Below are 72,089 nucleotides of genomic sequence, written 5' to 3' on the forward strand. Positions count from 1 at the left end.
TCTGTCTACTAAGCACTCATTTATCTGGTTGGAACACAAGCATAACTTGCAGCGCTTGTAATTTAAAATTATCTTTAGAAATCCGTTCTTCACTAACTTCAAAATGTTTTCCCTAGTTTATCTGTATTTCTACACCATGATGGAACAATTTTCAGAGTGGGCATGCTGCTATGAGTGCTACATCACTGAAGTCAACAAGAAATGTGAAAAATTCAAGTGTCACACTAAGAAAAAGAGTATAAAATGAGCTACTCCAATTCAGCAGGAGAGTGATAATGGTGTGGGATGTAGAGGGTGGTTCATTTTGGAGTGCACTGTTGCAAATATATTATCAAAGCATGGTGTGCCCTTGCAATGTCTAATACAGACAGCACATTTCCCATTTATTTCACAACACAATTTGTGCACACACGCTATGTAACTGAAAAAAAAATATATAGGGCACAAATGTTAAGTAATGTGTGGGATTTTAGTGAGTATTTGTCATTTGCACATCACCAAGTAGAGTCTTGGTTTGCTTTGATCCTAATAAAATCTTTCTTTCCATTACACTTCAGAATTACAAAATCATGTGCTTCATTTGTGTCTAATGCTGATATGTTTTGAAGTATTTGAACAGTTCATTTACAGGTATTCACAGCCTGTCCTTTCACGCTGCCCGCAGGCAAGTAAGATTGTAAGATAGTTCACATAATTCACCTTACAAAATCCTCCCACTTTGCAGTCAGAGAATGAAAAGTAAATGCAAATCCCCATTTTAAAAGAATAAGCACCAATTTGTCAGAAGACAGCCTGATCTGTGAGCTCTGTCATTTAACACACAGAAAATTTGAAAAGATAACAAAACTATTTAATGGCATCTTTGTTGGTCATTCACTTTATGAATTACAGCAAGGTTATTTTGGGGGGTGCCGCAGCACCCTCAGAACCCCTACGCCCAGCACCTATGCGGCCATGTAAAACATAAATTGTGGACTTTGATTTCGCCAGGTGAATGTGGTGTAATTTACTCAAGCATGATGTCTGAGAAAAACCGCAGGGTGGGGTAATTCGCTAATGACTCGGAAACCTGGATGCACTGATGGCCCCCCTCTCCTAAATAAGTCTTTAATACTTACAAGCACTTGGGTGCCACACTTATCGAACGGCATGGTGATGACAGACCACTGACCCTCCCTTCGAGCTTGGCACTCTGGGCTGTTGAGGTGGACATCGTGAATCGATAGTTCAGCATCGGTGACCAAGCTGAGGGGGAGGCGGTATTCAGCGTGGTGGGAGAGGCAAGTCAGTTCAGGCTCTTCTTCAGGATCCTCAGGCTCTTCTGGTCCTGGAAAAGATTAGAAGAGTGTCCTCGTCTGTGACTGCACCGTATTGTATTGCAACATTTATATAGTTCTCTTGTGGGGCACTGAAGCACTTTCCTACATGGATAGCACACTACAGAATGTAAGGTATTTGGTTTGAAGTGAGTTGTCTTTGTTTTGATTCTGTGTGGGAAGTGTTTCCATGTTGTGTGTGAGTAACACTGTGGTGCGGTTATCGCCAGCCGTGGACGCTGCAGGTAAGTGCAGCGGTCCGGATGGGGGGGATTTCGAGAGACGATCACAAGGGACAATTTAAGAAATAATTCATTTTCCCGTGTGGTCATCTCTCGGAATCCACCCTCACCTGGCCCCACCGATCTTACTTGCAGTGGCCGCGGCTGGTTATTGTGTTATGGGATGCAGCGCTTAGTCGCATAATGGATGAAGATGTGTGAAGGTAGGTGCCCAGTTTATGGTTTTCAGCAAGCTGGCAGCATAAAATAGTTCTGCAGGACTCTTTATGGTATTTTTAAGGTTCAGAGCCCAATTAACTGGTTACTGCACTGGGCTGTCAATTCTGAGATATGTTGTATAAAGTTTGTGGTCCTGAGCAAGTAAAGGCTATTCCAAGGAGGTTACACTGTTGGGTATAAAGAAAAGGGAGGGTGAAAGGTAAAAAAAAAGAACACTGATGGGCAGGGTTAAGAGAACGTGCTCATGTGGTCGCCCCTAAGTCAACATTCAAAAATATGTGGGGGCGTGGCCAACCGAGCTGCGAGATGGCCGCTTCCTAGCGAGCTCCGCCGGCTAGGGTATAAAATCCTGAATTAATCCTTCAAAAGTACTGCTGTGGAGGAATAACTGCTCAACACTGTATCGCGGCAACACGGGGCACAAACCAACCGCTGCAGGACCGGAGAAAAATGCTGCAGAAGACGTGCTGGGGCCGCTGAAGCTAGTGCCGGCTACACCGCAGGCAGCGGTCCGCTAGAGGTGACAGTGCGGGCGGTCCGCGCTGAATTCCAGTCCGGGGTTGATAAGGCCTCAAAATCGTCTGTAAGACGCAGCGGAGACCGACGCAGAGCTGCGAGTGTGGTGATAACTGCGGAAGGCAGACACATCGACATATACTGTGCACCGACGGGGCCTACGCGACGGCCCAGGTACGCAAATTGGGTGAAAATATCGCGCATTACAGAGGAGCTAACACCGGGGGCTTTCACGTGGACGGCGAGAGGCGGTAGCGGGGCACCAGAAGTGCCGAGAGGGCCACAACTGGCGCCCACAGGCCTGTTAAAGACTAAAACTCGGGCCAAAGACTTGACATGAGGCAGTAGTTGCTGAGGCCTGCTACAGCGCGTAGTACATCGGGGGATCTACGGCCGGGGTGCAGGCGCACAGACAAAGCTGGGCCAACCTCGTCATTATATGCTTCTGTTATACGGCGTTTGTGTCGTTTGCAACATAGGTGCTGCACAGCATTACCAAAGAAGCGTCAGGGGCCCTCAGCGTATAATGCCAACACCTGCCGTGTTGTTATATGACTCGCTGTGTTGCAGAGCCTCCTCCTAATAGGCGCAGCGGCCCATCATTCCATCTGGCGCCTGTGCAGGTGACTCTCCCAACTGCTCCATTTAATACTCTGCGCAGTGGATACAGCCCCGCATTGATTGTGGCGTGGGGGAAAGGCGAGCCGCCACTGCCTTCTTAAAAAGGACAGATCTGCATGCCCAGAAGTGCGGATAGAGGCTGAGGTACTATCCTGGGTGGCCGCGGAGGTGTGGGTGACGATACGGTGGGCACCACAGGTAATGTCCCAGAACCCCTGAAATATCGATAGGGGTAACAAGCCTCTTGCCACAGATCCGCTATTTGGTTGGACACTCTGCCAAGGTGCCAAGCCTCCATTCTGTACGGGACACGGCCATGCGCGTCTGATGTAATCTGGGTTCTCATGAGGTGTTTGACGAGACAGCGGCTGTATTCCCCCAACGCCAAGCATTTAATTCTGTACCACGGCTCCAGCTTTCTGTGGGAGTGGAGCAGCCTGAGCTGGTCTTGCTCACAAAAGTCTTTCAAGTGCCTAGACGTGACATCGGTGGGTAGGGCGCTGTGATGTTCCAATGATAAGGACTCCGGGCGGCTTGAGGGGGACCTCGGGTGTGTTCCTTAGTTGATAATCCTATACATACCTGGGTGTAGGCCGAGGAGCGATTCTGTCCTGATCAGCAACCACCTGCTAATACGCCCTAAACTCTTACATCCAGAGAAAACAATGGGGAAGCCGGACGCAAAGCAACCGAAGATGACATTTGAGAATAAAAGAAACACCAGACAAACCGAGCAAGACCAAGATACATCTGAGGCGATGACTCAAAATGACACTGCGGGTGGACAAGGGGAAGACCTTCGATCCCTTATGTAGGAGATGAGATCTAACCTGAAAAATATTGACGCAAAATTAGATACCTTGACCTCCCAACTGGACTCTGTATGAACTCAAGTATCTACACACAAGACGAGGCTGGACTGCCTTGAGAATAGGCAGACCGAATTCCACGAATTCAGGGCTGAAACGAAGGAACAACTCTTACATATGGACAAATTGCTGTCGGTGATCAGGGAAAAGAACGATGATTTGGAGGCAAGATCACGACGCAATAACCTCCTTGGAATTCCTGACACCACGGCTATACCAAAAATGGAGACGTACATTGCAGACCTTCTACATGAACTATTCGATCCACACTTGTCCCAGGTGTTTGTTGTAGAACGTGCGCACAGGGCGCTTGGCCCTAAACCACCAGTGGGAGGAACACCGAGGCCCATCCTGGCAAAACTGTTAAATTATCAGGATAGAGGCCTGATATTGAGTCTGGCAAGAGAGAAGGGACAGGTAACGCATAAGGGGAACAATATTTCCTTTTACCCTGCTTTTACCCCAGCGGTACAAGCTGCTCGAAGAGAGTTCCTTCCAGCTAAACGCCTTCTACGACAGGCGGAAATTCCCTACTCTCTTTTATATTCAGCGAAACTCAAAGTGTCTCATGATGGTTAGGCCCATTTATTTGCAGATGCTAAATCGGCCCTTAAATTTGCTAAACATGTATGTAAGTCAAACCCGGGCTCTGCGGCGCCGAGCAAAGCTGCTGTGGCTGGCAATGATAACCTTAGCGATAATGATTGATGGTATTTAGGCACAGTGTTAAACCTAATGTTTGCTATATTCCTTAACATGTGGTATCGCATTTAAATGTGCTTGCTTATGGTTAGACATCCGAGATGTTATGCGTAGTGTTTATCGCCCTTAAAACAATGCTAATGCGCTAAAACAGGGAAATCCATGCTACATTTGGTTAATAAGGTGGCATGTTTTTGCCACCTGTCTGTTCACAGTGACCTCCACGGGCATGCTTAAAAGACTCCCTGGCCACCCTGTATCTACAGGGGTGTATGCCGGCGGTTTCATGCCCCCACGGGAAGTCTCCCTATGTTTGCTATATCCAGGTTTCGAATTGGGGTGGGGGGGATTTGTCTCAACCTAATTGGGGGGTTGGAGTGGGGGGGGGACAGGTTTGTGGGTTGGTTGGTATGCACTGATGTATATGCTTTTTGTATATCCCTGGGTCACGTTGGGACATGTCCATTATGCAGATGTGTCTCTGTTTTTCTCTATTACTACAACACATCACCTCTTGGGGAGCGTAGAGTAACATTTAACATCCTCACATGGAATATTAGAGGACTCAATGTTGGCAGGAAAGCCAGGCTAGTTCATGCATATTTAACAAGGCACAACATAGATATTTGCTTTCTGCAAAAAACACACCTGAATGTTAGGCCATCGCACAAGTTGAAACATGCTAGATGGGCAGGGGTACACTCTGCAATATATTCAAACTATGCACGGGGTGTCGCTGTCCTTATCAGAAGAGGATTAGACTGGAAGATGACCGCTGAGTACATAGACCCTGAGGGACGATATCTTATTTTACATGGAAAGCTGGGAGTTACTCCAATGGTCTTTGCGGCAGTGTACGAGGGAGAAGGCACACGCTGCTCGTGATCGAAAACTGATGGGTTGTGGACAGTGAATAAATACGTCTTTGGTGACCCCCTGATCATGATGCACAGAAGGATTTGATTGCTATCCTTCATAATAAGGCCATTTATGCCCTGCACATTTGATGTCCTGAAAATAAAAAATTGAAAAAAAAGGGATTTGACTACGGCTACACATAATAAGGCCGTTAATGCCATTCACAGCTGAAATTTTGAAAACGCATAATATAAAAAGTCCTGAGAGAAAAACCTTGAAAAAAATACGTAGGAATACCTTTCGCCCTGAAGAAGTCCTACGGACGAAGCGCGTTGGCTACGTTTTTTTACTTGAAGATTGTCAATAAAAGCAGGAAAAGAACTTTAAGTCCTACTGAAGTATTTTCTTTCGGACTATTGTATTGAATGTTATTGTCAAATGCACACTGTGTGGGGTGCTGAACCATTTTGTTGTTTTGAATTATGTTGGAAGTCTAGGGGTATATGACTTCAGGTTATTAGCACCCACAACAAATCTACTGGACCATAATAGATTGGATAAAGTGCAGCTTTTTTGGCCCGATACCCCTGTTCTAGTGTTTTGAATAAATATGTGTGTAGTTTGTGTACAGTTATGTCAGTCTCACTCAGTTGTTGCCAGTTCCTTCATGACTTTGGTCCTGGATTAGATCTTGGTGGATGGGTTACTCCATCACAAAGGTGACGGATATCCCGTCTGCGAAAATGTACATCTCATAGGCTATAATGGGATTCATATTTCAGTAGACGGGATATCCGTCACCGTTGTGATGGAGTATCCCATCCGCTGAGATCTAAATCAGGTCCTTTGTTTTTTATGAACTATCACATCTTTTTTAGGCAAAAGCCTCAGTCTGTCCTTGTTCTTTTGGGGTTGTGGCCTCCAGAGCTTGACAGTCGTCTCCATCTTCTGCTGGCGGGGTTCCATTGGCGGGTTCCCTTCTTCTTCCTCCTGGTAGAACCTCTCCCTGTGGTCACCCCAGCCTCCCTCTTGCACCACACGCTGCAGCGTGAGAAATGTGGGGTCACTGAAGGAGTTAAAGCCAAGATCCCGCTGCAGTGTCTTAACCCCTAATACTTTGTCTCACCGGCTTTTCACTTGTCTCCTCCGGCTATCAATTGCCATATCTTTGACTCCTCTTCCAAATTCTTCAAAGTGCCTCTACTTTACCAGACTCTCTATGTTCTTAGATTAATAAGAACAAGAATAGGCCATGCTCTGCCCTACTCCCTGGGGCATTTATAATATACCCACCTAGACCTACCACTGCATAGCGTACTGGCCTCTTCAATATGCATAGAGGCTTGTGGCTATACCCACAACAAAATTCGCATACATCGAGAAAATTCATTGTAAACTGCATAAATTATGGTCTTCATGGTATGTATGTAGGTTACTAAGGCACACAGAGCATACACTGAAATGCATGTTCTGCACACTGAGACACATACAATCTATACCCCAAGCATAACCTGAACCGAGTTAATACCGAAGCCGGTTGAAATATAGACATTATATAATGAGTTCCACATATTGTACCAATATGCATAAGATATATACTCATAGATCCTATACAAAATATGTTGGAGTGCATATGTGATGGAATTAGGAATTGCTTAGGCTAAAAAATTTAAGAAAATTGTTTTTACCCTACCAATGAACTCCTTGGGGTCTCTGATTGCCTGAGGTGCATCAGTGCATTTAATTCCCTCTTCTCAAGACCTGTCTGACATCTTGACCCAATCTAGTACTTTTCAATGTGTGACATTGTACATTAAAGCTCAGTTCTTGCTACATTGTGTTGGCAGCCCATGTCCTTCTAATTCTAAATCTGTATACCTGCCACTGCCCAAAAATCCATGTGCGTTACGGGCAGTCCAATGCCCTGCCCCATCCGTATATCTAAAATGGAAGCTCGAGTCCTGGGCAATGCAATTAAAAAAGTTATCCACCTTGGGTATCTTTATAAAGTTGTACAAAATTGAAACATCCTATATAAAATAGTTTTTTCCAGGATAAAAACAAGCAAAATGTTTTCTGTAGGAGAATTGTTGTGTAAAAAAATTATTTTCAGGAAAATTAACCCTAAAATCTATTTTGATTGAAATTGAATTCATATTTGAGTGTTGCAAAGATGGATATCTTTGCATGTTTATGAATCTTTTAACTTTGCCCAAGAAATTCGAATTATCCCTAGTAAGAATGTGGGCACGTGTTGCTAGGTGAATGAGGTTAGCATTTGTTTCTTATATTTATTTCCCTTTGAATGGCAAGCAAACATGCCAAACATCATGGAAAATCTCAAAGAATTTCTAGAGACCCCTCCACAGTTTTTTACGAGACTAAAATACAATTATAAAGGCACACTTTTCCTCAAATCAAACCTACCCAAAAAGAAAGATGTAATGAATACAAAATAGTAGAATACCTGAAAAGAAGCCAAGTGAATATCCATAGCTTATAAAATTTTCCACTCCGTAAACATAAATCATAAACTTCTCCGACTGATGATATATTTCATGTTGTCCTCCTTTTTTTCCAAGCATCACTTCCCAACCAGTGAAACCTTCCAGGTGTCGGACGGTCACTACATTATCACTCAGCGGTCTGTGGTCCAGCAGAAACTCCGATAACGAGGAGGACGGAGACACAATAAAAAGGTAGTTGTAATAAAAGTCTTGTGTGACAAACTTGTAGTATCTCCTTGAGAAGTTGTTTGGTGGGACGATTGCTATAAAAGGATCGAATTTGAATTTTAGAGCAGTCCGGCTCCCTTGGAAGAGGTAGGTGACCATGATGGACTCAGAGGAGTTCACAAGAATCCCATCGCCTAGGTTCAGCCTGACATTGGAACCAGGCTCAAGGCGATAATGTTCCATGGTTCCTCCGGGATGATGAATGTCCACAGTTGTGTTTGACCTGGCGGCAAGGATATAAATCTTGTCTTTCTCTTTCTTAGACATCAGTGGGAATGTGACAAAGGTTTGTCCCCAGCTTTCAACAGGAAATAGCTGCTCAACGAGAATGTCACATCCTCCAGACAGTTCACACCAGTAGCACTTGTTACCACTGAAAACTGCCACTGGTGTTGAAGATGTGACTCTTGTACCAGTTAAATCGCTTTCACTTCCAAGAAGAAGAACCTGTTGGGGACCCAGGAGAAAGGAGAAGGTCTGCATGTTGGTGTATGTGGTTCCATTGAAGGACAAGGCGCCGACAACTGTGACCGAAACCTGAGTCTCAAAGTCTTCGCCATTGCCAACAGCAAATTGGTTCTTGTGACCAGCACCGGGAGTAAAAATATAGTACTCGGTACCCAGTTCCTGTCTAGAGAGACAGGCCATAGCATCTGCCGTCATGGGAGCATAATTGAAAGCAATGACAGAAATGTCCGCGTCTGAGCTCACCGTCAATAGTTTGGTCGATAGCTCGCCTTGCTTTAGCATGTACATTGATGCCACTTTCACCTCTATGGTGCTGTTCTTCGCCAGTAGCACCATCTCGCTGTAGGGTGGATTGGGCACCGTGATGTGCACTGTGCAAGGTGTATCATAGCTGCTCAGCTGTAGTGCAAGGTGGGCTGGACTTTCAAGTGTGTCCATAAAGACAACAAAGAATGTTCTTCCTAGGGTGGAAAAAGAATAAGAGACATTTTACTAAGTTGATAATTATCATTGTGAACTTTCTGATTACTTACAAATATGCAGTTTCTATTTTTGCAGACTCTGCATAATGTAGAAAATGATCACAAACTGAGCTCAAACAGATATGGAGAGGGTTGATGGGAAAAAAGGTCTTGCAACTATGTGGACTCTTTTAGGGGACTCAGTATGAGATCGACTGTTTCACCCAGAGCACAACTCTGGGAGAATACTGTGACTTACTATTCTAAGTGCCTCCTGGCAAACAATTATTGAGTCCACAAACAAAAACCCATTATTTTCAGGCCTCAAAACACCAGAACCTTTCACAGATGCAAAGAATGTGGGCGACTACAGTCGGACCCTTGCGTACACCCTGCAGCAATATGGGAGGAGCAGATAATGCCCCTCCCTCAAGCTCAAGCATGCACTGCATCGCTACCCCCCAAACCACCTCCCACACCCATCAACCCTCCTTCTGACACTTTCTGAATGCTCACTGCAGGCAGAAAATCACTGCTGCCCCCACCCCCCATCCCCACATGACAGAAGATCTGGTATCTCAGATATGTCCAATTATTCCTCATTCTAGGGGGAAAAGTGTGACTTGCCAGAATTTGGTGTGGGGATACTAGCCAGAATTATAGATGTTGCCCCCCCCACCACCATATCCATGCACCAATTATTTGGCAACACAAGGACCTAGGTTTGCAGCAGAGGCTTAGGTGGTATCACCACCGTTATAAAACAGTGTCTACCCAAAGCCATTTGAGTGTTGTCATAAGCTTCCCACCACCCCTGCTGCTAGAACCTTTTCCGAGGCATTCACCACTCATACCGTGAAGAGCACCTCCATGCTACTCCTGAAAGCTGTCGTCTTTCATTACCCACTTGTTCTAAATCAGGCAGTCCAATGTGGATCCACACAGCCTGAGCAAATTCAACCTTCTTAGTATCAGCCCGTAGTACGTAAATTAACTTGGCAAAGGTTGTGTATACGGGTAGTCCACAAAACTGTCATGCATCATGAACTACAGGACCCTTATTGGTCATTCTATAAACACACCCCTCACGCCTACCTGCACATAACACGTTTATTTGTCACTCATACATCCAACTTTCGAAATCTTTTCTTGATGCTGAATTACAGATGTCTACTGCTGACCAAATGTATGTCAGTCATTTTATCATCCATACAGAATGAAAGGGTGAGTAGGCCCAACAGGATTTCAACCTGTGACTATGAATTCAAACATAGATCCCTGATATGTTCTTATGTTAGCTAAAGCTGTAGGCCTGAAATGCAACCCCTGACAACTCGCACTTTAGGATTAATGTTCTGAATTTCATATACACTGTGGAAGCTGTTCTTTCTCATCTTTTGCATTACAGGCATTCTTTAGGCATAATAATGTGTTTGTTTCAGCAGCTAGGCAAGGAGAGAAGAAGTTACAATCCTATAACTTGGAGGTGATAAAGGAAAGAAGTTGGTTTCACACGGGAGAAGCACGAAAACCAAGGAAGAATTGTTGCCAGGGATGTACATGGAGAACACTGCTGAAGCGTAAGCTCATGACTGTACCCATTGTGGAGTGTGTGCGAGAGGTGCACAATGGGAAATTAACAGGGGATAACTGTTGTTGGAATTGGGGATAGTGCCCACATCTCTTTGCCTTTGGAGAGGGAGCATCTCAGAACAAGCTCTTCCTCTTGTCATAGTGGCTTTATTCTGCTTGACTCATCTTAACGGTGGAGGGACTTCTTTGGAAGACTCCATGACTGATACTTTTCCTCTTGATTCGAAACGCTTACTTATTAACGTAGGGATGTCATCTTAGTGATCGAGTAGGGATCGAAGTTAATACTTTTATTCAACAAGCCTCGATCCAGGGGCATTTGGACTCTTGCTTCTTGATTGTCTCTATCTTCCTTCCCGAGTTAATCGTTTTGCTAATGTTGCCCCGTCTGAATTGGGTGCATAGATTTGATTTTATGCTGTTTCCGTTGTATTTCTATACCCTTGTGTTGATGTGTGTTTATGTTCAGTTATTTTTGGCTATGAACTAAATCTAATTAACCTTCCTAAATTGTCATTTGGTAATTATTTATCAGGAAACGGTGTTTCTAAGTTGAGTGTGCATTAATGATTTTCTCACCTTCACACTTTCATGCTGCTTAAAAGACCCATCGGAGTGTGTCTCTAGATATTTTCCAGAACGACTAAATGGCCCTTTCAGTTGGTAGCAGAGTAGGATGGTTTGCACATGATTTAAGAGGTGAATCTAGAATTGGTTTAGCATAGGTGCAGCCTAGAACGCCAAAAGCCCTGAACCAGAGCCTAGTTATCGAGAATGGAAGGCGACAAATCCGGCGGAGACCAACTGAGTTTGACAGTGCGGCGAAATCAGCTGCGGAAGTTAGTATTAACAGGATGTGTGTAGAATGTTAAATTCCGGGAATGGCTGTGTGATATTTTGTTTACGGAGTTAGAGGGAAAATTGAGTGAATGTGGTTTTGGGTCGGATGTGGCCGAAGGTTCGAGATTTTAGTTGCTGGTCTCGCAGTGGCCTAAGATCCCGGGACATTGGAAGGTGTAGAAGACACAGCAATTCTGATTGTCTGACTGTAGAATTGAGGAATTGTCATGAGATGTCATCGGTAGTTCCACTTAAAGACAGGGAACTTTGACTGAATGGGACGTATGGGAATCGTCTAGTGGACCTTGTGTACAGGGGTCAAATCTAATGATTTGGGTGACACATGCTGGTCGAGGGTCACTGGGTGCGAATGCTCTTGAGTGGTTGACTTCTATCGATCTTTTAGAATGGCAGACAATTATGGACTTAAGATGATTGTGCGAGTGTATGCGTGCGGAGAAATTGTGAAGGAGGGTGAGTTGCTGCAAGGAGTGAGAGTGACGTCAGACTGTGCCGTGCTGTGATAGGTTGGTTGGTGTAACACCACGCTGGGATTGGTTGGTGGTCATTGGAAATACTCTGTGGCTGGCAGAGATAATTTCGCCATATCAATTGAACAAGAATTGCATTTTTGTGGGGAAAGTTCAGAAAGTGTCAGAAATCATGCAATACTTTAAGGTGTTACGAGATCTTTTCAGAGGTGATAAAGGGGCTATTACTCGAGTGGGCAAAGAGGTGCCACCGGAGAACTCTCCAGCTCACAATATGGGGACAAAGGTTGGGCTCCATACTAGAATTTGGCTCCAAAAGTGACACAAAATCACTAAAATGGAGGGGAAATTGTCATTTCCATGCTTTGGCCCATTCAGGCTAGAGATATTGAACCAATTTAGGGGGACGATGTTTGCAATGTGACCTTTTCCCAGACCCACACAGTTTGAAACGTTAGATGGGTGAATGCGTGCAGCTTATGCTAAGCAGAGAGAGAAATTTCAAGGGAGAATGATGAAAACCATGAGAGTGTATCAGGATGAACAGTGGGATGCTAGGCTCAAGAGGTGGAGAGTGGAAACCATCGAGGGAGAGAGATTATATCCAGTGTTGGTAGGGGATAAAGAATTGCGAAACAGAGAAACGGGGAGAAGGGCACATGGGAGTGACAGCAGTGATATTGAAGACAGCTTATTGGATGCGTTGTTACCTGAACGTCCACCACTTTACAGTTTACAATCAGGAGGAGTGGGATGAAGTCTGGATGGCTCTGACAATGTGGGAGGTGTATCATCCCCAGTGGCTCCTGTTTCAGGGGTCGTGGGAATGATATCAGCAGGAACAAGGGGGACAGGAGTGTCCGTCTTGGGAGGTATGGAACCGATTGATGACAGCGCTACTTCACAGCTACCGGAACCTGTTACAGTACTAGTTACCATTGAACCTGTTGTTCCTGTTTATGACTCAGGCCCAACAGGAATCCTTAGCCAGAGACAGTCCATGCAAGTGGAAGGGACTTATTTGGCAAGAACAGGGAGTGCAAATATGGGTTTCCGTTCTGTAGGGCTTATGGAATCCAGTACTCCCCTAGCGACTACCGCCGATCCTTCTGGAGTACAGATTGGTTCAAGCACAGTAAGATCTGTACCTATGGTAAGCACCAGCTTAGATCAGCACATATGGGATACTCCTGTGAGAGGACATAGCAGTATGCCTCAAGAAGCAAGTACAAGTCAGAGGACATCTGAGAACCAGCACATCTTAGACGTAGAGGACGTAGAGTCAATTGTTGAGGGACCATAATAACAGCAAAGAGAGCCAGAATAGTAAGTTGAGTCAGGACACCATCAAGTCCGCAATGAAGGTGAAGCTAGTGGATGTGGTGAGAATGAAGGCGGAATTTGAGGAAATCATTGGTGGGAGTCTACCTCTAGACAGAATAGTGATCTATGAGCATCATGAATTGCTGTTTATGGCTAAGGATGTCACCTGAAGGGCAAGGCAAGCCCTTGAGAAGTTGTCGGATCTGGCTCAGGGGTATGAAGGCATTGCAGTGAAATCACAGGCTTACCTACAGTGACCAAGAGTTAGAGGATATGAGAGTGACTGGATTGAGGACGCACATACGGGAACTGGTAATAGGTATCAGGACTTGGAGTATGCTGGATAAGTGGGAAGAGAGGTGGTCAAGGAAGAAGAGTGCATGAAAGATAAAAGGAGAGATGCCTCCTTCCAGAGGGGGAATGCAGGGAATAGAGGCATACCCATTGCGAGAAGTGCCTAGCAGTGTGTATGTAAATGGCCCTTGGATTCGGGGTGCTCTTGCTGCGTTCACTGATTATTTTCCAAGACTAAGAGAGAAACCTTCTGAGTGGTATAAGCAAGTTGATCGATTTGTTAAGATCTTGTAAATGTTGTGGATTGATTTAAACACCTTGTTCAAAATTGTGGTTCCTTGTGATCTATGGTCTGCTTGTAAGATAGCTGTCAAGTGGCCTAGTGCTGAGCAAGAAAGGGACTCAGTAAATCATGGTCAGTCATGAAAAAGTAGGATCAGGTGATCATGTGGTTGTAGTCCAAAATAGCCCAGTAACACATTAATTGGGTCAAGATAGATGGAACGACCTAGGAGCCTAAGGAGTCGGTACACGCCTATTATGAAAGGCTGTTACAAGCCTTCAAGCTTTGCCGTGGGTTAGATACCCTTGACCCCAAAGACAAGGGACCATGTGTGTCCAAATGTATGACTGGATTGAGGCCGAAGATAAACCTCATGATCCAACAGCATCTGATCTGCTGGCAAAACAAATCCGTAGACAAAATCATACAGTATGCCAGGTACTGCAGTGATGAGGTAGAGTCCAAACATAGGAGGATAAAGGAGAAACTGATGTTAGTCAACATGCTTAATGCTCAGAAAGGAGAGTAGGTGCAGAGGATGGTGGGAGCTGTAACATATGGTCAGGGGAATGCCACAAGAGGCTTACAAGTACAACAGTTCGGAGGGTCAACTGGTCAGGGAAGAGTGATTGGTATCCCTATAGATCTGAAGACAGGGCTAGACTTTACCACCCTGAAGGAGTCCACTGCATGTCATTTTTCTGTCACAAGGTAAGGCACTAGAAGAGTGAGTGTCTCCTCAATCCTGCTAACCAAGAACAGGGAGGAGAACTCATCCTGATAGCAGATGGTGTGAACCAGTTACAGGCAGTGACCAGGCCAAGATCATTTAATGCAGGAGGGAATCAGAACCAATTAGTGCAAGTGCCACAGCTTCAGAAGAATTGCACAGGGTGATTGGACATACCACCAGATGCCCTTGATTTAGTCTCTGGACGGATTTGGTCTGGCCTCTCCTTATGGCAGTACCTGAGACAGGAGGAAGACTGTTCACTTGGCGCAGTCTTGGAGGTAGGCCAGAATGGATCCTACGTAGAAGCAGACATGGATGGTCATCCCATTATACACTTGATTGATACTAGTGCTACCCGTTCTACTGTGAGATCTGCAGTAACCCCAAACCTGCCCCTCTCTGGAAAATCGATCCAAGTTGTAGGAGTCGCTAATAAGAAGATGACAATTCCTTTGACGGAAGAAAGGCCATTGAAAATCGGGACCTTCCAGGATCACCGTCAGTTCGTGGTGTGTCATTCCAGCCCAGTGAGTTTATTAGGGCGTGAGCTGCTGTGCAAACTGAATTGTACCATCTACTACACACAAAAGGAAATTGAGTTGCAAATAAATTACAAAGACATTGTAGTGTAGTCCCTAAAGTACCCTATCATGCAGGACCTACGACGTTTACGGATAACATATACTGTGGGTCTGGTGGCAGAAAGACATTGTACACCCCCGCCCCATATATTAGCATATGGTTTGCATTAGCTAGCTCGCAGTGCCACTAGCCTCTCCAGCTATCAGAGAGATACGTTTTAGCAACCTCAGAACACAATAACCTCAGACTCGTGGAAACAATATTTTACTTTTCACCCAGTCACTCATGCCTGCTTGTTTTTACTCTCAGAGAGATACAGAGAAGAAACAGTCAAACGTACTTACAACAAGAATTTATTGTACATTGGTTCTTCTCATGTAGAATAAGTGCGCTGTTACGATTGTAACACAGTAGCAGAGATATAGAATCAGAAGTACAGTGAATAAAAAGGAATAGTATTGTTCTACCATTTTACAATAGTCATGAACCCATACATGAATATAAAATGCATTTATAGAATAAAGTGCGTACTCCTAAGATGCTTGACTAGATGTACCTAGGGGTACCTTGCATGTGAGTCGGTGCTTTAGAGCCTAAGCCTAAGAGCGTAAGAGCCAAGAATCCCACTAGGCTGTTAGTCGAACCCCATTACCTGAATAGTGAAACTGTGGGACTTCGTCCTGGACTTGAGCTGGACACCCCGCAAGAGATCGTCAGACCACAGTCAGCTGGAGCGATGGCTTTCCCGAGCTGCAGCGTCTCTGGTCAGTGTGTCGGCCTTGAAGTCTCAGGTTCCTCCTGCTTTCTGATAGCAAGAGGTGCTGTATTCATACAGTCTATGTACGTGTGTTTCCCATTGTTGAATTTGAATTTGAATTTAAAATATTTCTATAGCGCGACATTCACCAGACGGTTTCTTGGCGCTTTTGGGAACATGGACTGCAGAAGCAGAGGGATAAACAGAAATCGATTCAGAATTGAATTCACAGTGGAAAAGCTTGGCTGAACAGAAAAGTCTTCAAGCCCTTACGAAAGAAAGAATTGTTCAGTATAAGGATGACGTTGGGGATTAAACCTTGTGCGTCGATGGGAGAGGTGAAGTGTACCCCCTGGAGAGTGTACTCATCAATTATTCATATGCGCTAAGGATGACGTCTTAGCAATATCGATCTGGCAGAACCCACCCTCGTCATAGAACTATGTGAAAGCTTTAGTCCATAAAAGGCTGCAAACCTTATAAGGCGTGATGTCCGTATAAGGCATTCTGTCCTTAATTGGAGTTATGTCCTTATAAGGCTCGTTCAAATGAAATGACAGGAGCTTATGTAGGGAAAGTGTACAATGTTCCCTGGACCTATAGTAGGGTACCAATATGAAATATAACAACATTGCTTTCAAATTAGAAAACCAGAACCTTTCCACTACTGTGTTTCCCTTGCTGACAATGGAAGACATGCCACGAGATCTCAGAGACACTGTTTCAACAGTGGTGTGGGACTTTTCATGAGAGGAAATCAGATTGAATGGAGGCGTTGAGCCAGTCCGCATACAGGACAAGCCAAATGCAGAATTTGCAAGAACACCTCGGTATAATCTCACCCCAGAAACGGTGCTCGGTATTACACCTGTAATTGAGTCCAGGATCGCACAGGGCATCCTAAGGAGGTCGTACGAAGTCCATGCAACTCTCCTAATTTGTTTTGCAGAAACCTAGTGGAAAATATTGCATTGTTCAAGACCTCAGGAAAATTAACAGCATAGTGATCCCATGTTGTCCTGTGGCACCGAAGCCATCTGTGATCCTATTCCAGATTCCTTGTGAAGCAGCATGGTTTACAGTGATTGACCTCCGTCAGGCATTTTTCTGTATCCCATTGCGTGAGGAAAGCCAATTTTTATTCGATTTCCATCTAGAAAACCATTTCTTAGCATGGTGTCGTATCCCTTAAGGGTATACTGAAAGTCCAGCAAACCACACAAGATGATGGACAGAATGTTGCACATTGGTATTGCTGTTCGCCCCATGTGAGAAGGGTATGCCCAGATGTGGGTCCCGTACTCACTACGCCACTGGAGTCAAGCTATCCTGGCTGATGACGACTGATAGCCAGAAACCGGTCCTAGAATGCTTGATTTCGGTTCAGGGAAGACATGGCTTGGCAGTTCGGGCTGGATTGTTCCCATGAGGCACAGGGTCAAGACTGATTTGCAAATGGAAAAAAGCTCCCTAGCACACGTTATAGATTATTGTTTTTCTCAGTATACAAGTGTTTCCACCATTCGTCACTCTTGCATTCATAAATGATTCTTGTCCATAAGGTCCGGTAGATTCTTTTGAAGTTTTATTTCTGGAATTTCACAGCCAACACGTGTTTCGTCGTATTGGGAATGTAACCCACAACTTTCTCAAGGCTGCACATGTAAAAGAAAAGAACATAAAATATTGTTTTGGGGACTTATGACAAAGTCCTAATGTTTAGTGTTAGATATTCACACTGGTATAAGTCAATTATTATCCGGACTAAGCCATCGTTTTGCATTAGTACTGTGAATGGAAGGTCTGGGTGGTGGTTAGAAAATTATATACATTTGTAAAAAGGTGAAAAAATTCATATATTAACAATCAATTTACATTTGAAGTTTAACACATAATGTACCTCTGTTTTCCAGTAGGTCTATGAGCCCGATATAGAACGGAGAGACCAAGTGCTGTATTATTATTAGCCGTGGTTAGTGCTTCATATTGTAAACTTTACGGGTGTGGAAAGTGATGTAGTTTCAGTGGAGCGCTATAAATTCCATGGGTGTGAGAAGTGATATAGTTTCAGTGGAGCGCCGCATGCAAAATATCAGAATAGGAATTCGAATTCTGTGAAATACCTCATTCCTGAGTAAATCGGACGTATCTGTAAACATGATGATAATGAAAGAACCTGTCAGAGTAAATATAGACGTGCTATAGGTCTATTTAGTGCCATGATAAGTTACCTTATCATATTACTTACATATTATGCGGTGATAATTCCAACCCGCAATGGGTTTCTGTTGGGGCGTCTGTTAAGTACTGACCCTATCGGTAGAAAAAGCCAAGATGTGGCTTCCGATTCTTTAGAAAATGGCTGTAGGGGTAAGGTAGGGACTGAAATTAGAAACTAAATATCTTATGCGTGGAATAAACATTAACATATACTATACTTAATACTGCTGCTTTGTAAAGCAGGATCATTCCAGTTGTTTGCAACTTAATTGACAACCTCAGTTTATACGGCGTATGTTCTGAATTAAATATTTAATGTGTCTGGAGACCATTATGTGGTTTTGTTATAACGAGGCGCTTTAAATTTTGAATGATTAGCGGTTCAGTATTTAAAGAACAAATGGTCTATCTGCCTCCTAAAATAGGAGAGCTGAAATCTAAATTGACTATAGGTATATTTTAACAGTTATAATGTATTAATTGAATACCAGGCGGTAGTGCATGCATCCACTTCACTTTACCATGGTCCTGAAGAAGTGCCAATTGACCCGTTAGGGGCATGCATAGGCACGAAACATGTCGACCTTACACACTTGGACTGCCCCTTAGGAACATTAACATCCCCACAGGTGCCCACTTTTGTTTTTACCTAGGCTAGAGCTACCTTTTCATTAAAATTGACTTTAAAGGACTGCTCTATACCTATTTTACCTTATCTCACTGTGCACTACCCAGCCCCCACACCTGCACGCACCAAACGGCTTCCTCTTCAAAAGATGCCCGACAAAGAGCCCCGGTTTTGGGAGCCCATCAGGCATTGCAGCGCCGGCCTGACGAGGGGCACACGCCCTATGATAAAGCATGACACCTCTCGGGGTGTGTGAGGGCATCACGAAGAAAGACCTGTCTTTCCCCTTCACCCCTTTTTCCTCCAAACCCCCCACCATCACATAGGAACTGCATACCCTCTTTGAACACTATCCTAAAATTGAGGTTAGCTAAAGTATGTGCTTCAACATCTTTGATGTGGCCTGTTGCCGCCCCACGAAATACTCATTTGGAGAGTGATGCATTTGCCTGCTGTGCCTGCCAATGAACTTGTGAACATTACAGATTTGGCCTTGACTACTGTAAAGGATTGGCTGACGTGGGTTGTTCTGTGTCTCATCAGGTTGAACCAGTGACTGCACTGACATCAAGGGATCTCTGTTACGGGTCACGATCTGTACCCAGGAGACTGAGTCTTCATCAAAAGACACGGGATGAAAAACTGACATTTTTTTTCCTGCGGCCGAGACCTTACTTCTGCACTTATATTGTCCACCAAGCCAACTTTGCCTGGCAGAATAAATGCCCAAATTGAAGCTTTAATGCGTAATCATTGGACATATCGCCTGTCTCTTACCTCTCTGTCTCTATCCAACTGGTCAGAGGTAGCCAAAAAGCAAATCTTTTCTTCCTGATAATATTCTTCAAGGACAATAGCCAATCCTTATACATGTAGGGTTTGCATTCACTCACTTCCTACAAATCTCTCTTCGTGCCAACAATATTAAATAGAATAGTATTTTCGACTTTGTTCTATTAATTTTTTCTTGTGCAGTAAATAATCAAAATAAGATGATAGAGAGGCTTACCTGAATTTGCGTCTTAAGAATATAGGATAAGGCCTTACTCACATCTTCCCAAAATGACTGTATTCCCGGACAGTCCGCAAACATGTGTACATCGTCTGCCTAGTTTTGCCCACATTCGGGGCATGCTACAAATCCACTATTCCCAAACTTCGACAGTCTGAGGATTGAAAACAGATGGTTTCCTCTTAAATAGGCAGGTGTAACCACTTGATATAAGAGGAAAACCTGTCTTGATCCTCATTGGCATGTTCCATACTAAGTGATACTGGTGACTATAACTGCCATGAAGTGTGGTGGAGTACCGAATTGGGTCCATGCCTATCACACCCATAGAGTTTTGGGTCCCTCTGATGAAACAGCTCCTCTCCCTGAAGAATTTCCAGCCGTAACTGAAAGGTCAAAGGAGGTCACGGGAGGGGACAAACCAAGCTGTAGAGGTACCTGAAGAGGCTGGATACACACTAGATCAATCTGAGGGTGGTCAAGCTACACAAGACCCTGGCATAGACTCTGAGGGAGATGGTACCGTTGTAAGTGATAGGGAGTCTGACTCAGTGGAAGAGACTGGTGTGACAAGAAGTCGTAAGCAGTCCAGGAAGAAAGGTGCTATAAATGAGACATGGCCTTCGAGACAGAGGAGGAAGAACCTGAGACTTGCATCGGAAAGAGAACTTGCACCAATAAGTGAGACGTCAGAGTTGGATCTGAGTGAGACAGAGCAGGACACAGAAAGTCACATAAGATCCAGAAGAGCTTGAGTGCCTTGTCGGAGGTATTCCTCTCTCGAGTCGACTTATCTGGTCGCAAACTCCAGGGAGTGCGAGGTTCGAGATCTGGGTGCTGGTGGTCGAGATCCTGCTGAGAGTTCCTGGACTTGAAGGAAATGCACTTCTGTCATTGACTGCTCCTTTCCCACCAAGGCTAAGTGGCTTAAGAACTCTGATTGTGGAAGGCATTGAATTCACATGCTTCAGAGCACTGCAGTCTTCTCAAGAGACTGCAGCATTTAGAGCTGATTTACTACAACAAGATATTGAGGAGATTGACTCTGACCTGATAAGGGATGTGAATTGAACTGTGAACTATAAATAATTTGTTTGTAGAAGATAACCTAGGCCCGAGTGGAAGAAGACTACATTTAGGGATTTAATCTAAAAGAAGAAGAGGGAAGAGGGCTAGGGAGCTCTTCTGAACAGTGTAAATCCTGTAAAGAAGGGACTGTTGAAAAATAAATTTCCAAGGCCCCAAAGGTTGCTTAAGAACGTTGTCATACGTGGAGAGTGGCAGAGAAAAGAGACACTGTGTACTATTCTACTCCTTGAACAGTGATCTGAGCCACTCTAAAATGGAGTCTGGAAATTTGAATCGTAGGCACATAGTATTGTAGGTGCACTAATTGTAGGGGTGATTGTAGTCATAGCTGTAGTCAGTTTCAGTTTCAAAATGCTTTATTCGGTTTGTACAAGTACAACCATATAGCAACATTCATAAATGCAGTTGAAGTCACATTTGTAAAAAAAAGAATAATGAAACTTTTCTAAAAACAATTACATTAATCCAAGCCAATCAAGTTAAAACCTGCAATATGTCACATTTGTATACAAGAAAATAATCACTATATGTAGCAACAATTTAAACGTTTAGTGCAAGGCATGCCAGGTGAGATGGTACTAAACATGAGGCCTATGCTGGGCATAAAGTGCAATAGTATGTGCAAAATATGTAAAAATTGAACATTGTATTTAGCAGCAATTTAGAAATTTAGTGCAAAACATATCACATTTAAATGCAGTTAAAAAATAATCACTATATATAGCAGCCATTTAAACGTTTGGTGCAAAGCATGCCAAGTGGGATGGTACTAAACAAGAGGCCTATGCTGGACATAAAGTGCAATAGTATGTGCAAAATATGCAAAAATTGGACATTGTGTCTAGCAGCAATTTAGAAGTTTAGTGCAAAACATGCCAAGTGAGGTAGAACAAGTCAGAGAGAGACCTGCGCTGGGCATAAAGTGCTGTAGTATGTGCAAAAAATGAAAGAATATGACTAAAGTGCAATGTCTATATAATCTCTTGCGTATTTTAGCAGCAATTTATATACGAGAAATTTAGAAAGGCATTAGTCCAGAGGGGTACAGAACCAGGTGGACAATCAATACCCGGATACAAAATATAACATAATAACCAAGGTTCATGTATAAGAGAAATGCATGGGGTTTGACAGTAGCTCATAGTTGATCAATTGGTGTCTTTACCAACGGAGATCATATAATGATTGATTTCCTGTGCCCGATGCATTTAAGAACATAGGTGGCTACACGGTAACACACATTAGGGGACGACAGGTCAAACAACAGTTGCATTGCAGCTCTTATATCACGCGTACTGTATTCTAAAAATAATTGCTTTAAATAAAACTTTCTAAAACCAGTATAAAAATTACAAAATAGTAAAAAGTGGCAGGTACTCTGTTTAGATTTCCCATCGCATGGGCACGGGCAAGACCCGGGCTTTTTTACAGTAGGGAAAGCCACCAAATGGTGGACTATACCCAGCCTCAGGCGTGCCAGAACGAAGCGATGGGAGTTAATATTGACAAATGTAAGGTAAGATGGGAATCCTGTGCTTAGGTTATATTCAGGTACAATTTAAATGTACTTTGTGTAGCATACCCTTTCATTCTAATCCCTTTTGCATGATCCATATAGGTGGTTTTGAGGTCACGCTTCGTTAAAACTAATTCTGTTGGGATATCTTTGAAAATATCCTGACCAAAAAGGGAATTATACCAATGGAAAATGTGTTTTAGCCAGGGGATTTTTGAGTGCTGATCCAATTTAATGCAGTCTAAAATTACTTCCTGAGTGAACTTGGTTTCATCTTTAGCCCAAATGGATCGCCAAAGGGAGAGGGGGCGTAGTGCGATCAAATCTGTGGCATGGTGTATTCCCAGCTCCCTATGGATGATTTCGTTAGATGCTGAAGCAGGAAGACATAATAAGCGTTTAAGGTACTTATTTTCTTCCTGCTGGATGGATAGGGCAATCTGCGAGTTATATCCCCATATCCCTGCTCCATATAGAGCAGAGGACATGCACCTGGAATTATAGATGGAGATCATCTCTCTTATTCTACGCCCCCCCAATTTGGAAGCGAATCTGAAGATACAGTTTGTATTTCTAGTCATCTTCATGCCTACACAGGATTGCTCATTTACCCATCTCCCATCCCCTGAGAAAGTGATGCCTAAATAACAGAAGTGTTGCACAGACTCAAGTTTATCCCCATCAAGGAAGAATGACTTACTTTTCTTTAATTTCTTTCCACAGGTCATGGTCATAGTCTTACCCTTGTTAATTTTAAGCTTTCTGCCCTTAATAAAAATATTGAATTTGTCAATTAGCTTTTGGAGCCCATTCGCGGTCCTGGAAATCAGGACCGCGTCGTCCGCGTATAAGAGGACGGGTATTTGTTTACCATTTATCATAGGGGCGTCAGCAAAAGACTCTTGTAGGGACTGGTCGACCTGGTTTATAAAAAGGGAGAACAGCAAGGGGGCGAGAACACACCCTTGCCTAATCCCTCGGCCAATTTTAAAAAAGGGGGTGCATTCTCCATTCGGTCCAAATCTAACTTTACTTGATAAGCTGCTGTACATTCTGGCCAACAAATGAATAATTTCAGGGGGTGTGCCCATAGCAAGTAATGTTGGCCAGAGCAGTGTGTGTTCCACTAGATCGAACGCTGAGCTTAGATCGGCAAAGCACATGAACAAATTCCCTTCCTTGGCTTTTGTGTACTTGCCGATGATAAGCTCAAGGTTCACACACTGCTCCATGGTTCCTATGCCCCTACGGAACCCGTACTGAATTGGTGACAGGACATTTTTGTCCTCGACCCAGGACTCTAGTCTTCCCAGAAGCACGCGACTCAGTATTTTTAGTGACGAGTCCAAGAGGGAAATTGGGCGATAGTTTCGTGCTTCAGCCCTTGAACCTTTTTTAAAAAGTGGCACCAAAATAGATTGACCCCATGAGGTAGGTAGCTCGTCCTCAATAGCAGCATTAAAGTAGCGTGTTAAAATAGGGGCCCATAAATCAATCTTGAATTTAAAGAAGTCCACAGGGACCCCATCTGGGCCCGGGCTTTCCCCCCCTTGCTTTTCTCAATAGCATCCCGCACCTCATTTAAAGATACCGAAAACAATCATTTCTCCCATTTAAAACAGATTGGCATTACAGTTAAAACATTAAGATCTGGTGTCGAAATAGAATCAAAGATACAATCAGAGTTAAAAATCCCAGTGAAGTGTACAATCCAGGCTTGACAACTGACATGCGAGGTGAGTTCGGGAATGTTGTCGTTCTTTAAGAACGGGCTGTTTACAGTGTCCCAGAAAAGTTTATGATCTTTTGTTTCTGCAGCCTGATCTAATTTAGCCCATGCCTCGTCCTGTAGTTCTCTCTTCCGAGTGGCTAGTGCGGTTTTGTAGTTATAACGCTCTTCCCTTATCTTGCAAGGGTCTCTTGGTTTGGCATCAAGTGAAATTTTTAACCTTTTTAATGACTGGGCACAATTGTCATCAAACCACGCTGTCTTAACTTTTCTTGGCTCCCGTGTTTTGCGTGTCAATGATTTCTCGATGGCTTGCGTAATAATTAGAAATTTAGACAGCAAAATTTCTGGGCATGGTGTTGGGGATAGACAGTACTCCACTTCTCCATAGCAGTTTGTGATTACATTAGTGACAATTTTAGCAGGGTCGGCTTTTGTCCATTTCACCCTTGTCCCGTTTGGCCTTCCTACAGAGATGTCCTGAATAGGTTGACCATAGGAGTTCCTTTTTGACCCCCAGCCCAGTAATTCGACAGATACACTGTTGTGGTCACTGACCGTTTGCTCAATTACCCAGACATTAATATAAGTTACAGAACTGGATACGATGATATGGTCAATAAAGGATTGGCTATTCCTTCCATGGAATGTTGGGCATCTGACATTGTTTGCATTCATGTTGCATTCAAGAAGTTCCAGGTCATATTTGGCCAATAAATTATTCAAGGCACTGCCAAGGATGTTGTGCGGGAAATGATTGAAAACACATGTAGTTTCCCTTCCAGAATATTCCTCCCTGTGGCCGCATGCCCCCTTAAGTGCATAAGTGCATGTTTTGGTGTTGAAGTCTCCGGCCCATAAAATTACAGCTGGTTTGGATGAGCTTAATAACATTGCATCGATGGCCTGTTCGATATCAGAAATAAACATCCCCTGTCTATGCCCGGCAATGTTGTTGTAGAAATTCACTATTATTAAGCCTCTATGACCACTGTGGGCCACACGCAAAACGGAAGCATAATCTCCCAAGACTGCCTGGTCACTGACCCAAAACTCAGTCAATGTTGTGGATAGCAGGGTCACTAACCCCCCCTTGGCTCGACCAGCCTGCGAAGCCACAGCCAGCACGTTGAAAGAGGTATATCCCTCGACATATACTTCAGCTCTATCCCAAGTTTCTTGTAGGCATATGATGTCATAGCCCTGTTTGAGAAAGTCATCCCATGCGGGTGTGTTTACCTTAGAAGCTAGACCAGCTTTGTTCCACGTGATAACCCTCAATGATTCTTCCCTGGGTACTTGAGGTGGAATAGTATCTGTTGTGGCTGACGATAGTATTTGGTCGCCCAGGTGATTTTCAACAGTACAAGTGCTGTTATCTATCATAGTCAGGTCGTTTGGACTGATTGCAGGGTTATCGATGTGGGGTTCATTTGCAGGGAGAATTTCAACAGTACCAGTGCAAATGCTGTTGGCTGTCATGGTTAGATTGTTTAAACTTATTACAGAAGTGTCTGTGTGGGATTCACTTTCTCCGACAAATGTGTTCGCGAGTCAATCATTTTCGTCTAGGGAGTTGAATATCTGGAATCTGTTTGATGTTGGGACTGCGAATTGACCATAAATGTTATTTCCAGGCCCGATGGCATTGTGGTAATTAAGGTAATTAGGGTTAGGCATTCTGTACAATTCCATAGGTGGTTGTGGAACATGCTGATTGCTAAAGTCATGAAGGGTCAAGGGATACCCGGATGATTGTACTGGTGCCTGCTGTGCAAGTGGGTAAGGTGTGTTAATTGCTCTGGGATGTTTAAAGTTCTGCACCGGAATCTTGAACCCCACCAGATTTCTATAAAAGTAGTCCAAAGGGAACAGGGTTGTGTTGTAATCATTGTCTGAAGGAATGGGCGCGTTCAGGATGGAATCTCTTGCCCATTCAGTGGTTTTATAGTTTATGATTACACAGTCCCCATTTATTCCCTTTTTGCTAGGGCCCACCCACCCTACCCTCTGGGTTGAAATGATCTGGCCTGCACCACTTAAGGGGAAACCACAATTATGGACAAGCCAGTGTAAAATTTTGTTTTTGAGTGTTTCGCTATTTTCGAATTGGGAGGGTTTGAGTTTTGGTACATTGGCAAGAATTGCCACGAAAGGCCTGCTTTCTGGTGGGAGATTGATCACGGCGGGAATAATATTATTATATTAGCTACGGGCCGGTGGGTTCCTGCTTACTGGAGTGTAGTCCTTGGGCACCTCCCCAGTTGCTCTGTAAGAAGTGGATGGGGATGGGCCGTTGGTGGCGCTACTTTGTGAATTTGCAGTTTTACTGGTAGATGCTGGGGGATTCGTATTTCTAACTGGTGGAGCCTGTGGTTTAGATATAGTATGGGCAGTCGTATTGGCCTTATTCACGGTCGGAACATTTAAGGTGGATTGGGTAGTTTGTGGGCCTAGGTGTTCTAGAATATCTAATTTGGCTAGGCTCAGTTTTTCCAGATTTTCCACCTTTTTACCTATTTGCTCAAGTTTGTCGTTTAGGGGGGCAATGAGGAGCTTCATAGCATCCATGATTTGAACCAATATAGACTCCATATTAACTACGGGTCCTAAAGTTGGCGATGGTTGTTCGCTTCCGTTAGATTGTTCTATGGGGGGTGTTGGTAAAATGATCTTCTTTCTTCTACCCCTTTGTTTCGCACATCCCCTAAAAGGAGCTGGTAATTTCCTAATATGGGTACGTCTGGATCTGCGATGGGCAGTGCCATGGTTGGTCGTACTATTGGCGCTGCTATTGTTGGCTAGATCTATTGTATGGGTGGTATCTACATTATCGCAGGAAATCAATATTGCGCTAGGCGCATTACTAGGGCCTAGTTCCTCGGGTGCTGTAGCATTGATCTGCAGATTAGGAGTTAAGGACAGGCGACTGTCCCTATCTTGGAATATTGTGGGGGGTGTGGGAGGATCTTCTGTGGGAGGGGGCACAGTCCCAGGAAGGCCTGTGTAAGATTGCATCAGAATGGAGTCATTTGATAGTGCTGTCATATTAATGTTATGTACAGTACTGTCAGCAGGTTGTGGTGTGCGGTGAATTAGACAAGCGCTGGGTGGTAAGGACAATCGTCTCTCGGTGTTTTCGATGGCATTTGCTACCACTACGATTGTCTGTTGAAGCATGCGGTCGATAGCAGTTAGCGTTGGTAACGGTGTTTTGGTTTGGGCGGTGATCCTTGCAACAGAACGTGTGTTAATAGGCGTTTTTTTGACCATGTTTTTAGTGGTGGATTTAGATACAGTTGGAGCCATTTGCAATATGTTTAAATCACAAAATGTAATACCTTGGTGGTCAGTGCAAAATTGTCCAGGGGGTAGTGCTCAGCCCAGTCTCCTCAGGCCTCTGAGGGCCACAGAGGGCCCGCCCTTTGCCCGGGCGCCAAGCCTCTACGCGACTTCCGCTCGTGTCGCGGAGGCTGCTGGGTCTTGTAGTCTCTACTCCCCCTGCTCAGCTGCAGACCCGGTGGTGGAGGGCTGCAGCGGGGGGAGGAGACAGCAGGCAGCAGGCGCGGTGGTGGAGGCTCTGGATTCCCGTCCCGTGTGGCTGATGGTCCCTGGGTGCTGACCGGCAGGCTGATGGGCAGACCGACGAGCAGGTAGGCTCGCGTGTTGTAGCGCTGTAGCGCTGTCACCGACACCCGCTCCCCAGCAAGGCCAGCCCCTTATGCAGCGCCTCCGGGCGCCAAGCCTCTACGCGACTTCCGCTCGTGTCGCGGAGGCTGCTGGGTCTTGTAGTCTCTATTCCCCCTGCTCAGCTGCAGACCCGGTGGTGGAGGGCTGCAGCGGGGGGAGGAGACAGCAGGCAGCAGGCGCGGTGGTGGAGGCTCTGGATTCCCGTCCCGTGTGGCTGATGGTCCCTGGGTGCTGACCGGCAGGCTGATGGGCAGACCGACGAGCAGGTAGGCTCGCGTGTTGTAGCGCCATAGCTGTAGTCATTATAGAATCCATTTTAAGTGCATATGAAAGCGAGGAGAATGGGGTAGGAGTGCACGAAACATCCACACCTAATACTGCTTTCTCAAAGGAGGGTACACTAGGATCTGAGAAAGGTTTAGTAGAACAAACTAGTCGCTTCCTTCAGGTAGACCTCTCTAATGGAGATTATACATTAAATGCTTACACTATGTTGGTGTATGAGTACTAGACACTATGGAAGTTAGCGATTGTTATTTGTGCATGCAACTACCCGCATCAGTTGAAGAGGGAATCATTTACCAACACTTGCCCTGTGACCTATGGCATTAGTTGTAGCTTACTCCTTAGTATGTTCTATGGAAAGACTCATTATGAGTACTACTTCTCCAGTTATGACGTGGTACTTTCAGAAATATCTGTATATAGAAATTTGAATAAGTACGATGCCAGAAGGAGAATAGAGAGAATGGAAAATTATTTTGTACCAATTGCAACATTGGACACTGCTTACATGCAGAGACATAATTTAACCTGCACATTAACAGATATAGAAAAGAAATTTAAAGACAACGTAGAAGATAGACATAGGGGATTAGTTAACAATGTTGATAACACGGATAAAGATTCTGATTGGACCAAGGAGAAATTGGCTCATAAGGCTAAAGGGAGTTCTGGTCTGATAGATTTAGATTGGCAACAACGAGGAAAGCTTTGCATACTTCAAGCTGAGAGTAGTTACAATTCTCTATTTGTAGGACAGAGTGTATGCAATTATATATTTTTGGTGAATGGCCCTTGGAAGATGTTTTTGTAGGAGTCAGTTTGCATGGTATCTGGAGCATATTTATTTTGTGAAAAGAATGCGTATGTACGTTTGCCGAGCAAATGGTATGGTATTTGGTGGTGGTGTTTCTGAAAATACACCATGTGGATGATTTGGAGAGTTCTGAAGAAAGGCCGAAAAGTAGGGAAAAACCTGGATTCAGTGCTAAAGAGGTTTGTGGGAGATATCTTCGAAACAATAATACCTAGTTTGGGAACAGTGCTTAATGATGTCAAGATTAGGAGACTGTCCATTATAGTGGATAAGTTGTCTACTAACACAGCTTAGTTATTGCTACTCATTGATGGGGAGGTGGTCTTGATAAGGGCGATGGTGATGCAGAACTAGCTTGCATTAGATGTCCTGCTCGCAAAAGTGGGCAGAGTCTGTCGGATGCTGAAGGTCCAACAGTGTTGCATTCATATCCCGGATAAAAGTAAAGATCTGAAGGGATATATTAGTAATATCACTGATATACATCAGGAGATACAAGATTTGGCAGAGGAAGGAGTTTGGGATAAGAGTGGAAAAGGATTTTCTCTCTGAACCCAAGGAAATCAATTGTGGAGTGCCCCAGAGATCATCACTGAGCCCAACCATTTTCAACATCTACATGGCCTCCCTCGCCACCATCGTCAGACAGAATGGCATCAGCATAGTGTCCTACACCGACGACACCCAGCTCATCCTCTCACTCACCAAAGACCCCACCACCAGACTCAACTTCCAGGAAGGAATGCAGGACGTCACATCCTGGATGAGCAACAGCTGCCTGAAGCTCAACTCGGAGAAGTCAGAAGTCCTTGTCCTTGGAACTACCCCATCAGCATGGAACAACACCTGGTGGCCCGACGCCCTCGGCACCCCTCCGACACACACAGACCACGCCAGAATCCTCGGCTTCATACTCAACTCCTCCCTCCCCATGAACAGACAGGTCAACGCTGTCGCATCCAGCTGCTACAACACCCTCCGCATTCTCTGCAAGACTTTCAAATGGACCCATCCTGAGTTAAGGAAGACAGCCACCCACGCACTCGTAACCAGCAGACTGGACTACGGAAATGCCCTCTTCGCCGGCATGAACAAGTCACTTCTTCGCGATACAGAACACCGCAGCCAGACTCGTCCTCGGCATCCCTTGATACGAGCACATCAGCCACCACCTACAAAATCTCCACTGGCTCCCCGTCGAGAAGAGAGTCACTTTCAAGATACTCACCCACGCCTACAAATGCCTCCACAACACCGGACCCCAATACCTCAACAAAAGAATCAACTTCCACATACCCAAAAGAATACTCCGATACAACCTTGTCCTCACCCAAACCCCACGCATCTGCAGAGCCAAATCAGGGGGAAGAGCTTTCTCCTACATCAGGGCCAAGACCTGGAAGCAGCTCCCACTCAACATCAGACATGCCCCCTCTCTAAACACCTTTAGGAAGGCTCTCAAGACCTGCCTCTTTGACTGAACGGAACTGCAGTAACCCCCCCCAGCTCCTTGAAACCCTCATGGGTGAGTAGCATGTTTACAATACCCTGATAGATTGATTGATTGATTGATTGATTGATTTGGCGCAGTTGGAAGGTGGTTTAAAAATCTGAAAAGTAGACTCTTTGGATACATCTTGAAGCTGATACTGATTATAAAAATCTGGTGCAGAGACAGAATATGTAGTACAAAATATTGAGTTGCACAAATATAGAGACATTAATATCGTGGGTCAGAAATATCGACAGCAACAGTATTGTGGTCAAGAATATCGACTTAAGGTAAGTAATATCGATTTTAAAAATATTGTTTGCAAAGATATAGTTGTAATGTTTTTTTTATTATTGTTATGTATTTTAGTATATATTTTATATGTATATGATGAATGTATTTTTAATATATGTGTTAAATGTTTAGTAGCGAATAATTTATTTTATTTAAATTTTGCTCTTTTAGTACAGTAGCGGTTTGTGGGTTTATAGAGGGATAGGGTGGGAATTAATATAATTATAGTAAATGTATTGATTCCTTTTTGTGTATTAATATGTGTTTAATTGAAATGTTCTAGTGTTAAATATGTAAAGTAATTTTTGCTTAATTAATTAATAAGTGGTTGTTAATTAATTTTAAGTAATTGGTAATTAATTGGGGTAATTGTCTAATTATTTATAGGTGTGTTATGGTGTTTATAGGTGTACATGGTGGGAAGTATTTATTATTAATTCATGAACTAATAATTGGTTGTTAATTAATTTTAATTAATTAATTGGTTATACATTTTGTTAATTTTGTAATTAATTTTAGGTGTGCGTTGCGGTGTTTATAGGTGTAAAGGGTAGGAAGTATTTTATTTTTAATTTATGAAATAATAATTGGTTGTGAATTAAATTTCATTAATTTGTAAATCATTTTGGTAATTGTGTACTTAATTTTAGATGTGTGTTGTGTTTTTTAGGTGTAAGGGGTGGGAAGGGTGGGAAGTAATTTATTTCTAATTGATGAATTAATAATTGGTTGCTAATTAATTGTAATTAATTAATGGTTAATTTATGGTAATTGTGTAATTAATTTTAGGTGTGTGTTGTGGTGTTTATAGGAGTAAAGGGTGGGAAGTCATTTGTGATTAATTAATATATAGTTGTTAATTAATCTTAATTATTTGATATTTATTTTGGGTAATTATTTATTTTTGTGTATGTTGTTTTTACTTTTAAAGGGGTAAAATGTGGGTATTAAATAGATTTGAATCATATAATTATAGTTGTTAATAGTAATAGTTGTTCATTTTAAAATAAGTTTAGGAATAGTAATGTTTACCCCTCTACTATCCAACACTTTTCCTACTGTTGCACTGCTTGGGTTGGGAATAGTAATTTTGTCCCCTCCTCTATCCAACACTTTACCTACTGTTGCTCTCACTGGAGTGGGAATTGCCATTTCTACCCCTCCGCTATCCAAAACTTTCCCTACTGGTGCACTGTTTGGAGTGGGAATAATAATATTTACCCCTGCACTATCCAACACTTTCCCTCCTGTTGCACTCACTGGAGTTGGAATAGTAAATTTAATTATTTTGCTGTCCAACACTTTTCCTACTGTTGCACTGATAGCATTGGGCAATTTAAGTTTAAATATTGTTTCATAGTTTAATGATTTAATTTATTCTAGAATTTGTTTATTTTAAATTATTTATATATATATATATATATAATATTTTATATACTTTTAAAGTTTTAAAATAAATTTGAAGTAATAGTTTATTAATTATTTTAAAGTAAATATATATATATATATATATATCTATATATATATATATATATATATATATATATAGATATATATATATATATATATCTACATACATTATTATGTTTGTGTGTTTATTATTTTAATTACGTTTGTTTGGAATATTTTCTAAAACTATATTTTAAATTAAATTTCATTTGTTAAAATCAAAATTAATATTTTATATATTGAATATATAGTTTTTATTTGATATATATGTAAATCAATATTTTTTACATCTATATTTTTTACATCAATATTTTTGTACTTACCTGTGTAGGTACGGGAGACAATAGTTTTGTATTCTATATTTATTTCTATATTTTTAACATCAATGTTTTTGTCATCGATGAACCTAATAATCTGTATCATTGTTCTAGTTGGAATGATGAGTGCACATGAATGGCATAAGGTGAGAACTCCTTAAAGGAAAGGGAGAGACAGATGGAGAGACTGCAAGACAGTTACTATGGGAATTTGAAGAGAATGGAGGCGTTCAGTCATAGAAGGCTGGCTTCTAAATCTATTTAGGTCAGTCTATTCTACAGGGGGATTTTGAAAGTTATTATGATGACTCAATGTTATCACAGGGGGAGCTAGTAGAGTGGAGATTTTGTGTTGCATTTTGCCCATTTGTAGGGGTGCACAATAATCACTTGTAGAGAGCACCCACATAGAATTGTGTCTTGTGTAAATGTGAGTATTAGAATTGTGAACCATGTTAACGTATCTATGTGACATATTTTAGTTTACGGACAAGTAGTATGAAGAATTAACGTAGGAAATGAATGTAACTAGCAGAAAACGCTAACATGGAGAAGCTGTGTTGTGAAGTTTGACATTACTCATGTACTAAATGTGTTTACTAATAATACTTTCTATAATTTGGTAAATGTGTTAGTCGAGATGTAAAATAGTTATGCAACCTGTGATTTTTAAATTATAGGTTCTTATATTAGCTAAAGCTGTAGGCCTGAAATACAACACCTGACAACTCTCGCTTTACGATTAATGTTCTGAATTTCATGTGCACTGTGGAATCTGTTCTTTCTCGCGTTTTGTGTTGCAGGTAGAGAAGCATTCTTTAGCCAAAATAATGTCTTTGTTTCAGCAGCTAGGCAAGGAGAGAAGGAGTTACAATTGTATAATTTGGAGACAACAAGGAAAAGACGATGATTTCACACAGAAGAAGGCACAAGAACCAAGGACGAATTGTTGCAAGGGGTGTACATGGAGAACACCTTGGAAAAGTACACTCATGACTGTACACATTGTGGAATACGTGTGAGAGGTGCAGGATGGGATATCTACCTGTGGATAACTGGTTGTTTGGATTAGGGATAGTGCCCACATCCTCTTTGCCTTTGGTGAGGGAGTATCTCAGATCGAGCTCTTCCTCTTGTGATAGTGACTTTATGCTGCTTGACCCGTCTTAACGGTGGCGGGACTTCTTAGGAAGACTCCACGACTAGCACTTTTCCTCTTGATTCGAAATGCTTACTCATTAATGCACGAATGTCAACTTAGCGATATAGTTGGGACATAATTAAATGCTTTTCATTCACCAACCCTTGATGCAGGGACATTTTGACTTTTGCTCCTTGATTGTCTCTATCCCCCTTCTCGAGATAATAGTTTTGCTTTTGTTGCACCGTATGAATTGGGTGTGTAGATTTGGTTTTATGCGGCTTCCTTTGTATTTCTACACACTCGTGTTGAGGTGTGTTTATGTCCAGCTATTTTGGACTTTGAAATAAATCTAATTAACCTTCTTAAATTGTCCTTTGGTCATTATGTATCAGGAAGTAGTGTTTCTAAATTGACTGTGCATTAATGTTTCTCTCCCCTTCACACTGCCATGATGCTTAAAAAACCCATCGGAGTGTGTCTCTAGAAAAGTTCCAGAACCGACTAAATGGCCCTTTCACCATCCAGGCTAATACAATCAGACTCATTGCATCTTAAATCACCCTCTGTCAGGCTCAGCTAGCGTCTCTTCTAGGCGTTCTGTCTACTAACTTTATTCTTCTCATTGCTTCATAAATATTTCATGGAGTAGTTTATTGAAACCCACTATTTGTTCAAGGAGTGTCAACCTCATAGACATTTCTGGAGATTAGTCCCTTGACAACCATATTCATACCTAAATTTTTCATCAGTCTCTTATACATGTGTTCCTATATATATTACTAGCAGCCTGTCCCGACGTTGTCCGGGTAGGCTTTGCGAGGTGAAAGGTACTCACCAGCATTGCGCACCCCGGACACGGGCAGCTCCTTCCTCTCTCTTACCAATTACCCCTTTTTGCCTACTTCTCCTCAAACTACCTGGCCTTCTGTTCTGAGAGCCTCAGCTTCACCTGTCCCGGCCATCCACCTGCACACCTACCCCCCCAAATCTCCTGTGCCCAGTCACCTCATCCTCACACTATCACTCGAGTACACTCACCTCAGACTTCCCTCATCTCAGCCCACTCCCATGTGTACCCTATCACCTCCTCTGCCTATTACATTAACCCACGTCACCTTTTAATCTCTACACCCTCCCAACCCGTCAGTTACACTTTACACCTCAGTCAGCCCCCCACCTCATCCCACCCATGTCCTTGCTTTCAGTCTCACTTCTTCAACCTACCAAAAGTTTAGCTTTCCTCACCCTACCAGGAACTCCCTTACCTCTCTTCAGTCCCCTTCAGCCCTCTGTTCACTCCGTACCCTCTCACCATGATAGCCCGCGTCATCCTTGGGGGCCGTCTCAGCCCCACGGCCCCACTGTCGCCGCCGCTCTCTTTACCATGATGGTGGCAGACATTGCACTGAACTGGGTGTCGGTTCTGCGCTCCTCCTCGCGCTCCTGGTGTACGCCGAACGCCGCATTACTTTTCCTCCCCACGGCTCCACTTTCACCGCCGTTCTCTTCACCATGATAGTGGTGCACATTGCACTGAACTGGGTGTCGATTCCACGCTCCTCCCCACGCCACGCCCACACACCATTGCGTTGTATGCGCCCATGATGCCGAACGTCGCGTTATGCGCCCATGACGCCGAACGCGGCGTTCATATCACTTTTCCCCTAACGTTCTCCCCCCCCTAATTTATATGGTGTGGTGCTGTATAGCCTATGTCCATCTCCAGGACCTCCCCTTTCCAACGCTGTACTGGGTGTTGTGATTGGTGGTGTACTTTTCGAGTTTACCCGCCTCAAAGGTTCCCAGTTCTCGCTTTATAATAGTAGTATAGATATAGATATAGATATGGATTGTGAAAGCAAACAATTGAGTAATAATAGTGCAGCTAAGTTTAATGTTGCATTGCAGTGGTGTATATGGGCTTAAATGTTTATGTTGTTCCTGTTTTGTGAATTTGTGATGTATGTTTTGTGTAATGTTTAGCAATTGTAATGAAATCCTTGAATGTGTAAAAGGTAGTACTGTGTGTGTTTGCACTCCAGTATTGTGAAAGGCTGTCCTTTCCAAATGTTTTGGTTTTAAAAATTAGTGGTCCTTTATTAGTCCCCTACTTCTTTAGCTACTATGTAGATGTCTGATTTGCACAGCGGAGTTAATGCTCCCTAAATGTGTGAATAGTTGAGTGGATAAAAGCAAGCGAAGTGTGTGATTGACAAAGCTTAGTTAATTAGTATACAGCAGCCCTGAATGTGCCACTTTAATTACCCTTACTGAAATGGCAATTTTGGTTACAGTTGGCCCCCTATTAGCGAAGTAGTACAAAGTGTAAAAGTGCCTTAGGGTTATGTCAGGTATTGCTTTTGTGTTTGCCCGCAGGTGAAAGTGAAATTTGCGGATGTAACTGATTGGTACTTTAAAAGGGCAATAGTGGCGCTGAAAGTTATCCAATTATGGCGGGAAAAGAGTGCGGTTGCTGCAAGTGGCGTTAATTAGCCTACAGCACAGTGTGTTTGAAGTTATGTCAGGTATTGCTTTTGTGTTTGCCCCAGGTCAAAGTTAAATTTGCAGATGTAACTGAATGGTACTTTAAAAAGGCAATAGTGTCGCTGAAAGTTATCCAATTATGGCTTGAAAAGAGTGTGGTTGCTGCAAGTGGCGTTAATTAGCCTACAGCACAGTGTGTGTGAAGTTATGTCAGGTATTGCTTTTGTGTTTGCCCCAGGTCAAAGTTAAATTTGCAGATGTAACTGAATGGTACTTTAAGAGGCCAATAGTGTCGCTTGAAAAGAGTGTGGTTGCTGAAAGTGGCGTTAATGAGCCTACAGCACAGTGTGAGGGAAAGTGTAAATAGAGTGAATGAATGCGTGATGCGTTTTGTTGTGTGAGCCCTGTGTGAATGTTTTATGTAGTCCAAAGGCTGTAAGTCCGTTTTGTATTGCGCAGCAATAGTATAGAGTGGCACTTGGAGCAAACCTTTGTTTGTACTGTTGAAGTAATGTAATGTTTTAAACTCCGTTTTGTATTGGGATGCAATTTTCGATAGTGGCACTGTGAGAAAGCCTTTGTTTGTAATTGTGAATGAATGTCGGCACTCAGTAATTGTGGTGTTGTTCTTGAAGTGTTGTCAATGCAAATGCGAGTAGAAAGTGGCAGTTCGACGAAGCCTTTCTTTGTAATTTTGAATTAAAGGCCGTCGTCTTTGTTTTTTTTTATGTTCTCGAAGTGGTGGGAATGATAATGCGAGAAGATAGTGGCCCTGCGAGCAAGCCTTTCTTTGCAATTCCTAAGTAATGTGTCGCACTCAGGTAGAGAGTGGCACTGCTTCAAATAATGGTAATGCGACTGTTCGTAGCGTTCAAAGCTTGTGTGTGTCGTTTCCCTCGGCTAGCCCCCTATTACGAAGGTGCTCGTTAGAGAAATCCGTGAAGGGTTTGCATAGTTCTTTTTGTAAGTACTGTGTGAAAAGTGTAAAATGTAGCGCGATTGGTTCTTTTGCAAGCCGCGCCCCTTTTTTAACATTGAGCACAGCGAGAAGGAACGCGTAGTGAAGAGGTGTTCCCCGCCCCTTATGACAGCGTGCGTGTGCCGCGCCTCTTTTACTTCTTGCCGCGCCCCTTTGATGATGGCATTCAGGGACCCTGTGATAATGCGGCTTTGATGTATCGGCGATTGAAATCCCTGGGCATATAAGTGCAATGCCATTATTTTTATTTGTGGCGCCCTGCAACCGGCGAGTGCTTTTGCAAATGTTTATGTGGGTGAAGGCGGAGTGGCTTAAACTTGCAGCCCTCTTTCAGTTGTACCCGCCCCTTCTGACAGCGTGCGTGTGCCGCGCCTCTTTTACTTCTTGTCGCGCCCTTTGCCGCGCCCATTTGTTTATGGCATTCACGGGCCCTCTCATAACGCGCCATGAATGTATCGGCGAGTTAAGTCACTGGCCATGTAAGCCGCATGTCATTTGTTGTGTTATTGATAAACCGCCGCATGCTTTTGCAATCTTTGTGCCTCAATTCGGAGTGCTTTTGTGTGTGCTTGAATCTGCAGCCCATGAGTTTGTGCCGCCCACAAGTTTACTTTGACACGCCCATGCTACTCCCTAACAGCAGAACAACGCCCACAGGGAACTATTTTACCCCTAATGTTGTTTGCACTTTGTAATGTATATGGTGTCCATATGTATAGCCTATGACCATCTCCTGGAACTCCCCTTTCCAACGCTGTATTGGGTGTCGTGATTGGTGGTGTACTTCTGGAGTTTACCCGCCTCAAATGTTCACAGTTCTCTCTTTATAGTAGTATAGATATGGCCCAAACGAACAAACACTATGGAGTTTATCTTATTTTCTCTTTTATTTGTTGTTATTTTTGAGTAGCTGCAAAAAGGCAACTACTCAAAAATTCACTAGCTCTCTACTCACCATTCCTATAGCAGGAAACAGTACATACATCAGTTCTCTTATTCTCTCAAAGATACTTTGTCTAACTTAGGTCTGAGAAATCTCACAATACCATTTTGTTTAAAACATAACCCCCCTGTTCATTCTTACATATTCTTATTACACTCACTACATTTACTCCACATTACCACAACCACACTCCCCCTTCCTATAAAATATTAATCCATAGCTAAACAAAGAATAGGTCTTGAAAAATTCACATTCATTTCTGCAATTGGTATATACACCTTATCGATTCTCTGTACTTATATTCACTAATAGGGAATATAATAATATCGGGCATTCCACATATTATGTGTTCTTTGTTATTCCTTCTGTGTTACCTTTTCACATAATATTGGATATGATCTTCTTTGTTACTCTTTACACAATAGTCATGGAAACATCATAGGACACACAACAAACCTCAGAAAATCTCTTTATCATGCATTAGATATCCATTTCCTTTTCCGTGTCTTCATTATTAGGGAATATGATAATTTTTTATACTTCTTTCATTTTAGTTGTCACTTTTCCATCCATTTGGCCATTTTATACGATTTTATCAAAATAGTGTTTATTCGTTTGGACCACATATATATATATACTAGCAGCCCGTCCCGACGTTGTCCGGGTAGGCTTTGCGAGGTGAAAGGTACTCACCAGCATTGCGCACCCCGGACACGGGCAGCTCCTTCCTCTCTCTTACCAATTACCCCTTTTTGCCCACTTCCCCTCAAACTACCTGGCCTTCTGTTCTGAGAGCCTCAGCTTCACCTGTCCCACCTACCCCCCCAAATCTCCTGAGCCCAGTCACCTCGCACCACCTGCGCACCTACCCCCCCAAATCTCCTGAGCCCAGTCACCTCATCCTCACACTATCACTCGAGTACACTCACCTCAGACTTCCCTCATCTCAGCCCACTCCCATGTGTACCCCATCACCTCCTCAGCCTATTACATTAACCCACGTCACCTTTTAATCTCTACACCCTCCCAACCCGTCAGTTACACTTTACACCTCAGTCAGCCCCCCACCTCATCCCACCCATGTCCTTGCTTTCAGTCTCACTTCTTCAACCTACCAAAAGCGTACCTTTCCTCACCCTACCAGGAACTCCCTTACCTCTCTTCAGTCCCCTTCACCCCTCCGTTCACTCCGTACCCTCTCACCATGATAGCCCGCATCATCCTCGGGGGCCGCCTCAGCCCCACGGCCCCAATGTTGCCGCCGCTCTCTTTATTATGATGGTGGCGGACATTGCACTGAACTGGGTGTCGGTTCTGCGCTCCTCCCCGCGCTCCTGGTGTACGCCGAACGCCGCGTTACTTTTCCTCCCCACAGCTCCACTTTCGCCGCCGCTCTCTTCACCATGATAGTGGCGCACATTATACTGAACTGGGTGTCGTTTCCGCGCTCCTCCCCGCGCCACGCCCACACGCCATTGCGTTGTATGCACCCATGACGCTGAACGCCTCGTTATGCGCCCATGACGCCGAACGCGGCGTTCATATCACTTTTCCCCTAACGTTCTCCCCCCCCCTAATGTATATGGTGTGGTGCTGTATAGCCTATGTCCATCTCCAGGACTTCCCCTTTCCAACGCTGTACTGGGTGTTGTGATTGGTGGTGTACTTTTCGAGTTTACCCGCCTCAAAGGTTCCCAGTTGTCGCTTTATAATAGTAGTATAGATATAGATATAGATTGTGAAAGCAAACAATTGTGTAATAATAGTGCAGTTAAGTTTAATGTTGAATTGCAGTGGTGTATATGTGCTTAAATGTTTATGTTGTTCCTGTTTTGTGAATTTGTGATGTATGTTTTGTGTAATGTTTAGCAATTTTAATGAAATCATTGAATGTGTAAAAGGTAGTACTGTGTGTGTTTGCACTCCAGTATTGTGAAAGGCTGTCCTTTACAAATGTTTTGGTTTTAAAAATTAGTGGACCTTTATTAGTCCCCTACTTCTTTAGCTACTATGTAGATGTCTGATTTACACAGCAGAGTTAATTCTCCTTAAGTGGAGAAGTGTGGCTCAATGGTTAGAGCAGGCAGACCTCGATGCAGAGCTCTGGCCAGGGACCAGGGTTCGATTCCCGCCTCGGCGGGTCTCGGGCTCATTAATTCCCCTGACCGGATATTCTTGCCTCAGTGCCTATTCTGATCATGGGTCCCACGCTGCAACTCTGGGCAATAGCTTGCTTAGTCTCCACAACGGCCCCCACAACGCGAGGGATGCCTTGTCTTCACCATGGGGGTGCCCAGGAGTGGACACTTCACAGGGAAAGCCAGGAAGGGTTCCCTTGCGGTATTCGTACAAGCGCTGGGAAACCCACTGCGGGTAGCTGTGCACTATACAAGTACAAAAACATTTACATTTACAAAGGTGTGAATAGTTGAATGGATAAAGGCAAGCGAAGTGTGTGATTGACAAAGCTTAGTTAATTAGTATACAGCAGCCCTGAATGTGCCACTTTAATTACCCTTACTGAAATGGCAATTTTGGTTACAGTTGGCCCCTATTAGCGAAGTAGTACAAAGTGTAAAAGTGCCTTAGGGTTATGTCAGGTATTGCTTTTGTGTTTGCCCGCAGGTGAAAGTGAAATTTGCGGATGTAACTGATTGGTACTTTAAAAGGGCAATAGTGGCGCTGAAAGTTATCCAATTATGGCGGGAAAAGAGTGCGGTTGCTGCAAGTGGCGTTAATTAGCCTACAGCACAGTGTGTTTGAAGTTAAGTCAGGTATTGCTTTTGTGTTTGCCCCAGGTCAAAGTTAAATTTGCAGATGTAACTGAATGGTACTTTAAAAAGGCAATAGTGTCGCTGAAAGTTATCCAATTATGGCTTGAAAAGAGTGTGGTTGCTGCAAGTGGCGTTAATTAGCCTACAGCACAGTGTGTGTGAAGTTATGTCAGGTATTGCTTTTGTGTTTGCCCCTAGGTCAAAGTGAAATTTGCAGATGTAACTGAATGGTACTTTAAAAAGGCAATAGTGTCGCTGAATGTTATCCAATTATGGCTTGAAAAGAGTGCGGTTGCTGAAAGTGGCGTTAATGAGCCTACAGCACAGTGTGTGTGAAAGTGTAAATAGAGAGAATGAATGCGTGATGTGTTTTGTTGTGTGAGCCCCGTGTGAATGTTTTATGTAGTCCAAAGGCTGTAAGTCCGTTTTGTATTGCGCAGCAATAGTATAGAGTGGCACTTGGAGCAAACCTTTGTTTGTACTGTTGAAGTAATGTAATGTTTTAAACTCCGTTTTGTATTGGGATGCAATTTTCGATAGTGGTACTGTGAGAAAGCCTTTGTTTGTAATTGTGAATTAAAGGCCGTCGTCTTTGTTTTTTTTTTTATGTTCTCGAAGTGGTGTGAATGATAATGCGAGAAGATAGTGGCCCTGCGAGCAAGCCTTTCTTTGCAATTCCTAAGTAATGTGTCGCACTCAGGTAGAGAGTTGCACTGCTTCAAATAATGGCAATGCGACTGTTCGTAGCGTTCGAAGCTTGTGTGTGTCGTTTCCCTCGGCTAGCCCCCTATTACGAAGGTGCTCGTTAGAGAAATCCGTGAAGGGTTTGCATAGCTCTTTTTGTAAATACTGTGTGAAAAGTGTAAAATGTAGCGCGATTGGTTCTTTTGCAAGCCGCGCCCCTTTTTTAACATTGAGCACAGCGAGAAGGAACACGTAGTGAAGAGGTGTTCCCCGCCCCTTATGACAGCGTGCGTGTGCCGCGCCTCTTTTACTTCTTGCCGCGCCCCTTTGATGATGGCATTCAGGGACCCTGTGATAATGCGGCTTTAATGTATCGGCGATTTAAATCCCTGGGCATGTAAGTGCAATGCCATTATTTGTATTTGTGGCACCCTGCAACCGGCGAGTGCTTTTGCAAATGTTTGTGTGCGTGAAGGTGGAGTGGCTTAAACTTGCAGCCCTCTTTCAGTTGTTCCCGCCCCTTCTGACAGCGTGCGTGTGCCGCGCCTCTTGTACTTCTTGCCATGCCCTTTGCCGCGCCCCTTTGTTTATGGCATTCACGGGCCCTCTCATAACGCGCCATGAATGTATCGGCGAGTTAAGTCACTGGCCATGTAAGCCGCATGTCATTTGTTGTGTTATTGATAAACCGCCGCATGCTTTTGCAATCTTTGTGCCTCAATTCGGAGTGCTTTTGTGTGTGCTTGAATCTGCAGCCCATGAGTTTGTGCCGCCCACAAGTTTACTTTCACACGCCCATGCTACTCCCTAACAGCAGAACAACGCCCACAGGGAACTACTTTACCCCTAATGTTGTTTGCACTTTGTAATGTATATGGTGTCCATATGTATAGCCTATGACCATCTCCTGGAACTCCCCTTTCCAACGCTGTATTAGGTGTCGTGATTGGTGGTGTACTTCTGGAGTTTACCCGCCTCAAAGGTTCACAGTTCTCTCTTTATAATAGTAGTATAGATAGGGTCATATGTATGAGAGACTGATGAACAATTGAGGTTTGAAGCGATGGAGTGCAAAGATGGCCGCTGACCAGGAGTCCTAGGCAAGGGCTCCGGGATTTGGGATCGCCAATTCTGGCATAAATCCCTGAACATCCCGACTTTACAGCCCAAGACCTGCCAAGACTGGCGACCTAGGACTCGGAAACAGAATGAAAAAGAAGATATTGTGATTACCTCCGTAGGAGAGGTAGCAGCCTGGCATCATCCGGACCGAGAGGGGACTCGGGGGCGCCCGGGCGGGGACAGCATCAGCGGACGCCCGGGAGACTGTTGGCGGAGCGGGCGGAGAGCGGAGAACTCTCAGAGCGGTGCAGGCGGGGTCCGATCCGTGAGAGGGACGAGGCGGCTTCACCGGGACCCAGGACGGGGATCGGGGACCGAGCGCAGAGACAAGGAGGTGAGGGCACTCGCGCTGCTGCGGCGCAGCCCCACGGCGCCCAGTCATCGCCCCCCCCCCCCCGCCGCACTTCAAGACAGACCGGGAAAGTGAGAAAGGTCTGCAGTCCGCCCCGCCTGACCTTAAAATGGCGGCCAATGCGGACAAGTAACAAATAAACATTTACACATATAGCGCAGAGGATCTGACATAAGTATCCACACACTTGTGGGATAAGTTGAACTCGGCTAGATTAGGTGCAACCAACAGAAAAGCGGAATCTCTGCAAGTTTACATGCAACAGCAATCAATCTAACTTACTAGAGGAAAGCCAGGGAAATTGGACCAATCAATGAGGGAAGCTGGACCAGAGAAAGAAGTGGAAAGTGAGAAAGGACTCCCTGCCTGTATAAAAACAAACATAACGGCAGCCATCTTACAAGGATTGAAGTAGTGTGGCTCACTGGTTAGAGGCGGCAGACCCGAGAGCAGAGGACAGCCCGGGACCAGGGTTCGATTCCCGGCGCGGCAGGTTTCTGGACCAGGGTCAGCGGACTCGATAATTCTCTCGCCTCGGTGCCCACTCTGATCAGCGATCACACTCGGCAACTCTGGGCATTAGCTTGCCTCATCTTCACTAACGGCCCCACCAGACCGCCGGGGATGCCTGGTCTCACCCTGGAGATACCCATTAAGGGACCATCTCTCAGGGAAGCCAGGAAGGGTTTCGCAGCGGTCGAAGCGCCTTGGGACCCTACGGGTAAGTAGTGCGCTATATAAATGCCAATACATTTACATTTACAAGGATTGTTTTTACACCCAGCATAGAGCAGAACAAATGTCAGCTGGCGAATTAATTAATAAGCACTCTGAAAGTACAACTACTAGAGGTAAATGAGGAATAATTATGGAAACGAGAAGCCTTATCCAGTACTACTCAGTGAAACTATAATGGAAAATTCTAAATCTGGGATTAAAAGCAGCAATAAATAACATCAGCAGTGGGGCTACCTGGAATAAAACGGAAAAAGAAACACCATAATAAATGCAGAACGGAGCAAAAATGAGCGAAAGATACCCAGAATCTACTGGCTTGAGTGCCCAGAGTATAAAATACCCCAATAATTTAACTAAAAATGCAGCTAAGAAGTTTAAACACGACTACCTGAGGAAAAACCCGGACATACTATTCGCAGACCTATACTTTAATGCAACTAATGGTACGAAAATGAATGACCTCATATTCTATACATCCAGAGCAGCTAAATGGCGCAATGCCTTCACTAGGATGCTTACCATAAAAACTACGAAAAACATTCCTCACGGCTTAAAAATGTCAACCGCACCATCACAAAGATGCAGAGCCGAACTTAACATCACGATATATAAATCTGGAACAGTGCTGATACAAGCAGCAAATCGAGATCTAGAGAGATTTGCCAAGACTTTCCTATCGATAAAAGACTCAATGGACGACCCGAGTAATCAACCTCTCCTAACCCCACCAGTAGACACTCTAGACACTCACGATGTCACAATCAGAGGCGCAATTAGAACCAGGAGCCATCATGCGCCGGCGTCAACACTAGCGACTACCCAGGTAAAGTTAACGGGTCTAGTAAGGCCTCTACCAGAGAACACGACTAGAAGAACTGAGAGGTCTACCTATCAAACAAACAAAGAACAAAATCAGCGCCTTAGAGAAGAATCGCCCCTACTCCCGAACCATGAGACCCCTCAATTAGATCATACACTGGCAGTGAGGGTAGCGCCACCTAACAACCAGGAGTGGGATGAGACTGAAGAGGGTGAGACAGTGAGGGTAGCGCCACCCAACAACCAGGAATTGGATGAGACAGAAGACATCAGCCTTCCTACATCCCAAACCCTCGCCAGCACTATACCAAATTCGTACACACCTACATCAACAAACGAACTCCCAACAACACAGGACTTATCTAACTCCATCAACCTCCCTACACCTCACGCTAATACAACACCAGCGGCTTACAGATCCTCAACCTCTAACACGATCCTACCAACTCAGAACATATCCAGCACCAACGACACACCTAATGGAGATGGAATAGACAATCAAAAAGAGAAGATAAAGAAAATGGCAGCGCAACGAAGAACCGTTCCGAAAAGGAGAAGAGTTGAGCGGATGTACAGATCGGCCGCCCCAAAGAAACCCCACCAGAACAAGAAGGACTTTAATAAGCTTCAGAAACTTGTGAGCAAGCTAACACAAGCCACTATGAATACCGTACAGGCGATAGAAAAAATCGAAGAGAGGACGGCGAACATTCACGCCAAAGTCACGGATATCCAAAATCTTGTACATTCCTCACACAGAAAGAGCATCGAGGCGAACATGCGTTTAAAACAGAGAGACAACCGACCAGACAGGACGGAATCATTATCTAAAGAGGAAACGCTGGCCTTAATCCGAACATATGACCTATCGGACCACAAGGAGGAAGAGAGAATCCAAACAGTCCCACTAGACGTTAACAGAACAGCGAGAAAAAACGATAGAACATCCAACCCCCACAATTTACAGCACATACAGTTAACACCAAACGAAGCCGAAAATGTGAACGCTAGTAAAAAAGAAAAACATCTATCCTGTCTACTACTCAACTGCCGATCAGCTACCAAACATGCATCGGACATAGCGGACCTCATCCTCAACAAGGACATCGACCTGGCAATCCTTACAGAAACTTGGCTTACGGAATCCTCATCCCCAACCATGGATCTATTGATACCACCGCAATTCAACGTTCTGAGACTGGATAGACACGGAAAGCTAGGGGGAGGGATAGCCTGTATTCATCGATCTGACATAGAGGTTAAACAAATTCAGGCCGACCCACTTGAATACTGTGAGTATCTTGGTCTTAACATAAGATCAACTAACACTCAATGGTGCAACCTGCATACTTTCTACCACCCACCAGGAGATAACATAAAGTTTATAGCAGAGTTAATGGAGATCATAACAGCCAACTCTAACGACGCTGCCAATAAAATATTCCTAGGCGACTTCAACCTGCATTGGGAGAACTGCAATGACAAACGGGTCAACATGCTTAAAGGTTTCCTCACTGAACTAAACCTCACTCAAGCGTGCACACTGCCCACACATTCTAAAGGAGGGACGTTAGACTGGATAATCTCAAGAAACAAAGTTGCAACAATCCACTCCATAACACCATGTGACTTGTCTGATCATCACGCCATAACTTTCATGATACCCGCAACGAGAAAAGGTAGGACCAGGCAACCTGTCAAGACCAAAAAATGGACTCGAGACACAAAAGAAGCAAATATGGAACTACTGGTCGAAAGCTGTGAAAGAGACTTAAAGCCACCCAACAACCTGGAAAAAGTTAACGAGCTGACGGAACACTACATAACAACTGTCGAAAATATCGTTAATAACACCATGCCATTAAAATTGAAACGAATCTCAGAAAAGACTAAAAACCCGTGGTTTAACGAAGCACTAAATGAAGATAGACGCAAATTGAGAATGGCCGAAAGAAAATGGAGGCAACACCCATCATCTCCTGAACTGGAAGCCCTCAGAAAAACAAGGAAACAATATAATAAAAAGATCATCAACTCAAAAAAGGAATTTATAAGAGCAGAACTGGATAATGCCAAAAACAGGCCACGAAAACTATTTGAAATCCTAAAGGAGCAATCAAACAAACTAGCCAAAACAGTGCAAGAAAATTCAAAAACATCTCTAAGCTGTGATGATTTCTCCACATTTTTCACCGAAAAGGCCAAAGCACTCGAAATAGAGCTTAAAAACTCAGCGTTGAACCTTCCCAACGAACCTTGGTCTACTAACGATGCCAACTCTACAACAGATTGCACTATGGCAAAAAACAAGGCGAGCTGGGAAACATTCGAACTGTACGACCAACACACGACTGCCAAGACGCTCTCAGGAATCAAACCTAACAACCACCACCAAGACCCTCTGCCTGCAAAATGCGTAAAAGAAATCAATCACATCCTGATTCCAATATGGACCGAAATAATAAATGCGTCACTGTCACAAGGGATCCTTCCCGACTGCCTAAAAACAGGTCAAGTCGTTCCCATAATCAAAAAACCCACAGCAGATACATCAGATCCAAATAACTTTCGCCCAGTGACCAACATCCCTTTACTGGCCAAGTTGACCGAGAAATGTGTGCAGAACCAATTGAGCCAACATATCACCAAATTCTCCTTGCTAGATGAATGCCAATCAGGATTCAGAGCAGGGCACAGCACTGAAACAGCGATTCTCCACATTACCGATGACGCACTACAGGCCCTTGACCAAAATCAAGCATGCTTACTGATTCTCCTTGACCTGTCATCGGCATTTGATACGGTAAATCATGAAGCTTTACTGACCAGGCTACGGGACAGGATGGGAATATCGGGAATAGTGCTGAAATGGTTCGAGTCCTTTTTACAGAACAGAACACAGCGCTTCCTGGTTAACCAATCAATCTCCCTTCCTTGCCCTACCACAATTGGAGTCCCTCAAGGATCGCAATTATCCCCAGATCTGTTTAACCTATACGTCGAGCCACTCACAGAAATTCTCAAAAAATCTCAAATATCCTATCACATGTATGCTGACGACACGCAAATTTACGTAAAGATCGGATCCATAAAGAATTGGAATTAATGAATGAGACACTAAAAATGACACTTCAATGGTTAACGGCAAACCACCTGAAGCTGAATGCACATAAAACAGAGTTCCTACTAATCTCTCCACCAAAGAGGAATACAGAAATAATGGAATGGATGAAAGTCGTGACTGCGCTAAACTGCACCCCAACCCTTGTCAACTCAGCCAAATCTCTAGGAATCATCTTAGATGAGAATCTAGACATGAAAGCCCACATTAACTCAATGGCGAAAAGTGCCCGCTTTCACTTGAACTACCTAAGAAAATTGAAACCATTCATCACAGAGTCAGACCTCAAACTGGCAATCCAATCCTTAGTTACCTCGAGGATTGAATATGGGTGCACCACCTTGGCTGGATTACCAAAAATGTCCACAGCACTATTGAAAGCCTGCCTTAACGCTGCAGCAAGACTTATCACCGGAACTAGGAAATATGACCATATATCCCCGCACCTGAAAGCATTAAACTGGCTACCATATGAAGCAAGAATCCAAATAAAGATAGCATGTATCACACATAAAGCATTACACGACAACACCCCAAGATATCTAGCAAAGAAAATTCAGTTGTCCGGTGGCAACCGACCATCTAGGAGTGCTGGGGAGCTGCTACTACGACCAGCCTTCTTCCGAAAGAAAAAAACCTATGACAGAGCGTTCTCAGGAGCGGCCCCCAGAATATGGAACTCACTCCCTCCAAACATCAGGAAGATCCAGAATCTGGTAACATTCAAACGGGAAGTGAAGAGCCTGCTGATGAATAGATACATTACTTAGCGAAGATCACTGATCATGCTACTGCCTTAGTACAGATCATGTACGCCATCAAAATGGGAGGCACAGACAATACTATAATGGAATACGTATCCTATGATATGGGAACAACCCAAAGGCAATAGGAATGGAGATTTGATTGAACAGGAGAACAGCATCTTTCATGAACTTATACCGTGCTACCTCATACATGAACGTATACCGTGCTACCTCATATTTGTTATATATACATGTTTTGTTATTATTTAATCATAGCATATTTACTTATGCTAACGTTACATGTGCTACGAATATATATGTCATCTACCTCACTGCGATTGCTTGCTAACTGCTTATACATATGTTAACCTTGTTTCCTTTTCTTATTTCATGTTAAGCGCTCTGATACCCACGGGTCTTGTTCGCGCTATACAAAACTTTATAATAAATAAATAAATAAATTGAAAATAGTTGTAAAGAGATGTATCTCTAGAAAACGTTTTGTCCTGCCCTAGGAACCATTATTGGTAACCAGGGGCACCTTCTCTTTAGATATTTTAACCTCACAGACATTGCCAGCTCCTACCATCTCCACATCAAACACACACATCCTAGGTCCGCTGAGAGACAATATTCAGAAACACACGTGGCCTTCACTCTTTCACAGCGTTTTTAGATGTTGTCACTACCTGTCCTTAGATTCACGAACGGGATAAACTCACCCTTTGATGCTGTGGTACTCGCATGTTCTCTCCTAGGAGTTATCAGGGACACTGCAAATCAAAATAAAAGAACGGATGTCACAATTCATGAAGTTTTCATCTTTCTCTTTCAAGTGAAATTAGACCACATTTTAAAGTAATTATTGAAAAGAAAATGTCAGCCTCCCGTTGGGAAATATAAGCTGCTCTTTGTGCGGTTGTTACATTAGAAATCACATTTTGGACGTGATGCTCGGGCTGTCAGTCCAAGGTTGGGGGTGAGGGGAGCTGGTGTGTAGTAAGAGTTCCAAAGACCCTAATGTAAACAACGAAAATACATCCCTCCCCCAGGGTATTTCTATTACGGGGATTGGTTGGGCTCCCCTTCGCCCTGTGTCACAGTGCCACTGCACCTGCTGCACCCCTGATAGCTACACCCCTGGATGGGTCACCTCCTCTACACAGTTTATTTTTTCCTGTTCTTTCTTTACTTTGATTGTTTTCGGTGAAATAAAAGCCCAGAGAACCTCCGGCGACATGTCGGTTATGTGGCATTTTCATGATCCAAGGCAGCTTACACCTGGGCCAGCTAGGGGGCGGGGCAGCCTAGAGGTCATGGGCCACTGAGCATCTAGGTGGGCCCGTTTGGGCTGGGGTGAGGTGGGCAGGTAAGAGCAGCCAACAAACATTGGTGAAACGTCGAAATAGTAATTGCTGAAGTGTGTGAGAAAGCCAGCGAGGCTGACATCCGCTCTCTGTAAGACTCTGACCTGTCAAAGTTGTGAGCTGTTGGTACTGGGCACCGAACCCTCACTGCCCAGCCCCCCTCCCTCCACGCTTTCCTGACCCCCCGCGGCCCTCACCTGCCTTCCTGACCTCTCTGACCCTCTTTAATGCAAGGATCTGAGTGTTTCTTATGTTCTTGTATGTGGACAGCCGGTTGTGAAGTTAACAAGGCTATAAGAACGCTCTACATAGGGACTGCACTGTCCGGACTCACCCTTAATAGTAAAAATTGATGAACAACATCACAACACAACCCAATTCTATTACAGGACCGGAGGCTTCAGATTATGCTTCCTCTTTCATTTACTGCAAGCAAACAGCAGCCAATAAGATCATTTGTAACATTTAGAAACAAAAACATTCCCAGAATGCTCAACGTGGATATACAATAACCATAGACACTAGCCGTATATAACAGTCATTAAACGGGAACACTTCCTCTTTCTTTGCTGATCCTCACAGAGATACGTGCTCGACTTTGTCTCTTGCCTTTTCTCTTGCTAATTGGTTCTTTGATGGTTACTACTGCTAGTGTTTAATATTGTTGACTATTTCTCATTTTACAGCCCATTTTGAATGAACATTTTCAGGGCCGTTTCTGCCATTAGGCAAGACTAGGCAGCTGCCTAGGGCGGCAAAAGGGGGAGGGCGGCAAAAACATGCTTGCGTGAACGTTTGTTAAATAAATAATTGTATTGTGATACTGCCTTGGCTTGAACGCTAGCTCGTGTAACTTTTGCAGCGCGCTGCGCTGCCGCAGGGTTATACGGGAGCTCGGAAGGTGGCGGTTTGGCTTTACAAGCGCTCCTCACCTTCCGATTGCCGTTTTTCCTTATCCCGGTCATTCTCGCCATGGTGATTGCGGCTGGCGGTGCCTTCCCTGATACGGGCCCGCTGTTCTTCTGGAGCCTCACGTCGCGTAGCCCAATTGGGTTCGTTTGGGCTTCATTTGGGCTACGCGACGCCCAATCCGGTTTCCTCCTTGCTCCATGCGCTCATTTCAACGCGCATCAGAGCTTCAGGTTGTTCTTTCAGTACCCTTGAGTTGACCGCCTTCCCCTGGCTGGAGAAAGTGGCAGGCCCCCAGCTGTGTGCAGGCTGGTATATTTACAGAGGCTCTTGACGCCCTCGGGCTGATTGTGGACTACATCTTTGCTGAGGAGCAAGTTTTTTACTTCATATAATTAATATTTGCACCAGGGTTTGCTCCCCCTTGATTAATCCCTTTGGAATTCTTATTAATTTGATCTTAAGTTGTCACCTATCTTACGGTGGACATGGAAGACTGGTCCTATTTTGAGGTGGACGAATATAGGTACTATGAGGAAAAGCATGCCCCCCTCCTCGAAGACAACCTCGTGAATGCTTTGGATGCATCCGTCCAAGACTACGTTAACATGGCGGTGGAAGTGGCGCTCCCTAAGACCGTGATTAAGGCGTTGGTGGCGGCATTAAAGCCTATTACGGCGCAACTGGAAAATTTCGCGAAGTGCCATGACTTTTTACAATAGGATAATGCTCCCACTAGTACGTCTACCGGGGGTAAATCTGCATCTACTGTAGCACCCAATTGGCCGCTTGCACAGGCCCTCACTAAGTTGCCCTTCCCGTTAACCAGAGACCACCCATACTCAGGGTCTCCGAATCCTCTGCCCGCTGTGCCCAAGGTGGCTACAGATAAGGACACTGACACGGACACTGACTCCACCAGGCACACTGTGTCCCCTAACAGGAAGAAAGCCAAGAAAACGATTCTACGCTCTCAATCTCCCCCAGTTTACCAACCATCTAACCCCTTCAATTTCCACCCCCAGGATATATCCCAGGTCCTCCAATTGGGCCCATCCTCCTGAGGCGGTGGACTATATTCATCAAAACCTGCGACGCAGTTTTGACAGGGATGTTAGAAACCGTCTAAAGTCTACTCTGAATGCCCCCGTCCCGATGTACCGGACAAGGTCACAGAGGCCCCAGATATTGACCCTAATATGTTGGCCTTCCTGAAAGAAGTTCCAGAAGGATCCCAAATAAGGCATAGATCGGGCCTGGCGTGGCTGCCAGGATAAGCTATTAGATACCATTGGTCCCTTACCTAAAATCCTTGAGATGGTTCTGGTGGGCAAGGAAACTGGTGCATTGATCGACCCTGACATTCCTGAGGGTTGGACCCAACGCGCGATTTGTTTTTTGGGTAACGCAAACAACGCCATTTTCTCGGAGTGCAGGAAGTCCCTCTTAATGCGCATGGACACTAACTTAACCGAGCTGGCCACGGCAGAACCAGGTGCCCTGGCAGATGGATTACTGTTCGGCGAACGTTTTGTCAAAGACGTCTCCAAATATGTGGGAACTTTCACCAGTCTAGACAAAGCCCAAGTTAATATCAAACGGATATTCAATACTGACCTTTTTGGACGGGTTGGGCGGGGCAGGGGCCGCTCGCCAGGCCATCAGTATTACCAGGGTCCCGCACAAGGTGGTTACGACCGGTGCCGCAGAGACTTTCAGGACCCCACCAGAGACGGTACTTTCTACCCAACCAGACGTTCTAATCGTCGTGTTTCCACCAAGGTGGCCATAGAGGAAACTCCCAACCTCAGATTACGTCAGGTAAGCCCACTGTCTCTATCTCTGTACCCGCTGGGGGGGGGGTCGGATTCACCATTTTCTTTGCAACAGGCAGGACGCTAGGGTCCTTCAAACAGTGCAAGGTTTTCGCATAGATTTCTATAAAACTCCCTTCCAAGGGTCCCCTCCTATCCCTCTGTATTTTTCCCAAAAAGACGATCGTTTTATAGATCAAGAAATAGAGGAGATGCTGAAGAAGCACGCGATTGCCTACTGCGAGGAGGGTGAGCCGGCGGGCTTCCACAGCAACGTCTTCCTGGTGCAGAAGAGGGTTGGAGGTTACCGGCTGGTTCTGAACTTGAAAGAGTTCAATTGTTTTGTTCTGTACCATCATTTCTAGATGGAAGGGATCCATCTTCTAGCGGACCTCCTGAGGCGGGCGGATTGGCTAGTCCACCCCGACCTCAAAGACGCATACCTTACAGTACCCATTTTCCCTCCCTTCTACAGTTTCAATGGTGTGGCAAGTGGAATCCAAATTCTACGAGGAAGCAAGTGCTAGTGAGCAGGGTAGAACATCACAGCAAGCACCTGGAATACTTGGTCCTGCCTTTTGGTCTTTCCTCGGCTCCGTGGTATTTCATCAAACTCCTGAAGCCGGTGGTCGTGCATCTCCGGGAGCAGGGTATACGTCACATAATTTACCTCAACGATATTCTGATCATGGCTCTCTCTGTGCATCTAGCATCTCTCCACCTTCAGATACGATGTCCCTGTTAGAGAATCTGGGGTTTGTAGTGAACAAAGAGAAATCGATTCTCCTTCCGACGCAATCACTGGAGATTGCCTAGCGCATCATATAACAGTGATTGCGGAATACCTTCCGGGGCGAGACAATGCAGTAGCAGACTAGCACTCACGCCATTTGAAGGACTACAGCGATTGGAAGCTTCATCCATCCCTGTTTCACCAGATCCAATCTCTGTGGGGTCCGTTCAGCATAGATCTCTTTGCCTCCAGACTGAACTATCAGCTGGAGTCGTTCTTCAGCTGGAGGCCAGACCCCTTAGTGAAAGCAACAGATGCATTCAGACAGGATTGGTCCCTAAGTCTCCATTACGCCTTTCCCCCGTTTGTCCTGATACCCAGAGTGGCGAATCCAGTTTCTCGACAAGAATCGGAGATTGTGTTGATCACCCCGATGTGGAAATCGCAACCGTGGTTCCCAGTTCTTCTGGAGATGGCATGCGATTAACCGCTTCACCTCCCGTGCTTCCCACTAATGTTCCAGGGCCCCCAGAGAGAGCTTCATCCGGTGGTCCTGGCGGGGCAGCTATCACTGATGGCGTGGAGGCTTTCCGGCAACAGTGGTCGTTGCCAGGAATTTCGGAGCAAGCTTCCGGTTTTATCCAACAAGCCTGGGCTCCTTCAACCAGAAAGCGATACGGGTCTGCCTGGAAGGCTTGGTTAGGTTGGTGCTTGGAGAAACACCTGGATCCCGTGGAAGCAGATCTCTCTCACGTCGTAAATTTTCTCGCCCAGAAGGCTGCTGATGGTTTATCCTATGGATCGGTGAATAACTTTCGTTCAGCCATTTCAGAAGGCTATTCTCAACTGGATGGCAATGCAGTGGGAATGCATCCATAAGTGTGCAAGCTTTTGAAAGGAATTCGGGTAGCCAATCCTCCTAAGGCTAAGTATATTTCTTTATAGGATGTTTCGAAAGTTCTGAATTTGTTTGATAACTGGCCTAATAATGAGTTACTGTCTCAGAAACAATTGTCAGCTAAGTTAGCCATATTATTATGCTTATCTGCCTGCCGGATGGTTTCTGATGTTAGAGTGCTTGATTTAGAGGGTAGGATTTTCTCACTAGAAGGTGTGTCTTCTGTCATTACCGCTCGTACCAAAACCTTTCCCAAATCCATTGATTACAATGCGTTTCCTTTGAATGAAAAACGTTGTGTGGTTAGATGTCTCAAAGTGTATGAAGAATGTACACGTTCTCTCCGGCCAGCTAGTTGTTCCAGGTTGCTTATTGCTTTACAGAAACTTTACAAACCTGTTACTTCTGCTACTATTGCCAGATGGCTTAGATTTGTTATGTCAGAAGCAGGTATTGACATTAACTTGTTTGGAGCACACTCAGTTAGGGGTGCTCTGGCCTCCAAATCATTCATGCTTGGTACCAGTATACACAATATCACGAAAGCTGCTGATTGGTCTTCCAGTTCCAGTTTCAAACAATTTTATTATAAACCTGTGGGCGATGTAGCTTCAGTGGTGTTAGATAAGCGTTAAACGAGCATAATCTGAAGCCTCCGGTCCTGTAATAGAATAAAAAATTAGCTAGCATTTGCACCAAGAATTTTCAATTCTATTAAGGACACGGAGGCGAAGATTATCCCACCCAGGTAAAATGTATCTTATGAGTCATAATGTCAAGTTTTTCCCATCCTGATTTACAGGTATATGACAGTTGATACGAATATAATTTTTGGTTTCAAGCGCTGACCAGAAAGGAGAATAGACCATTGTGTGGAACTAAGAGAAGTTGGTTTCTGCGATCTTCAGTTTCAAGTTCCACAGTTCTTGTTTTTCCAGCATTCTAAAAGGACTTAAATGCATTATCGTTTGCATTTGGACTGATACTTATATATTTGAACTCTACTCATTGGGCAAAGAAAGAGGAAGTGTTCCGGTTTAAAGACTGTTATATAGGGCTAGTCTCTATGGTCATTACATATCCACGTTGAGCATTCTGGGAATGTTTTTGTTTCTAAATGTTACAAATGATCTTATTGGCTGCTGTTTGTTTGCAGTAAATGAGAAAAAAGAGAAAGCATAATCTTCGCATCTGTGTCCTTAATAGAATTGAATATTCTTGGTGCGAATGCTAGTTAATTTTTTACCCCTCAAGGCCATCTTACCAAACATCCTACCCCATCACGTCAGTAATACGCATGCGCACTCCCAGACAGAGTCAGACTGTTGTCCCTCTCTTCACCGGTCATGTCACTTGTTGCACTGTAATCTTAAAGGTGACAGGTTTCTCCTAAACATCCTAAAAACATAGGGCCCGATTCACAGAACTAACTTAAGACAAAATCCTAAACTTACTACCATTTTGGTATTCACAGAAGGCACTTACTCATTTCGGTATTCACAGAAGTTAGGAGTCCTAACTTTAGGACTCCTAAATGCCTTCCGTGAATACCGAAAGTCTTAAAGTTAGGATTTTTCTCCGTTTAGGAGTATTAGGGCATGTGTGTGCGCAACATATGTGCACAGAATAATTTCAGGGGTTCAACAGGGTGTCCTTTTGACACCCTTGCACCCTGAAATTGCATGCACAATTTGCGAGGAACTATTGGTACTCGCAAATTGCGCATGCAATTTCCTATTCAGTCCTATGGGAAGCCATTCCTTATTTGCAACTCGCATTTTGCGAGTTGCAAATAAGGAATGTGTAGGAATCGCCATTTTTATAGCAATTCCTACATGCATAGGTTTTTGCGAGTCCTTAATTGCGATTCCTTAATTATCACAATTAAGAACTCGCAAAATCCTACCTTGATGCATGTGCCTGTAATGGGCTTATTACGATGGCTAAAGTTAGGACTCCTAAACTGAGAAAAATCCTAACTTTGTGCATGCAATTTCAGGGTGCAAGGGTGTCAAAAGGACACCCTGTTGAACCCCTGAAATTAATCTGTGCACATATGTTGCGCACACACATGCCCTAATACTCCTAAACGGAGAAAAATCCTAACTTTAAGACTTTCGGTATTTTACAGAAGACATTTAGGAGTCCTAAAGTTAGGACTCCTAACTTCGGTGAATACCAAAATGAGTAAGTGCCTTCTGTGAATGCCAAAATGGTAGTAAGTTTAGGATTTTTTCTTAAGTTAGTTTTGTGAATCGGGCCCAAGATTTCCTCTCCAATGTTGGCATTACATGGGTGATTGGTGGTTGAAGGCCTAGACCCCCCAAACGGTGCGCCAGTTACTTCTTGATGCCTAACGCCCCATTACAGTCCTTTCACCTGGTAAAACACAGTTTTTGGACCTCACTACAAAGTGATTTTACCGTTGCAAACACTAAGATTTGGTAAATCAGGTCTGTAAACGCTAAATCCCTTTTTCAAATGTACTAATCTTATTTAACGAATCAGAAAAGGTTTTGCGGATCGTTAAATGGATTTAGGAAAGCATACCGAATTAGTATTTGGAAGGGGCGTGTTAAAGGCGTCTCTTCCAAATACTGATTACTTACCAAAATCAGGGTGCAAAGCATTAACATTTTACTCACACCTCAAAGAAGGTGATAACCCAGGCGTAAGCGCAATAGGGTGGATCCCGGCGGGTAGTCGACTGACGTTGGGATAGGTAAAATGTATTAAATAAATAAGATCCCTTACCTTGCGCTCGCCGCATCGCCGAGTCATCGATGAGAAGAGCACAAAGTAAGTGGTTTTATTCATTTATTTTATTTTACTTATCCCTTTGTCTGTTGACTCCCCCCACACCTCACCTACCGCACCTTACCACGCCCCTGCCCTGTCCCACCCCTCACTGCCTCACCGCTCTTACCTGTGCCGGCCGCACTTGTGATAACCCATTTGCAAATGGGAAGGGGTCCAAAGGGGACCACTGCCTACTCCTAAAAAAGTTGGCAACAATATAAAAAAAAAATGTTAAAAGCATCCTGTTTTCTATTACGGAAAATGGGTCGAGTTTATAAAAAAGTATTGCTTTATTTTAAAACAATCACAGACATGGGGGTCTACTGACCCCACCAGACTGCCATTCCCGTGATGGCTGCGATTCCTAGTGGGTCGCAATTTGCAACCTATCTCAATAATATTCATGAGGTAAATCAAACTGTGACCCACTATGATCAGGGGCACTGGAATTTTGCAGCAGAGGAGGGCAAAATAATGCAGCAGGGTTGAGTAAATTATACAGCAAAAAAAGGCAATTTATGCGGCATAATGCAGTACATTTTCTGATCGCAATACTTAATTTTGTCATTTTTATGCTTTTTAACACTGTCTAGGGAGTAGTTGCGCCTCATCTGTACTAGTTTGCAATAAGCAACAGGGCTGTCCACTGTACTGCAACAAGTATCGCTGTGTTTTTTGTAACTTTCGAACCGTTTGAGCTAGAAACAAAAATATTTTTTTGTTCAAATCTGCAGATTATACAGCAGATGATGGATCATGTGGCAAATGCAGCATATTGATAAATATGCGAAAAATGCAGCGGCGCACAATCCCATAATGCCATTGGCCCTGGCTATGATTCAGTATTTTGTGAACAAACCTGTTAGTACATATGTTTGCAAAATACCAATGCATTCGGTTAAAGTTGGTGTGCAATTTGCAACCAATTTTACAGAATGCATTTTTAGTACATGAAGCCCAAAGTGCCTGAATAATATAGGGAATTGATTCCAAGTTCCACCTACCTGCAAGACACTTGCGCTCTCCCTCACTGGCCCATGCACAGCCCCCCAAATCCGTCGCAGCCACAGTGGGAGCCGCTCCTTCTCCTACATCACAGCTAAGACCTGAAATGACTTCCACCACCAGCTTCGAACAGCTCCCTGCCTGGCGGACTACAGGAAGAAACTCCAGACTTGGCTCTTCGACAGAGATTTCACACCCACAGCACCAGGATACTCCTAGGGGTGACAGGGCTGCGCTATACATATTCTGACTGATTGATTTATTGATTGAGTACAGCAAGGCAGTAAACACATAGAATTAATGCATGCAGAGCCCTGCACGTGCATTCTGTAGCTAATGGCTGGTACAACAGTTGTACTCACCAGAAGTAATGCCTGTAGTCAGGAGCACCAGAATGGCTCTTGTAACAATCCACCCCAGCATTATGCCAGTTTTGAGAATCACAAGCTTCACCGCTGCTTGCGAATAGGACTGGAATTTGTGCAACCTTTCGCCTAGCTGCTCCCTTCCTAACTGATTATACTGGAGGTGTGTGGGGAAGGTGGTGGCATCACTTATTTTAATTCAAGGAAACTATGCATATTCATCAGTTGGCCCCTGATAACATATGACATGTGAACATTGCAGCTGCTTCACAGGTGCCTCAGTTTCAGTTAATCATGCTTTTCTCTGTAACATAAAATGAGCAAACATTTACACCATTAACTCACAAGTTGTGTTAGAGCAGGCATCTTTAAAATGGGAAACAGCCTTCACTACAAAGTCGGGACTACGCATTACTTTACAATGCAGGCTTTACAACAAATGCTTCTTTACCATGCACGTCTTTACAATGGCATACTAAATGTAACTCCCTTTGAAGTCCAGCGCTTTCCCTACTGTAGCGCAGACTGGAGCTGGAATAGTAAATTATACCTCTCTGAATTCCAATGTTTCTGTGGCGGTTGCAAGCGCTGATGGTAGAGCGTGTTGGCTGACTCTTTGCATTTTCTTTTCTACCAGCACAAGAAACTTTACCAGCCTACTGTTGAGCTGCGGATCCTCTGTGTTGAAGCAGGCCAGCATTGCCTGTCTCCGCGTACAAATCCCTCTTGAGTTGAACTGAGTTTTAAGTAGTCGGATCCGTTCTCCTTCAGTTTGTTGCAAACAGCAGAGCAGGTGCGGCATGCTTTCAGTGGCTGAGCCGCATAGTGGATAGCAGTTTGAGAATTGTTCCGTCTGCCATGGTGGAAGGTGCAGAGCCAAAGGGAGTATACCCAGTTGAAGTTTTCTGAACTTTTTTTTACATTTCTTGAGTAGCCTAGGCTGAAATATTTTTGAGGTGTGAGTGAGCGATAGCTGTTGATTGTCATCTAGGCATGACTGCAGCCTGAGAATGTGGCCTTATCTTCTACCAGTGAGAAGCTTCTAATTGAGTTCCAAACCAGTTTTTTGAAGGCTACGTGACTGATTGGATGTCCCAGACCTGGGGCAGCCCAGTCTTTGTGAGGGATTCCTGGAGGAAATTCCTGGCAGGCGATGTGCTTCCGTGCTGCAACTCTTGCATAGAAGATGATTCAGGGTGTTAGGAGCGGCGTGCCAGATCTTATGCCAGCAGACAATAAATGCACCTTGCCTTGCCAAGGACCATTTCATTAGGCCGCACTGCAATCGGATCCGTACCGCCAAGGAGTAGTTTGGGAGGTTAAAGATGATCCTGTAAGTCTTGACTAGTATACTGTCTAGAGTCTAACAGGCACATGCATCAAAGCTATTTACGATCGCAAACAGTGCGAATCGCAAGAATCGTCAGTTTGCGATCGCAAAATAAGCTTTTGTGATGCATGAAACAACTTGCCATTAGCACTTTGAAAAATCACAATTATTTGCGAGTTTTCAAATTAAGATTGCATTTAAGAAATCGCAATTTGTGATTTCTTAAATGCAATGCAAGAACCACTTGAGAGTAGCGATTTCGCTAATTGGGGGCGCAAATTATTCTGAAGTTGAACTTCATGGTAATTTGCAAAAACTTTGAAAAATGCACTTTTGTGCATTTTTCAAAGTTTCATGTTGTGCACACACATGCTCTTAGGGCATGTGTGTGCGCAACGTATGTGCACAGATCAATTTCAGTGGTGCAACAGGGTGTCCTTTTCACACCCTTGCACCCTGAAATTGCATGCACAATTTGCGATGAACTATTGGTACTCGCAAATTGCGCATGCAATTTCCCATTCATTCCTATGGGCCGGTAGGCCCATAGGAATGAATGGGAAGCCATTGCTTATTTGCGACTCGCATTTTGCGAGCTGCAAATAAGGAATGTGTAGGAATCGCTATTTTTATAGCGATTCCTACATGCATAGGTTTTTGCGAGTCCTAAATTGCGATTCCTTAATTATCGCAATTAAGAACTTGCAAAATCCTACCTTGATGCATGTGCCTGTAATGAGCTTATTACGAGGTGGTCGGAAATCACCCCGACCGCCATGGTAGCAGGAAAAGACCGCCCGCAAGGACTGCAGCATAACCGCTGGTCCAATTAGGATGCTCTGCAGTCGAAATCCGACAGTGGTGATACGATCGCAGGCATTAACATTGTGGCAGTTGCTGCTGCCAGCAGCACCGCCGCAATGTCAAAAGGAGCATGTCCTGCATTTCCCTGCACTGCGTGGCAGGCACCCTACAGTGCCTGCCACCTGGTACAGAGACATGTACCCCCCCCCAGTGCACCCACACCCCCCCAACACATTGGGGGTCCGCAATGGTCCACTGGAACCTGTCTCCACCAGCCGTTCCATGCTGGTTCCAATGCAGCGGAAAGGCTAGCTTCCGCCGGCATCATAATCGTGCCGGCAGAGCCTGGCCCTGCACCGGCCCCATTTTAGCAGTCCAGGTCCGCCCACCAGGGAAGCTCAAGGACTGCTACCTGCGGAGAATCGGCGGGCGGGATTTCTCACCGTCGCGGTCATCATCACCATGCTAATGTGACAGGCGGTTTTTCGGGTATCGATCGCGGACGGATGGCCGCCGCTGGCCCGCAGCTGCCAACCGTCTGCCAGCGTAGTAAGCCCCTTAGAGTCTGCCTGTCAGTGCTTCGCTTACATAGGTGATTGCTGGTAGTATTTTTGTTTCAGTTACCTGAAGGAGAGGTGACTGCAACAGACCTTCCTGCTTTAGTTTGGGGTTCCTCAGCATCACTGATAGTGCCATCCCTTTCTATTTGATCGCATGACGAATTGGCCCCCCTTGTCGATTACTCTGCCTAGGTACTTGTAGTTTATTGTGGTTTGGATCAATGTAGTCCCTAGATACTAGGGTGGGGTGTTTTTTTCTGCAGCAGTTGATGGTCATTGTTTTCGTTTTCTCGAAGTTTACTTCCAGGAAATTCTCCTCTGCGTATGCCTTCATTGTGTGGCTCACCAGGACCCCATCGCCGCAAACAGTGAAGTAGTGTGGCTCACTGGTTAGAGGCGGCAGACCCGAGAGCAGAGGACGGCCCGGGACCAGGGTTCGATTCCCGGCGCGGCAGGTTTCTGGACCAGGGTCAGTGGACTCGATAATTCTCTCGCCTCGGTGCCCACTCTGATCAGCGTTCACACTCGGCAACTCTGGGCATTAGCTTGCCTCATCTTCACTAACGGCCCCACCAGACCGCCGGGGATGCCTGGTCTCACCCTGGAGATACCTATTAAGGGACCATCTCTCAGGGAAACCAGGAAGGGTTTCGCAGCGGTCGAAGCGCCTTGGGACCCTCCGGGTAAGTAGTGCGCTATATAAATGCCTATACATTTACATTACATTTACAAACAGGAAACTGGATATTATTGTGCCCCCCCAGCCTGGAGGCATGAAAATTGCAGAAGTTATACACTCCTGTTTTTACATTTGATGGTTGGAACTCACCTGGAGAGGTGTGTGCTCTCACCCTGCTTCACCTGCACCCAGGTGTCTGTGCGAAGTAGTATTAACATGTCCAGCAGTGACAGCGGGATGTTCGAGTTGGCCAGTTTCCCCCAGAGCCTAGGCCGGCCTATTGTTATCGAATGTTGCTCTGAAGTCTATGAAGCAAAGATAGAGGCTGCTTGGAGCATCTTTCTGCATTGCTATGACCAGGATGTTGGTAGTTGTGCCCGTAGATTTGGAGAATCTGGTTTTATTGACTGGGATCATGGTGTTTGCCATTGACCAGGCATGATTTGATTCCAAGTAAGTTCCACCTACCCGCAAGACACCTGCACTCTTCCTCACTATCCCATGCACAACCCCCAACATCCATCACAGCCGCAGCGGGAGCCGCTCCTTCTCCTACATCACAGCTAAGATCCAGAATGACCTCTCCCTCCACCTCCGGACAGTACCCTCCCTATTATTTTATTGACTGTTCCCCAGAAATGACTGCACAGGTGTCTATAGGATATGGTGCACCGCTCAGGTTTCCATAAGATATGGTGCACAGCACAGGCATCTGCAAGATATGGCGCATGACACAGCTGTCTGCAGGGTATATTGCACGGCGGTGGCATCTATAGGATATGGTGCACGTCGCAGGCGTCAATAGGATATGGTGCAATGCACAGGCATCTATAGGATACGTAGAGCAACTATTGGACACCCACACTAATGACCTTATCACTAGCTTAAACGCACTAGGTCTAAATCAGCTGGTGGAAGGTCCTACCCACATCGCCGGTTGCTCTTTAGACCTTCTACTCACAAATTCGTCCAATGTTGTGACTTACCAAATACTCCCAGTCCTATTGTCTGACCACCATGTGATTAGGTTTCTCATACACAGGAAACCTATTCAACCCCAACTCAGGAAAGTACTGAAACCAAGCAGACCATGGAATAAGATAAGCTTAGAATCTTTTTCCACACATTTTATCCCCCCCCCCCTTACGGAGATTACTAAGCCCACAAGGCAGCAATAGATCTGGAACTTGCAATCAACACGACCTTAAACACTATTCCCCTCCAGAAAGTTAACGAGAAGTCCAAATAAACTCCCCCCCTGGTTTACCCCAGATATAAAATTACCAAACTCACCGTCAGGCCAGCTGAACGTAAATGGTGACACACAAGAAATGGTATAGACAAACAGCACTACAAAACATTGCACTGACTCTACATGGACAAAATAGCCACAGCCAAAAAAGTTTATCTAGGGGACAGGATACACCTGGCCTCAAATTCTCACAAAGAGCTATATAAAATAGTCAAGGAATTCACAAATCCCTCTTCCTGCCAGCCTACACTCACTGAGACCCAAGAATGGGTGGATTCTCTCTCATCCTTTTTTATAAACAAAATAAATGACATCCACAAACTGTTTCCCCAACCACCGACACCTCACCTAAGCAGATGGCAAATAAGCTTCAACCTATGTTCACCACTGCTCTTAATAAATTCCACACATTCACAGAAGAAGAAGTAGCCCTCACCATCAAACAAATTAAATCTGGATCACCAGCCTTCCCGGCCTCCTCTCAAACCCTATCCAAAATTGCACCGACCATTCTCCCTAGCCTGATCAAATATTTTAACCTCTCACTATCTCAATCCACCGTACCCTCCCCCTGGAAAGAGGCCATAATCAGACCAATCCTAAAAAAAACACAGCCGACCCTAAACAGCTTGTCAACTACCGACCAATCTCCCTTCTGCCTCTTCTCGGAAAAATCATGGAATCTATGATCAACAACCAACTATATAAACAGCTAGACAATAACAAGTTGTTGGATCCATCCCAATCAGGATTTCGGGCTTTCCACAGCACCGAAACAGCCTTACTCAACATAGTGGACAACATTCGGCTTGCCCTTGTCACAAGACAATCCGCCATCCTGATTCTACTTGATTTATCGGCTGCCTTCGACACCATCTCACATGGCATCCTTTTGGAATGCCTAGGAGAGGCTGGTGATGAGGGCTCAGCACTACTTTGGATTAAGAGCTACCTGACAGATCGATACTCCAATTTCCAAATTGGAAACTTTTCTTCTAAAAGCCAGAAAATAGACAAGGGAGTTCCTAATACTGAGTCCAACACTCTTCAATATATATGTGTCCCCACTGGCAAAAAATAATCATAGCTCATGGGTTTGTAACAGTCTTGTATGCCAATGACAAGCAGCTACTAATCACCCTAGGATCAGACATCAAACTTAGACTCCAACTGTGCATGACGGCCATAAATGACTGGATGACAAACAACCACTTATTCCTTAATGCCAACAAAATCGAAATATTGCTCTTCGGTGATGCCCATAAACAGTGGACAGTTGACTGGTGGCACTCGGCCTTGGGACCCAGCCGCCCGCCTAAATCAGCAGCTCCAAATCTGGGAATAACACTGGATAACAAACTCTCCATGGCAGACCACATCAACAATGTAGTGCGCACCAGCTGCGGACTAATGTGCAATCTCAGGAAAATCTTCAAGTGGATTCCTCTTCCCTCACGCATGCCCTTAGTACAGGGACTAATAATCAGCCGTTTAGATTACGGTAATGCACTACTCACCTCCATAAATGTGGATCTTTTGACTAAACTTCAGGTCCTGAAGAACACTGCGGTCAAACTGGTCCTAAACCTCCCTCCCCGCACCCCCTTTGCGCCAAGTTTGAAGACCTTACACTGGCTTCCCATAAAAAAACTGATCAAATTTAAACTATGCTGTATAGTCCACAAGACCATAAACGGCAACGGGCCGAAATACCTAGCCAATAAGCTGAAAACGTACCAACCAGCCAGAACCCTTCGCTCTACCAGAAAGCATCTCCTAACAGTTCCCAAAGGCCGAACAGTAAGGAATGGGGACATATCCTTCTCTAAAATTGCCCCTGAAACATGGAACTCTTTGCCTCTATACCTCAGACTGGAACCTGATCATCACAGGTTCCGAAAAACCCAGAAAACTTGGCTTTTTTAGTTCTGCCTAGACCCCGCGTCTGTCATCTCTGAGTATCTACTGGCGCTATGAGACCTACGGGTGATAAAGGCGCCTAACAAGCACCAAATACATACATACATACATACATACACCGCCACCATATTGTGGGCCAGCTCCACCCGGCTGGCAATCGGAACGATTGCCGACCGGTGGAAAAGCGGCGGATGCACTTTGCGTCCACCGCGATACCCCTAGCCATTATTATATCGCGGGGGGTAAATCAAGTCACGATGGCATGCGGATCGCCACCGCCGGACCGGCGATGGCGATCCACCCGCCATCGTAATCAGCCCCTTAGTATTTAAAATAGTTAAAATATAAATACATATAATTTAATGCTAAAAAAAATAACATATTTATTATTTAATAATCAACTACTTTAATAACTTTTTCTGAATTCTAAAATTACTGTAACATTTTTATTAATATAATTACATTAGTCTTAAAACATTCTATGCATCACTTTTACTAGATATTAATGCATAATAACAATATTTATTTTTTTACTTTAGGTGGGAGTTTATTTTTCAATTGAAACTTCACCAAAACATTTTTCATCTCATTTAATATATTTAAATGAAAGATTTATTTCAAAATTAAGTCAGTAGTACGGTAAAAATAACTTTTAAAATAAATATATACAATTATTTTACAATACTATTTAACATAAACATATTGTTCTTATTTTTTTCCAAGTTAAAAACACTTTTTTTTTACTTTTCCCAATATAGTTTACCAGGGGGAGACTCAAAGTAGAAACAGTGAGCTCAACATGGTGAAGTGTAGGGAGAATTTATTGTAAATCAACTATATATATTTATTTGAAATATCGAACAAAGCAAAAAATGCTACACCTCTATTAACTTCATTTTGAATAAAATATTTAATTAATTAAATTATATTCAATTAAAGAAAACATATTTTACAAAAGTTGAATTAAAAAAAAATCCCACCTAAATGAAAAATATATACATTTTTTGTATTAATAATTATTACAAGTGATGTACAGAATTAATAGAAAATATATAATTAGATTTAGTTCAAATCAAATGGTACATTAATTTTTAAATTCAAAATATATATTTTATCATACATTTTTAACATTAAATTTCATCTATTTATATGTTTAGGTATTCTAAATAGTTGAACTCAATTTAGCATTATTTCCTACGGAGTTTCTATTTTAAGGCCCCACCTCCTTTATTTACTATGGAAGTGCGCTTCAGGATCGATAGTTGACCATGTGTAGTACACAAGCTATCCTGTTTCTTTTGTGCAGTAGGAAATTACACTTGTAAATTTGGGTCCACCCCTATTTCGGGTGTGGAGGGGGCGGGTATGTTTACATTTTGAGTAACTTGAGTGAATGGCCATAAGTAGTAACATTACATAAAAGTGTAAGGCTAAACTTACATGTATGAAGCTTTCACAAGTATAGTTGCCTTTGTGAATAGCCCCAAAAATCTTGAGATAGGTAGTATTTGAGATTTTTCCCAATTCATAGAAGGTTTGAGACACTGTTTAATATATGCAAGAGGTTTGGTATATCAGCTTTTGCTTCTGTAATAAACGCGATTGTGTCATCAGTCTAATGCAAAATGTTCTTAGCTTTCATCTGTTTTGATACTGTGTAAAATTTCTTCCGTTTTCATTACGTTCATTGAGGGTTCACAAGAGACGTTAGATAGTACGGGTGAAAGAGGACAGCTTGTTTTGTTCCTATTTAAATAAGGAAACAACTAATCTGTTTCCATTTTGCATTGTGTAAGAAAATGGGTTGGGGCTTATCATGCAGGACACTTGCGTCGGTCTCCTTGGGTCCAGTCAGAGTTATTCACTGAACCTTCAGCTTAACTCTCTGGTAGCTGTGGCTCAAAGCAGCAAGGCTTAGCAAAGGAACAGTGGCAAAGTTGTGTATGCTGTGTGCACAGTCTCTTCAGTCTGTGATGGCAGCTGAAAGTCGTGTTTTCACTTTGTCACACACAGAGTGGCACAACCAGTGCTGCAGCTCTTGTGTGGACAGCCAGCCTTACATGTCCTAGGTACCTGGGTACCATGTACTAGGGACTTATAAGAAATTCAATGCATGCTAATTGGGGACACCGATGCCTTTTTGTAAACACTGTCACATAAGCCTGGACAGTGGCGTAACAAAACTTGAGGGGGCCCCCCTGCAAACTACATGGAGGGGCCCCCTCCCATCTTCCGTGCCAGTCTAGAGCTCTTGGGCCAGCGACCCGCCATACTGCAGGGGATGCGGGCGATTGTTACGCCACTGTCACCAATGCAGCCGTTATAAGTAACACTGGATGCTGGAGTTAAAGGTTGGGCTTAGTCTGCCAGCAGGCTATCATAGGTGGTGGTCCATTCATTACAGGGTCCCTGCCATCAGTACGCCAGGGAAGTTTGCCCAATTTTAGGTGGGTTTCCTGATGCAGACTCCTGTCTTGATATACAACACTGGGCCCCCTCATCGTTCAGTTTTGACAAAAGTGCATCCACTGCTCCTTCTCGTTTCCATTTTAAAACATTAGACAATGCGGCAATGCAGTATTTCAAAAGCAGATGTAACTACAAAGAGCACATTTTGATAACACATTTTTATTAGTAGACAATAGCAATCTTAAGAGGCATTGCATAGCTTCATACACACTGTGACCCCAATTCCATTACAGTCTCTCTCAATGAGTCAGTCTCTCTCTCTCAGTCAGTCAGTCTCTCTCTCTCTGTCATTCAGTCTCTCTCAGTCAGTCAATCTGTCAGTCTGTCAGTCAGTCTTTCTCTCTCTCTCTCTGTCAGTCTGTCAGTCATTCGGCCTCTCTCTCTCTGTCAGTCTCTCTATCTCTCTCTTTCTGTCAGTCAATCTCGCTCAGTCAGTCAGTCTCTCTCTCTCTGTCAGTTTCTCAGCCAGTCAGTCTCTCTGTCAGTCAGTATTCAGGCTCTGAGTCAGTCAGTCTCTACTCTCTCTCCATTCTCTCTCTCTCTCTCCATTTTCTCTCTCAACTCTGTCCACTCTATCTCCACTGTCTCTCTCTCTCTCCACTGCCTCTCCCTCCACTGTCTCTCCCTCCACTGTCTCTCTCTCCACTGTCTCTCCACTCTCTCTACTCTCTCCAGTCTCTCTCTACTCTCTCTCTCCACTGTCTCTCTCCACTGTCTCTCCGCTGCCTCTCACTCTCTCTACTCTCTCTCCTCTCTCTCTCCCGTCTTTCTCTCTACTCTCCCTTCTCTCTCTACTCTCCCTTCTCTCTCTCTCTACTCTCTCCCCACTCTCTCTACTCTCTCTCCACTCTCTCTCTCCATTCTCTCTCTTTCCACTCTCTCTCTCCACTCTCTCTCCACTCTCTCTCCACTCTCTCCACTCTCTCTCCACTCTCACTCTCTCCACTCTCTCTCCTCTCTCCACTCTCTCCACTCTCTCTCCTCTCTCTACTCTCTCCACTGTCTCTCTCTCCACTGTCTCTCCACTCTCTCTCTCTCCACTCTCCCCACTCTCTCTCTCTCCACTCTCTCTCTCACTCTCTTTCTCCTCTCTCTTTCTCTCTACTCTCTCTCTCTCCACTCTCTCTCTCTCCACCCTCGCCACTCTCTCTCTCTTCTCTCTCTCCACTCTCCCCACTCTCTCCACTCTATCTCTCTCTCCACTCTCTCTCCACTCTCTCTCCACTCTCTCTCCACTCTCTCTCTCCACTCTCTCTCCACTCTCTCTCTCCACTCTCTCTCTCTCCACTTTCTCTCACCACTCTCTCTCTCTCTCTCCTCTCTCTCTCTCTGCACCCTCTCCACTCTCTCTCTCTTCTCTCTCTCCACTCTCCCCACTCTCTCCACTCGCTCCACTCTCTCTCTCTCCACTCTCTCTCTCTCCACTCTCTCTCTCTCCACTCTCTCTCTCTCTCCACTCTCTCTCTCCACTCTCTCTCTCCACTCTCTCTCTCTCCTCTCTCTCTCCACTCTCTCTCTCCTCTCTCTCCACTCTCTCTCTCCACTCTCTCTCTCTCCACTCTCTCTCCTCTCTCTCCACTCTCTCTCCACTCTCTCTCCACTCTCCATTCTCTCTCTCTCCACTCTCCACTCTCTCTCTCCACTCTCTCTCCACTCTCTCTCTCTCCACTCTCTCTCTCTCTCTCTCTCCACTCTCTCTCTCTCCACTCTCTCTCTCCACTCTCTCTCTCCACTCTCTCTCCACTCTCTCTCTCTCCCTCTCTCTCCCCACTCTCGCTCCACTCTCTCTCTCCACTCTCTCTCCACTGTCTCTCTCTCCACTGTCTCTCTCTCCACTGTCTCTCACTCTCTCTACTCTCTCTTCACTCTCTCTCCACTTGCTCTTCTCTGTCTCCCTCCACTGTCCCCCTCCACTCTCTCTCCTCTCTCCCTCTCCCTTCTCTCTCTCTCTACTCTCCCTCTCCCTCTCCCTCTCTACTCTCTCTCTCCACTCTCGACTCTCTCTCTCCACTCTCTCTTTCCACTCTCTCTCTCCACTCTCTCTCTCTCTCTCTCCACTCTCTCTTTCTCCACTCTCTCTCCCTCCACTCTCTCTCTCCACTCTCTCTCCGCTGTCTCTCTCTCCACTGTCTCTCACTCTCTCTACTCTCTCCCCACTCTCTCTTGCCACTCTCTCTCTCTCTCCACTCTCTCTCTCCACTCTCTCCACTCTCTCTTTCACCAATCTCTCCCCCTCTCTCTCTCCACTCTCTCTCTCCACTCTCTCTCTCCTCACTACTCTCTCGCCACTCTCTCTCCACTCTCTCTCCACTCTCTCTCTACTCTCTCTGCACTCTCTCTCTACTCTCTCACCACTCTTTCTCTCTCCACTCTCTCTCTCTCTCTCCACTCTGTCTCTCTCCACTCTCTCTCTCTCCACTCTCTCTCTCTCTCCACTCACTCTCTCTCCACTCTCTCTCTCTCCACTCTCTCTCCACTCTCTCTCCACTCTCTCTCACTCTCTCCACTGTCTCTCTTCACTGTCTCTCTCCACTGTCTCTCTCCATTCTCTCTCCACTCTCTTTCCACTCTCTCTCTCCACTCGCTCTCTCTCCACTCTCTCTCGACTCTCTCTCTACTCTCTCTCTCTCCACTCTCTCTCTCCACTCTCTCTCTCCCTCTCCCCACTCTCTCTCCACTCTCGCTCTCCACTCTTTCTCTCCACTCTCGTTCTCCACTGTCTCTCTCTCCACTGTCTCTCTCCACCCTCTCTCTCTACCCTTTCTACTCTCTCTACTCTCTCTACTCTCTCTCTCTCCACTCTCTCTCCACCCTCTCTCTCTCCACTCTCTCTCCACTCTCTCTCTCCACTCTCTCTCTCCGCTTTCTCTCCACTCTCTCTCTCTCCACTCTCTCTCTTGCTCCACTCTCTCTCTCCACTCTCTCTCACTCCACTCTCTCTTATTCCACTCTCTCACTCCACTCTCTCTCACTCCACACTCTCTCTCTCACCACTCTCTCTCTCTCCACTCTCTCTCTCTCCACTCTCTCTCTCCACTCTCTCTCTTGCTCCACTCTCACTCTTGCTCCACTCTCTCTCCACTCTCTCTCACTCCACTCTCTCACTCCACTCTCTCTCATTCCACACTCTCTCTCTCTCCACTCTCTCTCTCTCCACTCTCTCTCTCCACTCTCTCTCTCTCCACTCTCGCTCTCTCCACTCTCTCTCTCCACTCTCTCTCTTTCTCCACTCTCTCTATCCACTCTCTCTCACTCCACTCTCTCTCACTCCACTCTCTCTCACTCGACACTCTCTCTCTCCACTGTCTCTCACTCCACTCCACTCTCTCTCTCACTCCACTCTCTCTCACTTCACTCTCTCTCTCACGCCACTCTCTCTCCACTCTCTCTCACAAAGTGTGCGTTGCCATGGGCATCCCCAGAAATGTTTTTACTTCATCGCCATCCTCCTTGCACTCTTCCCCCCTCTGCCTTGCACCCTTCTCGCCCTCTCCCTTGCACCGATCTCCTCTCCGCCTTGCACCCTTCGCTCCTCTGCCTTGCACCTTTCTCCCCTCTGCCTTGCACCCTTCTCCTCTCTACCTTGCACCCTTCTCCCCTCTGCCTTGCACCCTTCTCCTCTCTACCTTGCACCCTTCTCCCCTCTGCCTTGCACCCTTCGCTCCTCTGCCTTGCACCCTTCTTTCCTCTGCATCTCTAGCTTGCACCCTTTTCCCCTCCGCCTTGCACCATTCTCCTCTCTAACTTGCACCCTTCTCCTCTCTACCTTGCACCCTTCTCACCTCTGCCTTGCACCCTTCTCCCCTCTGCCTTGCACCCTTCTCCCCTCTGCCTTGCACTCTTCTCCCCTCTGCCTTGCACCCTTCTCCCCTCTGCCTTGCACTCTTCTCCCCTCCGCCTTCCACCCATCTCCCCTCCGCTTTGCACCCCTCTCTTCTCTACCTTGCACCCTTCTCCTCTTTACCTTTCACCCTTCTCCCCTCTGCCTTGCACCCTTCTCGGCCCCACTTGCCCACCCCTGCGGACGCCCACATGGTGCTTCTAACAAGAGTGCTTACCTGAAGGCACCATTTTGCTGCCTCATCCCTTCTCATATGAGCTTTGCCCTGGAGAATGCTCTCTCTGGGGTACCCCACTCCCACCCTTGTCAGGGTCCCAAGCAGTGCTCTGTGCTGCCTTCTGCTCTCTCTCTGGGCCTCTGCCCCGCCTCTCCTTGTCAGGGTACTGAGCAGTGCTCTGTGCTGCCTCCTGCCCTCTCTGTGGGGCCCCCACCCCTGTCCTTGTCAGGGTCCTGAGCAGTGCTCTGTACTGCCTCCTGCTCGCTGGGGCCCCCACCCCCGTCCTTGTCAGGGTCCTGAGCAGTGCTCTGTACTGCCTCCTCTCTCTCTGGGGCCCCCAGTCCCCGTCCTTGTCAGGGTCCTGAGCAGTGCTCTGTACTGCCTCCTGCTCGCTGGGGCCCCCACCCCCGTCCTTGTCAGGGTCCCGAGCAGTGCTCTGTACTGCCTCCTCTCTCTCTGGGGCCCCCGTCCTTGTCAGGGTCCCGAGCAGTGCTCTGTGCTGCCTCCTGCTCTCTGGGGCCCCCAGCCCCCGTCCTTGTCAGGGTCCCGGTCAGTGCTCTGTGCTGCCTCCTCTCTCTCTGGGGCCCCCAGCCCCCGTCCTTGTCAGGGTCCTGAGCAGTGCTCTGTGCTGCCTCCTGCTCTCTATCTGGCCCCCCTCCTTGTCAGGGTCCCGAGCAGTGCTCTGTGCTGCCTCATGCTCTCTGCCGCCCCCGTCCTTGTCAGGGTCCTAAGCAGTGCTCTGTGCTGCCTCCTGCTCTCACTGGGGGCCCCCACCCCCGTCCT

The 72,089-nt window shown here is 44.9% G+C and overlaps 1 protein-coding gene across 1 annotated transcript; it reads right to left on the reverse strand.

Annotated features, from left to right (window-relative positions):
• Nucleotides 1–1,118: 1,118 nt before the first annotated feature.
• On the reverse strand, nucleotides 1,119–58,369 carry LOC147667199 (IgGFc-binding protein-like; the record flags this gene model as incomplete). Its single annotated transcript, XM_086948857.1, has 4 exons — nucleotides 58,232–58,369; nucleotides 49,067–49,117; nucleotides 7,811–9,007; nucleotides 1,119–1,327 (listed from the first exon to the last, which is right to left on the reverse strand). Coding segments are annotated over exons 1-4 (1,518 nt in total), but the record flags the coding sequence as incomplete, so codon positions are not given.
• Nucleotides 58,370–72,089: the final 13,720 nt, after the last annotated feature.

Source organism: Lissotriton vulgaris, unplaced genomic scaffold, assembly GCF_964263255.1.
Source record: "Lissotriton vulgaris unplaced genomic scaffold, aLisVul1.2 SCAFFOLD_3438, whole genome shotgun sequence".
In the NCBI taxonomy this organism is placed as follows: Eukaryota; Metazoa; Chordata; class Amphibia; order Caudata; family Salamandridae; genus Lissotriton; species Lissotriton vulgaris.